General features: G+C 37.9%; 1 protein-coding gene, 1 long non-coding RNA gene and 1 pseudogene across 3 annotated transcripts in view; all 3 read left to right on the top strand.

The window, feature by feature from the left end:
* The first annotated feature begins 23,361 nt into the window (after positions 1–23,361).
* On the top strand, positions 23,362–29,703 carry LOC120608662 (uncharacterized). The gene is made up of 4 exons (XR_005654455.1): positions 23,362–23,585; positions 25,874–26,029; positions 26,492–26,732; positions 27,289–29,703. It is a non-coding gene; the product is annotated as an uncharacterized LOC120608662 (long non-coding RNA).
* Positions 29,704–39,780: 10,077 nt separating this feature from the next.
* On the top strand, positions 39,781–39,899 carry LOC120610356 (uncharacterized; annotated as a pseudogene).
* Positions 39,900–65,139: 25,240 nt separating this feature from the next.
* Positions 65,140–72,089, top strand: part of FYN (FYN proto-oncogene, Src family tyrosine kinase) — a 202,813-nt gene continuing 195,863 nt past the window's right edge. The window contains exon 1 of one of the 2 annotated variants that reach the window (XM_039870535.1): positions 65,140–65,614. The gene's annotated coding sequence lies outside the window, so the exon portion shown is untranslated. The remainder of the gene's footprint in view (positions 65,615–72,089) is intronic. The other variant, XM_039870540.1, reaches the window with a different exon arrangement.

The raw sequence follows: 72,089 nt of genomic DNA, 5'->3' as shown, positions 1-72,089 counted from the left end.
GCATTATTATCTTTTAAAAGGTCCCTAAGGGATTCTAAAATGCAGCAAGGGTATAGAACCAGTGCTGTGGAACTCTGTGGCTGCGTTTACCTACTCAACCATGTATCAAAGAAGCTCAGGGTAGCTCCTCTTCTCTGAAAATAACTTTCATTCTTTATTCATTTTCTCCTTATGACCAAAGAAACAGTTGCTCATTATAGAGTAATACATAGAAAAGAGGAACATCATTGAAAATCTTACTTCCCAGAGCTTTTTTCTATCAACACTTTGGTGTATTTTCTTTTTGTGCATATGTTTGTTCCCTTTGTCCCCAAAATGGTATCCAACTTTTCTTGTCATTTAATAATGGACTATAAAAAATTGTCTAGAGTCAGAATTGAAAATTATTTTGACTCCATCTATAGGTAATCTCTCAGCCCTTCACATGCAGAAATGGGATAGTTCTGTTCAGTCAGGTATGTTTGCTTGGCTCTTAATTTTCATAAAAAAGGCCTTGGTTTTATTCTCTACCTGACCAATTATCCAATCACATCTCTCTGTTCTTCATCAACAGCAGAAGGTATGCATACTCAGAGGATATACCTTGAACTCTACTTTCGTATACCTTTCAAAAGTCTAGTTGTCAGAAATAATATCTATGGAGGATTGCTTGAAGGACATGAATCTATTTATTCCTCTATGTATTCTAAAATTTATTCTGTCAGCATGCCAGACCTTGGAGGATTGTACACACAGAGCATACTATTTTAGTTCCTTGTAAAAATGCTTTTACTGGATTGAACTTCAGCTGTATATCATCACTTTATATTGAAGAGCATCATAAGAAACAGTTCTCTGAGGTTTTTATAGCTATTATGAAAGTTGACACGTTATTATGCTAGACATCATTTCTTTATATCACCCAGCACATTTTTTTATGAGAATCCACAAAGCGCTCAGGAAAAGAACCACAATTTTTATGTATTTCTTTAATCTCATGGACCTCACTAGTTTTAATTATTTGTCTCCATCTTTCCTTTGGCTGCTAGGAAGCTCAGTAAAACGGTAGCCCTCAAAAAGCAATTATGCTTAACAATAGTACGTATATATGCATTTCCACTTCACTTTGATTTTATGATATTTCTATCTCCTCATTTATTCTTCACCATTTTTTCTCTTCAACTATTAATTTTAACTTTCTATGTTGGACATATTTTTCATGTCTTTGTGGGAGAGTGGAAAGGAGAAAAAGAAAACAAGAAAGAGAAAATAAAGAAAATATAAAAAGAGGAAGAAAGAGAAAGAATAATGGTAGGAGGGAAAGAAGAAGGCAGGCAGAAAGACAATAAAGGGCATCCTAATAAATGGTGTAAAAGCTGTGCCACAGGAACCTTAAGGAGGAAGAGATCACGGCCTGTCTGATTGGGCTGGTCAGCAAAGGCCTGCAAGGGTTAATGATAATAGCAAGCTTTTGTAGAGAGCTTGCACTCTGTGGGGCCCTCTGCCAGGTACTTTATTTTTGTTTATTTTTTTAAAGTAATTAAATTTTATAGAGATAACATTGGTTAATAACATTACATAAATCTTAAGTATACGACATTATAATTTGATATTTGTATACTCTGTCGTATGCTCACCACCAAAAGTCTAATTTCCATTCATTACCATATATTTGATCCCCTTTACCCATTTCACCCTCTCCCCACTCCCTCCCTTCTGGTACCCACCATTCTGTTATATGTACCTATGAGTTTGTTCTGCCAGGTACTTTAAATGTATTATCTCATTTAATCTTCAAAGCGACCCTTTGCGGAAGGCACTATCATCATGCTCATTTCTCAGGTTCAAAAAAAAAAAAAAAAAAAAAACCCAGAGATATCTAGAGAGATGAAGTAACTTGCCCAAGTTTATACCGTGAGTGGTGAAACTGATTTTTGACCCAGATCTGTTTGCTACACACTATAACCAGTAGTTTAAGGTTAATGTGATGCTTTTTAAATGGACCATTAAAATCATTTAGAGAAATTAAAATTCCAGCTAAGAGACATTTCCTTCTATTAACAATCCCTTGCTTTACCATCATCTTGGGAGTGCGGGGGGGTTTGTGTGTTATGAAGGATGACTTTCCCCTTCTTCCATTCATTTCCATCTCCCAAAGAAATGTAATTACATTGAAAATGAGATCAGGAATGGAGGGAAGTAGTGCAGACTTGCTGGCAGGAAGAGCAAGCAGGAAAGCCAAAAAGACAAAGGGAAAGCTGACAAGACAGAAGGAAAAGAGTGATGCTCGAAAGCAGATGGGAAGAGGCGCTTGCAAAGAACTGAAAACCTGACTGAAGGCCAGAGAAAGAACAAAGATAATCTTGTCAGGAAGCCTGGCATGAAAAGCGGCAAGCTAGAGCTGGAACAACATCAAGGTACTTGGGAAAAGATGAAGTACTAAGGAGATAAAGTGAGAAGGCCTTTTAACAGCTCTTCCCCACCTGTGGGTCGTCGATGGTGGGTGGCTAAAGCGAAATTAGAAACATAGTGCCTCCCCGAAGCCCTCAATGCTCCAATCATAACCCAAAGTTTACATTTTAAAAGTTGGAGATCCTACTATTTGTTTCTATTTTTAGTAATGAGTTTTTTCCTTTATCTCCAGCGATGCAGTTGTTCTACAGAATCTTTACTTTCCAATAGCTCTAAGATCCAAATAAAACTCGATATTTTTTTAAAATCTCTAAATCCCAGAGGGAGCTTTCCACTAATGCACAGATAAAGATGGATTTATGAACTCTCAGGTGCCAATGAACAGCTGTGCTGTGCAAAGCGAGGGTAGTCACAAATGCACCAATGTCAAGCACATCACACAGCAGTTCCATTAGCAGTAAAGTGAAAACTCATTTTCCTGTAGGTAGGGGACAATCTCTATTTCAACTGGGTCCCTTTTAAATGATCCCAGTTACTACACAGTTGGTCATAGAGTCAAAAGATTCCATTCAGGAAAGCACCCAAAAGCCCAGCATTCACATCCAGAATGAAAATAATGACAATTCTTTTTATCTCTCCTCCAATGTTATATTTTGAAAAAGGGTTTTGAGAAAAGTACAATAAATATCCATTTCCTATTCACCTAGATTGTCCAATTGTTAATATTTTGCCACCTTTGTGCCTTCTGTGTGTGCATGTGATACATAAACACACACACTTGTTTTTGCAGAGTTCTGTGTAGACATAACTCTTCACTTCAAATACTTCATCATATATCTCCTAATAACGAAGACACTCTTTCATAACCACAGTACAATTACCACACTCATAAAATTTCATGATTGATATACTATTATTAATACACAGTCTATATTAAATTTCTCCATTTTTTGCAATAATTTTCACTATAGCCAAGTTTTCCCCTCTAGTCCAGAATCTCAACAAAAAACCATCATTTTATTTGTTTGTCATGTCTCTTCAACTTCCTTTAATCTAGAAGTCTCCCTGAGCTTTTTAAAATTTCTTTCATGATATTGACATTGTTTTTAAAAATCCAAGCCAGTTGTTTTGCAGACAGCCCTCGATTTGGATTTATCTGGTTGTTTATTCATAATTAAATTCATGTTAAACAACAGAAATACTATTAGGTTGAATCATATGAAATTGTCTTTTTTATAGACCAAAACCAATCAAATATCAGTAATTTCATGTGGTTCAACTTAAATCATAAGGAACATTGTGTTCTACTTACTACATACATCACGTCATGGACACATGGATGCTTGTTTGCCCTGTTATTGGTGATGTTAAGTTTGATCATGTGGTTAAAGTGCTGTCCACTGGATTTCTCCATTTCTCCATTTCTCCAAAGAGTAAAAATATCTTTTTCTCTTTGTAATTAATAAGAAATCTGCAGTGCATGCTTTCAGGCTGTGTAAATATTCTGTTGCCCAACAATCTTTCACCCAAATACTTTGTCACTGATGATTCTTGCATGAATCCATTAGTACCATGGTGGATGTAAAGTGGTGCTTTTCTGTTTCCATCACTGCTTCCACATTTGCTAGCTGGCGTTCTTTTGTAAAGCTCTTAACCTCCTCACTGTTTCTAAACTTTTTAGTCATTAAGGAGTCATGAATTCTTTTTTATTTAATTTGTTATAATTAATTCCTGTCATTATTCATTATAATTCTTTTCACATTAAAGGTGGGTTTTTTTTTTTTAACCTACCAAGTCATTCTTGCCTTTCTTGTGCCAGTACACTTTCCTCCCACAATGTATGTTATCTGCTTTGTCAAGTTTGAATCTACAGCTCCTGAGGTTGTTCTAGAACTGATTATAGAAGTGAGATTTTTAGTTTTTGTATTTGGTTGGACTTTATCTTTTCTAAAAAATATCTTAAGTCAGTTTTCCAAATTTGATTAACTTTTATGGGGAAATTCTTCTTAATTGTCACTATTTTGTATCTCTGCAGTTCTGTGAGATGGAAGGATGTGATGAAGGGGAAAGCGCAGGCTTAAAAACCACACAGATTTGGGTTAAAGTTATGCAAGCTTGAGAAAATCATTTTACCTCTTTGAGCTTTAGTTTCCTCAATTTAAAAAGAAAAGACATCTTAATCTCTGACATATAGGGTGGTGTGAGTATTCAGGGAATGATGTATGCAACGTGACCAACTCAGCACCTGACATATAGTAAGTAGTTATTGCTGGCATTATAAATGTCATTTTTTTCAGGCTTTAGGGGGTTTTTGCAGGTTTTATCCATCTTTAGATAATTTTATGTCTCCTAAATTATTTTTCTACAGATGCCTAAATTTGTGTTTCTCCAAAGTGAAAAGTGATTCTATTCTTTCCTACTCATCTTTTTAATTTAGATCTTTTGGAATCTAAATGACTCTCTTTGGTGTTTGCATCACCTCCCAGACTGCAGCATCCGTGAAATGCATTTAACGTACGTTTCTTCCATTTATTTGCAAAATTTGTAATCCTGAATTTATTTTATATTCTCCTTATCCTCTTCCAGAAACATTTTCTTCAAGGAAATTCATTTATAGTTACCCCATATTTAGTTGGAAAGTTTCCTTCCTATCTCCCTATCTCTCACCTCTCCTCTCCTTCTCCTTCCCTCTCTCCTTCCCTCTCTCTCTCTTTCTTTGAAGTGACAGATATGTTTTGGAGAAACTGCTAGGCCAAACAATGTACCAGTAGAGTCTCTGACCTCAGGCTAGTAAGAAACTGGTAAATCATATATGTAACTGTAATGTAATGCAGGCCAAATGTAAGAAAGTTAAAAAGTGACTGGAAAACCTAAAGGAGGAATACTTATAGGCTGAATAGAATCTAGACATGTCGTGTCTTAGAAGATAATTGGTAAAAATTTAAAAATCAAACTCTAATCTCAAATAAAATTAAAATTTCCATCTAACTGTGCAAGCTCACCAGGATTACACATATTCAGGGAGACACTATACACGTAAGTGCCACATTCAATTTCTAATGCAAAAAAAAGTCTATTGCTATTAATAATCCTTTCCACTCAAGACCTAGAATACTGTCTGATGCTATAGAATGAAAAATCATCATCCTGGGTAATTTCTTCTGACTTATCTTCCAATTTACTAATTCTCTCTTTACTTTTATCTATTATTTTTAACCCATATGATGAGCTTCAATTTCAATTATGTTTTTTCTAGAAGTTCTACTTCATTCTTTTTCAAAATTATTTGTCTATTTTTTAATATTCCTTATTTTTCACATATTTTCAAGCTTATCTTTTATTTATTTAAACATAGTAAGCATGATGATTTTATATTCCTTGAATAATAATCTTTTATTTGAAGCCTTCATAGATTTGCTTCTCTTGTCTGTTTTCTATTGGGTTTTCGTTATGGTGCCAATTTATTTGTGTGTTTAGTTATTTTTTTTTTTCTGTGAACTTTTCATGGAAACTTATTTGTGGAACTTTTATGTGGCCTATTATGAAGATGCTTTCAACCAGACAGAATTTTCTGTTGCTTCTATTGAGCTGCTTGAGGCTTCTGCCAGTCCTAGACCACTTTAATTTAAATTTAGCCTTGACGGTTTTTTTTTTTTTAATAATATAAAATCTGTGCTTTAAAAAAGTGTACAAGAGAAGATTTTTGTAGCTGAAATGTGTCAGGGCCAGTCCCCCCAACACTGGCTCTGCTCAAAACCAAGGCTACTTACTTTCCTTACAGTCCACTGGAGGTGGGGATAGGAAAGATATGTTCATTTCTGGTTGACCCTTACCCTAAGGATCTAGACCTTACCCTAAGGGTCTGACCTTAATTTTGTAAGTGGTGTCTCCCTTTAGACCCCGACCTCTTTCAGGCCCTAGGCTTTATTTAACGGTCCCTTGGATTAAACAAATCCAAGTTTGCTGGGTTCATCAGTTTGGCAAATGGTTTAAGGCAAAAATTGTTTTCCTGTCAGATTTTTGCCTTTAGTAAAATTAGTCTAATAATTTTACAATAATTTTAACACTTTATGCCTTACAACTATTTTTGTGTACATATTATCAAGATTTTCTAATTGCTTTTAATGATAATATGCAAATACCTAGCCCAGTGCACACTATGAAATGGAACTTTAAATTCACAGTAACTGTAGCAACTTCTCAGACACCATATGATCATTCTATTAAAAAAATTACTTGCTTAAAACTTTCAATCTATAAATATCTCAAGTTGTTTACTATTAATTACAAACTTATTTAAAATATATCCAATTATCTCCATAATAGATGTGTGTTCTGGCAAATCTTGGAATATAAGACTTTAGATACTGATGTTTATATGCATTTATTTTTTTTCACTAACATCTAAACTTCTGGAATAAGCAGAGAAGAAAGTATCCTAAGTAGTTACACTTTGGAAGGTTACACTAGCCAAGGAAAAAATTGTCATTTGTTTTATTTTTATTATTAAAATCTTCTTAAATATATATATATAATAAAAATTAAAATCTTATTAAATATACATATATATTTAATAAGATTTTAATAATAAAATAAAACATGAAAATACTGTTTAACAACTCAGATTCTTATAATATTTCTGTTATTAAAAACTATCAAAAGTATTTAAAAATCTTTATTTACTCCAGATTATCCTCTAGAATTTGTTCAAAAATGTTTTAAGTATGCATTTAATACACAAACACTTCTAATGTTTATTTGCTATTTGTAAATTTGTCATCCAAGTCAAAAAGATGAGAGAGAGCAAATAGTGTTTGGTTAATTCAGAGTAATAAATTAAGTGCGCTTCGGTTAATTCCAATTTTTATTTCCAAACAATTTTTATTTTGAACATTGTAAAAATAGCCAATATTATCCCTCTTCCACAGAGCAGCAAACAGAATGTTACTGATTGACTCAAGTAGTAAATGATAAGTTCAATGTTTAAATGGTTGAACTGTGCTTTTATTTCCCCTGATACAGCTTTGGAGCAAAATTCAATCATTTAAAAAACCCTGAAAGAAGGGTTGAGTGGTATTTCAACTGGCAAGAAAATCCAACATATAAGCAATGGAGTAGTCACTTGGGAAATCTTCAGACTCAATGGATTCATTCAATTATTATTTACTGCACACCTACTCTGGAGACTGCACTAGACATTGCAGCCATACCATGAACAATAGAGTCTTTGCCCTCAAGGAACTCTGTCTTCTAAGACAGTCTAAGACCTTCATAGGTGGAGACAATAGCTTTTCTTCTCCACTACTTTTTCCTCCCCTTCATCTTCTGATTACTTTCTGAAATTGCCACTGTTCCACCCCAAACCAGAGTGCAGTTTTGGGGAATACAGTGGGAACTAGGAAGTCCCATTATCTCAGCATTTGCCTTACTGACCATGATCCCAGCCTGGTTTCATTTCTTCACCTCTCTCTCTAGAAGCCTTTTCTGTGCCTCATCCCAGAGCTCACACATTGAAGTCTATTATGAAATGCCAGTAGAGCCTAAATCAGGCTTCATTCTGAAATATGGGTGGTCTTATGTGACATGGTAGCACTCAAAGCAGCAGAGGTCCTCCCAAGAGAGGCAATTCCATCCCCAAATGAATTTGCAGGGGTTGATATTGGTGAGAAGGTTAAAGTAGAAGAATGTGTTTATAAGCACATGGGAGACACATCCTGAGGATTTCTAAAAATTACTGGAGGAAGCTTCAGCTGGTCTTTATCAGTCAGTGGGAGCAACAAACAAGCAAAAGGTGAGTTTCGAGGTTAATGCAATCTTGTTGATATCCAAAGCTGGTGAGAACCGAGACATTCGGAACACATGTTGCCTTCCTGGCTCCAAAATGTAAATTTAAAAAAAGTGAGAGAGGGGATTGGAGAGGACTATGGAAAATCCTCAGAGAGAGACTTTTACTCTCTAATTCCCTTTTTAAAAAGCCACATGACTGCTTCACAGTAGGTATGTGGCAAGATTGGTTAGGCTCCATCCCACAGTGGGTCTTAGAGGAAAGGACTTGGTGAGAAGAGATAGTGTTAGGAAATCAGAAGAAGCAGGCAGCCTTATGAAATCAGAAAAAGTAGGCATTAACTAGCACCAAGAAATGTGCCCAGACTTATATATGCCAGTGGAAACCTGGACTCACCCGCACCTTCCATCCTCCACAGCATCTTTTTCCACCACTACCCCTACAGGCCCATTCTCACCCATGAACCCTCCTACCACCTCCTCCCCCTTCATTTTAACCCAACAACCAATTTACAAATTTTAGTGTTGTGGCTCTCAACCTTGGCAGCATATTAGAATTAACTGGGGAGCTTTTAAAAACCCCAATGCCCAGGCCAATTAAATCAGAAGCGAAACCCAGGCATGAGTAGATTTTAAAGCTCTCCTGGTGATTCCAGTGTGCAGCCAAAGTTGAGAACTTCTGCTTTAGGAATGCAACTTATTAATAATAAATTGAATACTGCCTGGCTTTTCATCAAAAGCAGAGTGTCAAAACAGAAAACAGACTGGAGAGAATAGGGTAAGGGTGGAGTGCAGAGGGAGAATTTTGTTTCAATAACAACAGACAACGTGTGTGAGTACACACATGCATGCATGCATGTGTTCTACGAAGAGCTCACATTTAGAACAAAAACATTGAGATCTTACAAGGGAAATGCACAAAGGTCATGAACAACTCACACAGAGAACTACAAAGAATAAACAAACACGAAAAAGTCCTTTTTGCTGATAATCAAAAAAAACTGAATTAAAAGCAATCTTGAGATTGCATTTTATATCTACCAGTATAAGAGGAAAAAGCTTAAATGACACTTAATTTTGATGAGATTGCCATGAAACCAATATGCTCACAAATTCTGATGGTATTGTAAATTAGTTTTTAAAAACTTCTGGATAGCAGATGGCAATAATGAAAAAAATTATAAAGGTGTTTGGACCCATGGACTGCTAGAGGTTTAGCTTCAAGTGGTATTGAAACTGAAGCAAAAAGATGATACACTTGAAAATAATCTCCGCAATGAATTCTAAATAGCAAAAAATAAATGGAAACAACCTAAATTTCCAACATCAGGATAATGGTTTAATAATTCATGGTATACCAGCACCATAGGACATTATGTAGTCATTAAGCTGACAACTATGAAGGCTGTGAGGAAACATGGAAAAAAATCACTCCCTTGAGGGGGCTATGCCCAGGCTAGTAGAGCCCTGCCTCTCCACAGCAAACTGCCATCAGGGCTATCCAAGAAGGAAGCTGTAATTTGATCTGATTTCCCAGCTTCCCTTGAGAGACCTCTGGGAATGGCTCCTGTCAGGTCTCACATCTCTTTCCTGTCCATTGCAATGGGGAGCCCAGCCTCTCGCCACCTGGGCTCTTATCCCCAGAGCTCTGAACGTCCCCTCAACTCAAGGAGACTTCCACCCTCCCATCCCCCAAAGCCTTGCAGTCTGCCCTCTGGAACCCATGAGGTGTCATCACGAAAAATCCTATATTTCCAACGTTATCTCTGAGACTTAACTTGTCACTCTAACTCTGCCGTTAGGAAGCATTTTGGAAATTCAAAATGTTGGTCGTCAGAAAGATTGGGTGCTGCTTCTGCCAGGGCTATGGGATTTGCTACAATGAGCCTAACAGTCCTTCACAATGAAGAATTGCTCTGTATCCTGCCAGACAGTCACACGGTTTAGGAAACTATAATGATCTGAAATTGGAATTTAACTCTATTCTACATATAGATCCAAAATATAGTTCTCACCATTTTAAAATACATTGAATTTTCCAGAAATAAAACTCCCAGGTAAATGAGGGGAACATTGTACTTTGTTTTGCACATTTTCTAAAAGTTGTACAACATGTTGGAAATCTACATCCAGGAAAGCAACACACCTCTAACAGTCTTCCTGTGTCATTGTCGCATTCACAGTGTTCTCTTAATGGGTCCAAATAGTGAACAATTTCATTAGGCCTTTTAGTGTAGTCATGGCAAAATGTTTTTACGTGTCAAAATGAAATTATCTTATTATAAGTTACTTTCCTTTTATCTTTGCATTATATTACAGCTAAGGAGTTACAAAAGATTTGCTTTAAAAAGGGGAGGCATTAGGCCTAATAGGAGTGAGCACCAAGCTTCCCATCTAGCTCTTGCAAACAGAGATGAGTTTTCCTCTCACCCTCTCACATAGGGCCTCAAGCTGCTTGAGGTCCTCCATTGTTACCTCTAGACCATGTCTGTTATTGCCTCTATTAAAAATCTCAGCTCTTTCTGAAGAACAGGCCATCAGACTATAGTACTCATGACCCCTCAGAGCTCTCACCCTGACTCCCAGGTCACTCCCCCCATTTACCAATTTTTAGCAACTGGCTCAACCATCTTCCTTTCTACCAATATTTCTGTCATCATTAATGGAAACTTCAATCTTTATGAGGACAATTTACACTCACCTGGCTTTGCAGTTTCTTGATCTCCTCACTTCCAAAGACCTCTTTTTCCAGTTCACCTGAGCCACCATGTCCTCATCACCACCAATCCTCATCACCAGTAATGGGACTGTCTCTGATGACTCAGTTTAAAGCCTCCACTCTCTGACTACCATGTCATGTCCTTCCAGCTCACTTACTCCGGTATCCTCCCTCCAAGAATTCTGAGACCCCACTGGGACTTCTAATTCATTGGTCCCATCATCTTTCCACTCTTTCCCCCTGCCCCCACTTCTTCCCAATTCCATATTTTTACCTTTGCTCTCACTCTTACCACATTCTGATCCCATGATACAGAATTTTACACACACACCTATATCTATATTTATATCTATACCATAACTCCTTTGTTGCTTTCTCCCTTCATTTTATTGTCTGCCAAAGCTCCAATCCCAGTTAAACATTTCACGTCCTGCTGAATGTAGCCAAGAAAAACACACCATCTTGCAAACTGGTCTAACTTTAAATTTAAAACGTTTAAGCGGACATTCAGCTCATTCAAATTGATAATATAATCCTAAAATATGTCCCTAGGAAATTGACTTTCTCACTTTCTAAGACAACTCTTTCACATTTTCTCCTCTCCTCAAATCACCAACACCCTTCTCCTCTCCTCACACTCTGGTTTATTTGCTCTCTGTTTGGAAGTTTGGATAGCCCATGGTGGGAATGGCTCATCTCTGATCCATAGGCATCGACTAGGGACCTGGCATGGAGCTGGAGGATTGACCTCCAAAATGGCATGACTCACAGACCTGGCAAGTTGATACTGGCTATTCAACTCGAGATCATCAGCTATTGACCTCTATTCTCCTTTAAGTGGGCTTCCCCCTGAAGCTTCTTGAATTTCTTCACAGTAGAGTGAGATACAAGAAGAAGGAAATAGAAGTTGTCTGCCTTCTTAAAGGGTAGGCACAGGGTCACATCTATTGTATTGTATTGGTCAAACAGTCATAGTGCCAATCAAAATTCTAGGGGGTGGATAACAGACTCCACTGCTTAGTGAGGGACAGTGACAAATCATTTGTGGCCATCTTTAATCCACTACATCAGCCCTTTGAATTACAGTTGATTTGGTTCTTTAGAAACAGCAGTGTGTTGGTAAATATTTAAGAATGACCAGAGTAAAGTGGAGAGTGGGTGTTGATTTATAGTATTTGCCAATTTCCATGGTGTAGACTCTCCCACCATGGCTGATTTCAGGCTACCATGCAACATCACCAAATATATTGGAGAAAAAATGCACACAATTACCATTACAAGAAATTGCCATTATAAGCTTGCTCCAGAAATAATTGATCAATTGGAAAAAGAAAATCTGAATGGTAGTCCAGGTAATAGATGTTTATTGAGGGCTTACTATGTCCTAGGCATTAAGAATATAAAGATGACCAAAACGAATTCAAAATCTGTGCTCTAGGAGCTTATATTCTAATAAAGGAGTCAGATGATAAGCAACACAGTATATACAATAATGACAGGTGCTAAATAAAACAGGGCAAAGAGCAGAGAGTGATGGGCCATAGTCTTTTAAGATAGAGTAATTGAGTAAGGCCTTTCTGAGAAGGAGACATTTAAGCAGGTTAGCAACCAATAATAGTTAGTAGAAGCTAAGTCTTATATAGCATTTTTTATGTGCCAGGCACTCTTTTGATAAGATTACATATATTAATTTATGAATTAAATTCCTTAAGAACGTGTCCAAATAAGGACAAATTTAATTCAATAAAAAATAATGTTATAGCCCTCCAAATGTATGTCTAGAGCAGAAGAAAATGTGACAAGGGCAAAATATCAGAAACAGGTAATGCAGAGAGACAAAAGCAGGCAACATGGGGAGAAAAAATGTGGTTTGCATTTGACTCTCACCAAAGGCCATTAGCTGTGGTAACACCTCTGGCAGGGAAACCAGTTGTGTGAGGACAACCTCAAGAGTGTGTGGGGAAGTGGAGACAAGACTTACACCCATGTGATTAGGCAGTTTAGGAGGGGGTTTACAAACTGTCTTTAATTATAATGTTCACTGTCTTCCGAACGAGAGCCATATTTGAGAGAACCACATTAAATATGTGGTTCATTTTATGGTCCAGGTACTTTCACATTTATCCTCACAACCACTTTGCGAAGTAGCTAGGGCAAGAAATAACCCCCTTTCACAGATTAGGAATCTTGGGTTCAGGAAACGAGAGAGTCAGGACAGGTTTGCTGGCTCTAAATCAAATTAATTCAATAAATATGTGCTGAGTGTCTGCCTGCAGTGGCTCAGGCACAGCGCAGGTGCTGGTATGACTATCTCACCACCCACCCACTGCCCTGGGGGTTGTGATGCCACACTCTTACAGGTTCTCCACACATGTCCCGGGGCAGCACACCCCAACTGATGTACATTCAGGCAAAGGAGGGAGGCAGAGAGAGGTGAGACCCCTTCCGTGTGTAGAGTGAATATAGGATCTCGCACTTCCTTGCCTTAGCTTCCTTCAGCAATTAAAAAACAGAGATAATTTATCCCTAAGTTTTCTACTTCCCCATCTGGAAAGTAATCTCAAAACTAGTTTCTCTTATAACTGAAAATCTTTCTATATACCAAAATACAGATTTTATAATCACTATTTTTTAAATCTTGAGAGATTTCCTCTCTCTAAATACATGCTGTGATTGCTCTCAATTAAATGAGTAAGAGCTGGAACAGGCAAGAGGAACCATGCTCCCTGGCAGAGCCTTGGGGCTGATGAAAGCATTGACTCAGTGGGTCAGAAGAACAAGTCCCTAGAGACACCATCTGAGAACACACTGAGAAACCCGAGTTGAACCAGGTGTCAGGAGACCCACTGGGCCTTTTAAATGGTTAAAGGAAGACTGTGATCAGAAGAGTGAAGGGCTATTGGAAGATCAAAGGCACTGTAGAGCAAAGGACTACCCATATCAGCCGTGAATAATAAATTGTCTTCCTTAAGGAGCAAAACATGCTAGGGCTAAAGCCAGAACAAGTACATTCAGGCTCCATCAAATATTGCCATCAAATGTATGTGGATATGGGGGTGGGGAGGAGTGTAGTAAAAAAATTAGTTTCTATGGTCCATAAACATTCATTAAATCTCCCCTAAAACAATGAGGAAAATGATTGGTATTAGGCTCTCCATTTTACAGCCAAAAGAACTTACGTTACAAGATTAAATTGTTAAAACACTGTTAAGTAGATGAATAGAAGCAAAAAAATAGAAAATCCCAAATATTTTATTCCCCTGGCCTAACCATCAGAGAATGTAATCTTTATCTTACGTGATGGTTATCTAGTTACTTTCAGCTTAGGGAAGGATCTGAAAAGTGGCAAAATGCCTAATTTATAGACTCTCTTGGGAAAAAAAATAGGGGAGATAAGAGGTTTTCCTATCAATGGAATACCAAGATCGACTTCTACCTAGGAACCCAGCCAATCTATTACTTCTTTCCCATTGTGAATAAAGACTATAAATGGACACACTAAGCCCTAAAGAAAGGGGTTAGAGGAGAAAGAAAAATCAAAACCCAAGTGTAGAAAAGCAGACAAGTAGGATCAGTTTGTGAGATTGCTGTCCAAATCCATCCAATTATGCGTGAGGCATGGCTGGCAGCTTGATGTAAGCTAGGTGGTCCGAGCCTCCCAGCTGAGCCTGCACCCAGACCAGTAGCAGAGCACCAAATCAACCTTTGATAAGCAACTGGGTTTCTGTCCTTGTGCCCAGAGGACACGCCTCTAAAATGCTAAGTGTACTCTTCTTTTCAGAATTGCTCCTTCAGAAGAGTGTCCAAGACCCTGTTACTCTTTGTTCCAGCTCACACACAGCTTAACGCAGTCCCTCCTTCCTGCCCTGGGCCTTATCCTCTTCCTTCTCCCACTGATCCCACCCAGAAAGGATTGCATTTCACTGTCTATAAGTAACTCAGGCATGCTTTCTGCACCAAGGACATTTTAGGGGGAAAACAATTATAATACTTGGTGGCATTTATAGGACAGCTGAAACAAAATCTTGTGGATTTGTCTTGCTCTTCCCTCTAAGCAAGCAAAACCAGGGGGGACTTCCTCCACTCTGGGTGAATTTTAAGGAGATGCATCTTCCCTCTGTTTGTCCTCTCTTCCCAACTTCTATTTCACTCCCAGCCCCACCCTCTGGCAGCAGTGAAAAGGGAGCTAGCAGTCCACGCCCTCCTCCCCCATGACTGACCCTCAGAGGTGGGGGGGTGCCCCTCCACTGCTGACTGGGAGCCCAGGCACCAGCAGATTCCCAGGCTGAAGACATGCCCCTCCTCTTCCTCCATGTCAATCAGCCCCTTCTCCTCTGCCAAGCCAGCTGTCTGCACCTGGCTGTCTGTCATTCTGCTCCCTTATTCTGCCTGGCCAGAGGCCAGGTTGACATGGTCCCTGCAGGGGTCTGTGCTCCGCTGTGGGCGGCCAGCTGGAGCCGGGTGGAGGCGGGGAGGACTCTCAAGGGGCCTCTGGCCCTACCAATGCCTGAAGCAGCCAGCCGTGCTCTGGCTTTACCTAGCTTTTCACCCAGTGTAAACTAGTCTTCAGGCTTCCAGGGAGATTCAGAGTGTGTGCCCTCACAAAATGAACAGGCCTATCGCAAAGTATTTCTATCAATCAACAACATAGTTTGGCTATATAGGTGAGCCTATCTGTAGACCAAAATCAATATTGTCATTACATGTAAATAATGTCTTTTAAATGCAATTATAAACACTCAACAAAAATAGCAATTTTTTTTTAATCCACTTAAGGTTCTGAGACTTCCCAAAGTTCATTTAATCTCTCATAAGTCTTCAAAGAGCCACATTTCCAGGTACCAGATTTGCACTGTGGTATGCATTAAAGCAGGACACCCAAATCTACATGTCTGTATGTTAAGTGTTTCTGGTTAAAAGCAATAGAAAAACAAATCTACTGACTTAAGCAGAAACAGGGAACTTTATTGAAAAATACCTGCATAGCTCATAGAACCAAATGAAGGAAGAAATGAACAAAAGGATGCTGAGCCCCTGGGCTGCGGGAGGTCACCGCCCTCTCCAAATGCATTGCCCTTTCCCTGTGCATCGTTTTCCATTGCTGCCATAGCAAATTACTGCAAACATCGTGGCTTAAAGCAACATAGATTTTGTAGCTCACAGTTCTGTAAGTCAGAACTCTGACATGACTCACCTGGATTCTCTCTTCAGGATCTCCCAAAGACAAAATCAAGATATCAGCCATGCTGGGCTTTTTGAAAACTCTAGGGGAAAGTCCATTTCTAAGTTTTTTCAGGTTGTTGGCTGAATCCACTTCCTTGTGATTATAGAAGTGAGTTACCCACTTCCTGACTAGCTGTCAGCTGCTAGAGACCACTGCGGTTTCTTCACATAACCTCTTCCAGCTTCAAGTCAGCAATGGAGTGTCAAATTCCTCTCTCTTCTACTTCAAATCTCTCCAGCTTCTGCTGCTTTTCAGAGCCCAGATGATTAGATAAGGCTCACCTTGATAATCTCTGCATCTTAAGGTCAACTCCACCATATAACATAACAATCATGGGAGTGATGTCTTATCATCTCATCATATTACAGTTTGGAGGAAGGGATTGGAGATTCTGCCTGCCACACTGAGACTCATCTCCAGTAACTTTTAGTACCTATCTATCTGTATCACACTGCAAGTTCTCAGGAAAGAAACTCAGATTGACCAGTTTGGGTTAGGCATCTACCCCCATCAGTCTATTGTGACTAGGGGACCGGTTCATATAAAACAGGGATAAGCACTTAGATATCAGCGCTGCTCTGAGAGGGGAAGATTGTTGGGAGATGGGCAAAGAGCACAAGAGAAATCCTTCTTGAAGAGGGAAATAAAAGAAGTGACAAGAGAGGAGAACCCCATGCAGCACAGCCGGCAGACAAGCCCACCAAGTTATCAATCAGTCAATAAATACATGAGTATAGCCAGACCTTGTGCCAGGTACTAGAAATGCAGCTGTGAACAAGATACACACAGTTCCCACTTTCATGGGTCTTACAGTAGAGAAGGGAGAAGTTAAGTAAATAATTGCAAGTAAGGTAAGTCCTGCAAAGAGAAGTAAAGGATATTAAGTAGCATAGAAGAGACAGGCCCAGCCTGGTTGATGAACCAGGGAAACCACCCTTTCCGAAGTTACATTTCAACAGGTATATATAGGATCAGTCATTCGGTCAGTCATTGAAGAGCTTCATGGTTAGCAGTACAGATTCTGGGGCTAGATTGCTGGTCAGCATTCAAGCCCTGCTCTGAAACTTGCTAGCTGGAGGACTTTAAGTGAGTTATTTAAGTTCTCTGTAGATAATAGTTGCCATAGTTAATTAATACACATACCTGTTGCACATAGTAAGTACTCAATAGGTATTTATTATTCATTATTCACAAATATGATTGCTTAATGTATGTCAGGCACTGTGCTTGATGCTGAGCATATAATGATAAAAATAGTCACAGTTATTGCCCTCATGGTATTAGAGTCATTGGAATATGCCCGGATAAGAAATAGATCTCCAGAAAGGTTAAATTTGACTTTTTTTAAATCTAAAGTCTCTAAAATGCTTCTATTCTTTGGCTCAATAAGTAAACATCTGAAAATTTATCCTAAAGAAATAACTATGAATGTGTACAAGGTTTTAGCTATTTCTTACACTGAAGAGTTGAGGGAGCCTAAGCGCCCCAAAGGAAATTAGTTAAATTATGATACAGCACTTATGACAGGATGTCGTGCAACCATCACAATGTAGAGCAATTCTATTTGTTGACATGAGATGAGATTGAGTATCATGCATGTGAATATCTTTTGCTAATCAAATACACTAATCCATAGGAAGCAAGAATGGAAGTATTTAAACTAAGATGGTAATGTCTCTAGGTAAACATAATGAGAGGGGAAGAATTTACTGGAAAGAGCTAGAGCAACTCAGAGAAAGGAAGGAACAGCTAACGACCAGGCTTCGAGTAGGACAGGAACCAGCTGGATCTGGCATCCAGGTAATAGAAACAATAGGATAGTCTCTGCTAAGCTATGCCATTAGTAAAAGTCAACTCAATTTTGTGTGTGTGTGTGTGTGTGTGTGTGTGTGTGTGTGTGTGTGTGTGTGTTTCTGTTTTCATCCAGCTCCAATACAGATCTCTAGAGGAGAGAGTCTGATTGGCCCAGACGAGATCATGGGGCATCCTGCTTGGCAGTTGCAGCAATACTGAATGCTGTGGGAGAGCCACAGTGCCCAGAGCAAGAAGCAAGGAGAAAGGTGAAATCAATAGACGCAATGGAATTTTGGGTACAGTACTTCCCTTTTTATTTTTTATCCACATTATAAAATTATTCTGTAATAGGTAAATATTGCTTTTGTAACAAAGAAACTTTTGCATTTTTAAAATATAATTTCAGAAACCTCATAATGCAAACAACTTGCCAAGTTCCCTGTATAAGCCTTGTTTTCTTTTGTATCCTCTGGCAACATCTTCTACAAAATATCCCACCCCCAGAACCCCATATCTATCCACGTACATACTTATCCACATGAATTACTTTTATGTGATTATTTACTAATATAACAATGATACAATGAGCACATAACATCACAAATAGGCACATAACACTCCATTTCAACAATCTAATAACCAAGATATTCTGGAACTCCTTACCTAATGTTAGAGTAAAATTTTGCAAAATAATCACTAAAAACAATAGCAAGTATTTACTAAGTGCTTTCTCTGTGCCAGACACTAAACTGAGTCCTTCACTTACATTATGTCACTGTAATGTAAAATACACTATTTGACAAAGCAAAATTTCCGTTCTTTAACATAGCATTCTTACTAGATTCTCTCTTTTTCGAAAAATAGATTCTTTCTCGAGGCATTTCATTTGCAGCAAGTACTTCAGTTAAACTTCCTCACCATTCCCAAGAAGAAAACACAGGATTGGATATTACTTATTTTTCTGTAGCGTTGAGAAAGCTACAGAGATGTAATTTCCTCAACATTATACAACTATCCATAGCATCTGAACATCTCTCCATTTATTGACCTGGCACTGAGAGAACAATTCTTTTATTTAATAGACACATTTTGTGGTCTTACTTTGTATCAGGTTTTGGAACAGGAAATCAAAGACTGATTCACTCATGTACATCCATACTGTATGCCAAGGTTGTGCCAGTTACCAGGAACAAGACTGGCACAGTTCCAGTGCCCACAATGCAGAGAGGTCTTGCCTGTAATCAAGGAGTTTACAGTCAGAGAATAAACGGGGGAGCATTTGCCAGTGAGACACAGGGCTTAAGAAATAGAAGTGAGAATTATTTTTAAGGAATTGGAAGTGTGCATGAAAATACTGAAGTGAGAACAAAAATCTTGGGAGGGGGTGGAAGTAAGATACTGAGTATGAGAAAATGTGGAAGTAGAGTTTGCAGGCAAAGATAATAACCTGAGAATTGCAGGCTACTTTGAGAGGAGCCGTGCCTTCAGTGGAGGGACACGGTCACTTCAAGGCAAACTTGCAGAGAGAGAAATGAAAATAAAAACCTAACCCATTCCTCTACCTCCTTTGATCTCCTGCCAGATCTCTCACTGGCTACACCAAGGAGGGGATGGGGGGGTGTCTACTGATACAGTCTAGTTTCCCAGGCTGAGAGCGAAATGGAAGAAGGTGGACAGTGCTTCTGGAGAGCGAACTAAAGATATCCAACACTTCCTGTTATGCCGCCTGTTCTTGTTCCTTGACCAAGTCCTTTAGCCTCTTTTAATATCAATTTACCCTTCACAGAGGAGCTCTCTCAGGTCATCTCTAAAGCATGTCCCAGGGTCAGCATTATATAGAAAAAGAAGACTCACAGGTCTGAACTAGGACTATATTTATAATTAAGGGAAATTTCCTTCTACTACCTACCACGAAGCATTCTTTCCCACCACCTGGGGAATATTTGGTGTTAAACCTGCTTGATGGGAACACTCGTGACTAGTGAGTGGAGGAGTCTATGTTAAATGACAAAAATACTTGTGGACTAAAGCTCTGAGAATGTGAACCTTGGTGCATCTCTGGGGGGTGTCAGCCCCCCTCTTGTTGGAATAGACACAGAGCTAGACACAGAAAGTTATATTTCCCCTTTAAATGTAAATGCTATTTTAATACAACATAATTGAGGAGCAAGGAGATGAAAGTGGAAAGGGATATAATCATTATCACTATCGAAAATGACCTCCACCAGCTCCTCTAAAGAAGCTCTGTAGTGATTACTACTGAGAAGAGATGTAAGATGCCGGTTGGTCTGCCCGCCAATAGATGCTGCCGAGTAAAAGGATAGATGTTTAAATTAAGAAGACTGCTTCCAGGTAAAGCCCAGTGGCTATGATGAATCGGCTACTGTCCAGTACAAAGTACAGTCCATTCAGCAATACTGAGTGTTTACTGGGAATTGACACGCACATTAATTGAACAAGACTAGAACTCACTACTATAAAGAAAGAGAAGTGTTGTTCCCCACATCAAAACCAAGAAGACATCTCAGTTCATTTTATCCATGAATTCCAAGATACTTGGAGAGTTGCTCACTTTGACTTCTTGATCTGAACAGATGGAAAAGGTGACATAGTGAGGAGGTTAAGCAGTGGACACTGGAGCCAGGGTACCTCATCCTGTCCCTCACTTCGAGTGACCTTAGCAAGCTGCTTAACTTTTCTGCAGCTTAGTTCCTCATCAATAAAATGAGGAATAGCACCTTCTTGTAGGACTGTTATGAGGACTGTTATGTTTATTTAATAAAGATAATAAAGTTCATAAAGGTAGAACTGTATCTAATATATGAGAAGTGCTAGACATATTTAATAAGATAAGTATTTCAAAGGGAGAGGAAAGAATAGAATCCAGAAACCCTCTAACTTAAACCTCTGGTGGATGGCACGGATGTCTAAATAAAACAGAAAAGACAAAGGTAATTCCTATTGGATTTAAGCAAGTTCCCAAGTAAATTTGAAAGGGGATTTGCTATTTTTTAAAAATTTTACAGACGTTAAAAAGTATTTTGCCTATGGTTTCATCTATTACAATTGTTATACATTTATATTTATGTGTATGTAAATAGATATGAACACACACGGACCAAAACTCTCCAAGTGCATAATCTGAGGAGTGTTATTCATTTGTAGTGGAAAGAATAATAAATCTGAAATCACTTTAGGATTTGGGTTCTAGGCCTTTTTCAGGTAACTTCAGATAAATCTAACTTTGGGATATGTTTTACCATTTAGATATGAGGAGATATCTCAGAGTTTCACGATGATCAATGAGTTAATACAAGCAAAGCACTTAGAACAGTGCTTGGGACATGGTGAACATCCAAAAAATGTTAGCTATCTTTTGTTATTATCTCCAATGTCCCTTCCAAGGCTAAATGGTTTGAGGACATCTGTTCCTTGCTCACAAAGGAAAGGAGTGACGAGAGAAATCAGCTCAATGAGTCGTCCTTCCAGGGTTGAGAAAATACATGCAAGAAAACCTGCTGCGTATCCCTAGATCCCACCACTTGGGCCCCTCACACAGGTGCTGCAGCTCAGGGCTAGGTTGCGTACTCCTGCCCTTGCTGAGCGGAAGCTTCCTGAAGGTCTGCAAAAGAGTCGACAGGATAGCCCCATCCAAATCACATGAGGCACTCAGGTTTGCAATTCCAAAAAGAATTAAACAGAAATAGTCTCTGCCCTAGAGGCAGTCACAGTACAAAAAACCTGAAGTGTCAGAATCATTTACTTTATGAATTCTCATTTGTTGCACCCTTTATCTAAAAACTAGCTTTGTCATGTCCTCCCTTCTAAGAGCAACTTGGTTGCTCCAATAGCTGCTGGCAGCTTTCCCCACCCCAAAAATAACAAACCAAATCAAACCAAACCAAACAAAACAAAAAATTTCCTGATTATTGCTCTTGGACATTTACATATAATTGCTGCATTGCATTTTTTGTTTTCTGTGGTGTTTTGCCCTGTATCACTTTATTGCATTTAAATAAATTCCTTGTTATTAGTTTAAACTAGTTGGTGTATTCTTCTTTTTTAAGTGTTTTGGAGGATAATCTCTTCTTCCCCACCCTCACCGCCCCCCCCCTCCCCGCCCCCAGTCAACCCGTTCTTCAATTTTTGTGTCCTGGAAAGCTTTGAGAAATAGAAAATAACTTCAGTGTCGATAATTTCAGTGTTAGTCAGGCTTAACCAGAAATATACTCATCCCTCTAGCCCTAATACAGGACACTGAGAGGAAAATTACTTGTTTTAAACTTAGCACTGAGTAAAATGGGGGACTACCCCCTGAGAATTCATACTACAGTCTGATCCTCACCTAGACTTTCTAACACTAATTCACACAGGCTGAGGATTTTCAAAACTAATTAATATACTATTTAGTTAAGAATCTCAATAAAACGCAAACAGAATAAATAAAAAAGAAACATGCACCTAGAAACAAACACTGAAACTGCAGAACACCAAAACCGATTAGTTAAATATACATGTTACAGTTTCTAGGGTAAATGCTAAAATAATAGTATTTTATTTAGCTTCAAAATTCGTAGAAGGAAAAAAAAAAAGGAATGAAAAAAATCAATCCAAAAGAAGATAAAAAAGAGGAAAAAGAAACATTAAAAAAATGAGACACTATCGCATAAAATAAGATTAATAAGTCCAAGTATATCATTAATTATAATATTAGACTAAATGTTCTAATAAAAAGACAAGGGTAGTCAAACCACATTTTTAAAAATTTACTTATGTACTTCTAACAAGAGACACCTCTAAAATATAACAATATAAAAAGTTGAAAGTAAAGGAATGAAAACTGTATGATAGGCAAATACTAATCAAAAGCAAACTATGCCATTAACATCAACAAAATAATCTTTAAGGCAAAAGAATAACTAGATACAAGGAGAATCACTGTATAGGAAAAACGTTAAATTCACCTGGAAACTATAACAATTCTAAATGTACACCTAATAATATTATCTTAAAGTATACAAAAAAAATTGACAAAACTACATGGAAAAATAGACACATAGATAGTCATGGTAGGAGATTTTAATTCAATTCTCTCAGTAATCAATAGATCAAGCAAAAAAAAAACATTGAACATATATAATATTGAACAAGCAATTGGCAAATCCACATATAGAACACTGAACTTAATAGCTGGAGATATAGTTACAAAATTGAACACGTAATGGGCCATTAAAGAAGTGTCGAGAAATTTCAAAGGACTGAAACTATACACACTATATTCTCAGACCACAATTCCCTTCCTCCTGAGTGGAAGCCAGACTTAATGACTCATTTCTAAAAAACAGAAAAAAAAAAAAGCAAAAGTGATGGTGTGAGACTTTGAAGACTAGGTCACACAGGCGCAGCAGCTTCCTGTGTTCTCTTTTTCTGCATCGCTCTCTCTGGAGGAAGACAGCTGCCATGTTGTGAGGACACCTGAGAAGCCCTATGCAGCAGTACACATGGTAAAAAACGGAGGCCTCCAGCCAAGAGCCAAGCAAGTGAGCCTTCTTGGGAACAGATCCTTTAGGCGACTGCAGTCCTGGCCGACATCTTGACTGCAACCTCGTGAGAGACCCTGAACCAGAACCGCCCAGCTAAGCTGCTCCTGGATTCCTGACCTACAGAAACTGTGTGAGATGATATTTGTTTTAAGCTGCTAAATTTGGGGAACTTGTTGCATAGCAATCAATAACTAATATAATATGGGTGGAGTTCCTAGTCTACCTACAAGGGGACTCAGAAGAACATGATACAAACAAATTAGAGAATAAACCCACAGATAATAAGGTGCTATAGGAAACAAGACTGCATAATGAGGTGATAATTCTAAAGTATGAAGATCAAGCAGGAGAAGGAAGACATCAATTTTCTAAAAAGAAAGCAAAGTTGGAACTTAGTGTTTTATTCATTCAGACCACGAAAAATATTGAATACCAAATACATGCTATACGCTGAGCTAGGAAATTGAGCTACAAAGATGAATGTCTTAATTGAGCTACAAAGATGAATGTCTTAATTCCTGTCCTCAAAAAATTTACAGTTTTAATGAGAGAGTGAGACAAGTAAAAGAATTACAACATAGGTGATAAGTACTCTCTGATAGTACCCTATACTTTTTGGAGATTAGGGAAATTTTCCTAGATGAAGCAATATCTAAGCAGAAACATAAACTTTGAGATCGCATTAGCCAAGGAAAGAGGAAGAGGTGAGGCCAATGATCTAAGCCAAGGAAACAGCGAGTGAAAAGGCAGGAAGACGAGAAAGCACAGCACATTCCAGAGTTCAGGAAGTCTGGGGGTTTGGACGAGAGAGTCACGGTGGGGAGAGATAAGGTTAGAGAGGAAAGAAAGGCTGGATCCTGCTACATCAAGAGCAAGGGGGAGCCACCGAAGGGTTTTTAACAACCAGGTTTTGGCAGAATAAGCAGCACCATTTAAACGTATAGTGCTGTCTGTTCCTTGGTAATCATTACCAAGCCTTCAAAGATAATACTCCATCTACTTAATTCTAACAATTCATCCCCAAATAGGTACTATTAATGCCTTTGTAAGGAAGAGGCAACTGAGGCTCCAAGAGCTTTTGTGCCTCACACAAAGCGCCACACTAGTTGTAAGGGGCAGAGCTAGAGATTAAAACCAAAGAATAAGAGGGGAGTAAAGAAAGGGCTTAGAGGTAGGAAACCAGTTTGGTGGGATAGCACAAAAGACAGAATTACATTTTAAAAGCCAACTTCCACTGTCTATTATTGTAATAGACTTACTTTCTTTAAAAAGTGTGTTATCTTTCTATAGGGGTGTGAATGTATGAAATGTGTGTTAGACCCTCTGTAATTACAGAGAACTAAAAATAAGTGACAAGTTTCTGCTGCTTTCTTCACAATAACATGTGCCCTGTGACATTTATCAGCGTCCCTGATCTAAATTAATATAACGACAATGCACAAGTGATAAATACCACCCAGATGACATTTTGTGCCATTCATGTGTTTGATTCCACTGTAAGTGAGACCAGCAATGCTCCCCAGTGAGAAGGCACACCTGCTCAGCGGGCCCAGCCTGCCTCCAGACTGCTGCCCCCAAGGAGTGTCCTGTCTTAGCATGGAGATGAAACAAAAGCAGAAACATGCCTGCTGAGCTAAAGGACATTTTAAAAATTCTTAACTGAAAACAAACAAACCTCAGCTGAATTCCTGAGAGCACTATTGATCATTTTCTCCAGGCCTTTCATTTACATAATTTACTTAAGTATAAATTCTCAATTACTTAATAATTTCCACTGAGAGGCTTACAAAACAGCAATGCAAAATTCATTCATATCAATAACTATTGTAATAAGCAGCAGATTGTCTTGTCACCAAATCAAATGTCTGGGTGTACATTTGAAGGTTGTTTTATATATGTATAATACTGCTTTTCATCTTTCTCTAATATTTTAGTGGTAGGAGAGCAAGAAAATGAGTATCTATTATGGGAAATAGAAAAAGGCTGAAAGGATGAAAGAAAATAAAATAAAGGCAGGTACATTTTTCTAAATTTAATAGCTCTGTTAACATGTAAGCTAAAGAAGAATGCAAATAAAAAATGAGTTCATTTATAATGAAAAGATCTCTTGGATAATATCTAAACCCTATAATTGATTCCAGTCTCAGAATCACCAAAAAAAACAAAACAAAACAAAACAAAAGGGCAATCAGACCTCATGTGCCTCAAAATGTGCAATAGAAAGTACCTAGCACCACCTAAAAGTTAAAAACTTGAACATGGATCTGATCAAGCCTCTAGATCTACTTACCTATTTACAGGAAATACAGACGACAGAGGTACAAATTAAATGACACCACAGAGAAGCAATTAGTTAAATTCAGAGTACTGGACATTCTGCAGGAAAAAAATGACTTGTTTTCTCCCACAAACCAACAGTGCAAGAAGAGAAAAAGAGGAAGAGGTGAGATGATAGAGACTTAGAAGAAACTTAACAACCAAATACAATGTGTAGACCTTGTTTGCATCCTGACTCAAATGAACCAACTACAAAAAGACATCTTTGAGCAATCAGCAAATTTGAATATGGTAGAGGTAATACATACTATTAAGGAGTGGTGGTGAATTTTGTTAAGTGGGATAATGGTATTGTGGTTTTGTTTTCTAAAAACATCCCTATCATTTAGAGATGCACAGTAAAATGTGTGCTGGTAAAATAATAAGATATCTAGGCTTTACTTTTAAACTACTACAGATTTTTTTTAAAGAAGGCTAAAGAAATCAAGATGAGCAAATGTTGGTCAGTGTTGAAACTGGTTTATGAGATATGAGGCTTCATTATACTATTCTCTCTACATTTATGTGTGTTTGAAAAATTCCCATCATTAAAATTAGGGCAGGGGGAATGAACTCACTTAAGGATCAATTTTTGTAGCAGCTCATGGCCATATGGTAGTTTAATATCATTTAGGTCACTTATAAATTAAGTGACTTCGGAAATAAAGACTCTCGGAGTGAAACAAAACCTCAGAGATTATTTTTTCCCTTGAATTGCAGACAAGAGAGTTGATACCAAAAGAGTGAGTGACCCAAGATGCACAGCCAGCCTGGGGACTACCGGGAATAAAATCTGGATTCTCAATCTAGCCTTCTTCTCCATTATGTGGCAGACCAATTACTTAATTCTCCTGGAACTCAGGGTCTTTATCCCTAAAATGAGAGCAACACTACCTACTCTCCCTAATTCATTCAGAATTACCCTGGGGAGGTGAGAGATTTAGCAAGACTCTTCGCAACTGTAAGTTATTATTTTTAAATAATAAATACTCTTCAGTTTACCCAGTATAGAATGGCCAAACTCAGAGTTCACAGGAGAAGGGATTTGGGGTGGGGGAGTAATAAAGAACAACAGAGCAACAGAACCATTTTAATGCTGCCAAGACAAATTTACCATAACCTCCCCCTGAATGAAGCAAGATGACTAGAAGTAGAGCAACAAAAGCTTCAAATTCAACCTGGGAAAGAAGACACTTTACCTGAGAGGAGCTTCAGAGGGGGCTCCCACGTGACAGGCGTCGCCCTCAGGGAGACTCCCTTGTTCCTCTCTGGCAAATCCTTTGCCCAAAAGCCATATGGCTCCTCGCAGGGGGCCCAGGCACAATAGTGTGCCTGCCAACCATGAGGTGTGACTTCTCTAATTAGCAAAGTCTGTTTAAGTGTCTGGCCACCAGCTGACAGACGCCAGTGACAGTGGGGAAGAGGAACCTGAGGGGGTGCAAGGGGGAGGAGGAACGTGCGAAGTCTGAGAGGCAGAATTCTCCCATTATACTGATTCATCTTTTTCCCTCCCCCAGCTTTGGAGTTGAGGATGTCAGTAACATAATTGGCTGTTTGGGTAAAGACATTACAGTAAGAGAAATCAGATGCCCACTCAGGGACATCTGCTCTGCAGAACGCCTACAAAAATAACTTTGGGACAGTGAGGAAACAGCTGGGACTGGTGAGTCCCAGAGGAAGGGAAGAGGAAGAAAGACGGTGGAGCATTAGATACCTGCCCGACCACATCTACCACTCCGTGCTGGCAAGTGATGGACCGATAGCAAGCAGGCTGAGCCATGTTTCCAGGGGCACGAGAGGAAGCCTATCTATCTTTAAGATTTGTGCCATGATTCCAAACACTTGCAAGAGAGAAATCCTCCATTGGATGCAAAGAGCCCAAGTGTGGGAGTCTAACAGCTTTGCTTGTTTCATTCATTTTGTCATTCAACCAACATTTGTTTAGCATCTACTCCATACCAGGTGCCAGTTTAAGTGCTGGGGATCCAAAGATAACGTGAGCACTGGGAGATGCAAAGAGTTTATAGGCTATTGGCAGAAACAGAAAAGAAGAGACTTTTTACAGTACAGCTAAACCCTGGTTTCTATGGAAGCATCTAACTCAGACATTAGTATTTGAAACTAAGCTCCCCATTGACTTGCTGGGTGACCTTGTTTCAGTATCTAATCATCCTGAGATTTTGTTTCCTTACCTGTAAAACAGGAATAAGGCTGCTTTTCTATTTTATAGGAGGCTCAAGGGAGACTATCTCTGAGAGTTTTGTAGACACCCCATGTGTAAGGCACTTTGCTACGTGTTTTACACACAGAAACACATCTCATTTAAGTCCCAAACCATCCACTAAGTTGATTTTATTATCCTCATTGTACAGATGAGGAAACTGAAATCCAGAAAAGTTAAGTGACTTGCTTAAGATCCTTAAGCCAGCAAGTGGACATGCCTTGGTCAAATCCAAGCCTACCTGACACTGAGGCCCTTGCTTTTAAGCCCCAGACTGCACCATCTCAGGTATTGGTGTCAAAGGACAAAACTGTGACTCTAAGAAGCCAGCAGAGCAATGTACATCACCATGAGGTGGCAGGGCTGGAGAGGATCATCGAGATCATTTGCTCTCCCTCTCCGCCTCCAACTTATTTGCTGTAGGAGGAAAACGAGTTCTGGGAAAGGTCAATTTTTCATTTTCCAGTAATCTCGTGATCTTCCCACCATACAGCAGAACCCGGGCTGCAGGTCTCTAAGCAGAGCCTCAGGAAAACAGATTTACAAGTGGTGACTTCATAAGGACTAGAGCAGTGAAGGATCAAGAGCTGACCATTTCCCAACCTTTCTTTCTTGACTCATGTCTTCTTCTAATGTCCAGCCTTCCACCTGGCTTTTGGGAAAAAGCATACCAAGACGTTCACAAATTTTGGCAGGAATCAGAATCACTTGGAGGGCTTGTTAAACTCCAGAGTGCTGGGCTCCGCCCTGAGTTTCCAATTTAGGAGCTTTGGGAAGGGGCGATGCAAGAATTTGAATATTTATCAAATTCTCCACTGATGCTAACACTACTAAAGGGGACCACACTTTAAGAACCACTGGTGTATAGCATTGACCATGAGGATGGCTAAAGGACTATATATTTAATACAATATTTAGTCAAAAACCATTAGTTGCTCCCTAATATCTACTCTTCCTACCTGCAAGAATAAAACCTCGATTATTTAGCTGAGCATATAGCCAACGGAAAAAGAGACAATATTTTCTAGCCTGCTTGCAGTTGGGTGGTCACTTGTAGACCATGAGATTTAGTTACAGCTGATGGGACATGAGCAGTAGTGATGCATGTGGCTTCTAGGCTGTGCTTTTAAAGAGATACAGCAGACACTTCAACTTCCTCCTCCATGCTGGCTAGAATACAGACATGGAGGGAAGTCACATTGGACAACTCAGAAGGAACAGGGGTTACTGATGATAGTGTTTATAATCATCTTGGACTTTTATATGAATGAAAAATAAACTCCTATCTTTATTTAAGCCCCTGTTATTTTGGGTCTCTGTCACTTGCAGCCAAACCTATGTCCTGACAGATACAGACATACCAACAAATCTTAGCATGCCAGAAAATAAGGTAGATAAGTAGATCACCAGAGTGACTAAACAGATAGATAATTGAAGGAGATTATTATTCAATAGTCAGAGCCCAATATGTAACAAACACTTCATCTGGAGAGTTAGATAGTTACACAGACACATTACCAATCAACTCCAGTTGGTTTGGCCAAGTTTTAACTTTGCCAAAAGTCATTTAGCTGTTTCTAAAGATTTCATTTCCATTTACAATTATAGAAAATGGTCCCAGTCATTTTATTGCCCTGCCCTGCATTATACCTATAATCTTCCTAACTTGGATAGTTATCTGATACACAATTATGTTTCTAGAAAACTAGAATCTCAGCAGATGTTTTAAAATAAAAGTTAAATGGATATAATTTGTGTTTATTTTTGTCTTATTGAAACAAATAGTATAGAATTGCCAGTGTCTGTTTCACAGGGATGGTTTGAGCCAAGTAGATATAGTTTCCCTTTAAATACTGTCTTTGAAGAAAGCATATGGGGATGACACTAAAACTGTCCAAGGAAGGAAAGAAAGGGAAAAGGTCAAGTCTCACCATGGCCAGGTTCTGTTCACGCAGATTCACTTTCACCCATACGTTACTTTCCAAAACTGCAACCCCTGTATCGATGTTTGAAAAAAATCAAATCAAGTCAGAAGAAATAGAAAAAAATGAGAGCATCTCAATGTTGATGAATAACAAACAAACAAACAAACAAACAAACAAAAACCTTATACATTTCTGTAGCATTTCGGAGTTTGCAGAGCATTTCACAGCACATTATTGTATCCTCAGATTTAAAAAGTCAGAATTTCTTTTCCTTTTTAAATGAATTTTCAATAGTGATCACTCACAAATACATTGCTGGCCAATAGTGTTACATAGAAGTTTTAGAGCAATACACTTATTCATAAGATTGGTTGCCAGGTACCTCTCAATAATATATGGCCCATCTTCGGTTGTTCCAAATTAAAGATGTCAGTTAACTGGATTTGGACTGAAAACTTCGGATAAGCTCTTTTCTGACACTTCTGCCTCTTCTTAGAACCTAGAACAGTGCTTGACATATAAATGTTGGGAAAGGAAGACAAAGAGGGAGGGAAGGAGGGAGAATGAGGAAGAGAGGAAGAATAAATGAATAGAACATACATAGAAGCAAAAAGGAATTGAGATGAACAACTTGGAATTCTAAACATCCCACAATGCAGTGTACTTTATGAGGGATTACAGAGCTGGTTGAAAAGAATCCCACCTTTCCTTTGTAAGTAAGTCTTTGGCAAAGCTGTAAGGTGATTACAGGTGACCACGTACATGGCTGGCATCCAGTTACATGGAGCAAATGTGTATTTACAAAAGCCATTGGCAATACTTATGGTAAGACAGAACATCTACGCTAATTAGAAATCATGAGCACTACAAAGGAAGATATATTCAAAGAATACACTAAGCAGTTTCAAAATAATCTTCAAATTTTAATAAGGGTGTCTCTTGTAACATCCACTGTGATTTCATCAGATTCTAACTGTAACTTTCAAATTAGACTGTGACCATGGACCTCCCATGTCTGATGCCATCAATAGCAGATAATTTCACTGCTCTGTAAATGTTTACCTAGCAAACTAAAAAAGTGTTTTTACAACTTTGGAAATTATGGTGACTAGATGCCCTCACAGAATATTAATCATTCTTACTGAATATATAAATCCATTTCTATTAAGATTTAGAGAAAATAAATTAATGAAGGAAGAGACATAATAGGGAGTTAAGGGAAAGGAAGGTGAGTTGGAGTCAGTCTCACTGGGAAGATGACCAAGCCCTCCCCCAATGCATTTCTTGTGACAGTCAGAGATGAATAGGGAGAGTTGTGGAGGCCCCTTTAAGGAGTTTATGTAATGATATTAGTGTTGAGAAAGTAAGTTCTGTAAGAAAACACTGCTGAAAGTTATTTGAAGAAGGAAACAGTCCATCATGAGGATTTTTTTAAATAAAGAAATTAAATGTTGTTAGAAGATACCACTCTTCTCATGTGTTCCTTGATAGATAAGCAACACGCACAGCAAAGCTCATCTTATTCTAAGACGATTGAAAGCAAGAGGGCTAATTATAGGATGTCTTAAAAAAATAATACTCAAGCAATTTTTTTATTTGTCAACTTGATTATAAGCCATGAAATGTGATTAAAACACTTATTGTACTATAATTTCTTTGTAATTTGGTATTTTTGGAGTCATCTAAGGTACTCTCAGAATTTAAATGCAAAATTAAAAAATACTTGTACAACAAACCTAGTACATATTAGTAGCTAGTAATTATCAACAAAAAATTAAGCAGATTTTGATTCTCATCAGGTGATAGGTAGTTAATTATCTCAGAGTGGGAAAGCTTTAGAAGTGTGGAGCTTTTAACCAGGCTTTTAAATAAGTTGGTAACTAACAGCCGCAGGAATCCCTCATCTGGCTGACCTCACGGATATTTATGAGCTGAGCAAAAAGATGCAGTTCTGAATGGGGGTCTGGTGCTGATAGGCTCTTCTAAATGCTGAATGAATGAATGAATGAATGGGTGGATGATCAACCGGATATGGCTCAGAGATCATTGACCAGGGAGTACAAGGATTTTTGAAGCTTCCTATTTGGTTGGTGATGGGTATTTCTAAACTTATTTGCAAGCTTGATTTTAATGACTAAATTTTGAAGTGACTCTTTCAAAGCTGATCCTTAAAATAGCCCCTAACCAGCTACTCCTACCCCAAATATCACAGGCTGTGAACCCAATGCATATATATCACAGATGGACTTTTTTCTCCGACCACCTTCCTCACTGAGTCAGGCAGTTGTTTCAACATAAAAGCATAAGGGAGGAATTTACAGGGTTGTTCATCTAGATTGGTGAAAGGCTGGTTATTTTACTGGTTCAATTCCCTGAGAAGATATCATAGTTCAGGACTCTTCTGCCTTCTCCTGGCATCTGACATCCCCAGACCATCCAGGAGTGGCCAGATGGAACCACTGGACTCTGGGACAGGAACAACTGTGAATAAAAGGACAGACAGATGGGGGAGAGAGGGTTTCTTTAGCTGTCCTGAGACCACCTGGTAGATTCATAGTAAGTTGAAGTGTATGGGCTTAAAACTAAGGAAATGGTCACTTTATACACTTTTAGATTCTCTCTGGGGCTGTTTATCCTCTCCTTTCCATGATAAAGGTTGAACTCCAGGATTACATTCAGTTGTCAAAAATATACAAACATTCACCCATTTTTGGTTAATTTATTTTTAAAAATCAAAATTCATTGTTTTCTGAAATAAATGTTGAAGATACTGTACTGGGAAAACAAAAATGTAATACCAGTAATGCTTTACACCTGGAGAGAATTGTACCATTTACAAAGATTTCATAATTGCATTTAATCCCATCAATCAAGCTATGAATTATCCACTCCTTGACCCACACATAGATGAGAGGACTGAAGCCCAGAGAGGTTCAGTGACTTTCCTAACCGAGATCACTCAGCCAGCAAGCAGTGGCATCCCTAACTCTGGAAATCCAGGCCTTCTCCTCTACATCATGATTAATTGCTCTGAGCTGTGCATAAATATTGATCTGTTTGTTTGTGTGGCTGATTTTTTTAAACATTTAAAAGTGCACCCACAAAAATCAAATTTGTATGGTTTTCCTGCTTTTTCAGGAAGGAAAGTGCCGGAAAATCATCTTGGACACATTAAGAGTAGCTTTCCTTCTGAGAAGTGGGAGGGATTTTCAGGAATGACTGAAGGTAGCTTTACAGCGACAGTCAGGGCCAGAGCAAGTGGCTCCATTGTCCAGAGAAAGAACATAGGGGACAGCAGCCTGACCCTTGAATGATCACAAAAAAAAAAAAAAAAAAAGACGCTCTGAGCCCTGACTGGTCAGCCAATGGATGAAATCTGACAGTGATCACAGGCAGCATTCTGCCGGATAGGAGTTTGGGCATAGGAGGTGAGAGGAGAATGACATGAGGAGGACATGGAAAGAAGGATGCTGCTTCCTCCACGTTCAAGGCCAGCTTTTGCTCAGCACCTGCATCCTTCCCCAAACAGAAAATGTACCCCAGTACCAGAGTAGGGGCTGTGCCAGCCTCTGTGCACTCAGGTCATCTTCACACGGCCAGCCCTCAGTGGGCAGAGAGCTTGGTCAGGCCAGGGCACCCATCAGCCCTCGCCAGCCCTTAGAGAGGAGGGCAGTGAAGCCAGGCATGGGGGGCCCAAGTATCCACACCAGCCTCAAACTGAGTGGGAAAGTGGAGGGCATCCCAGTTTAAAAGGATATTGCCAAATATTAGATTTCAGTCATGACTAAGCAAGTTCAGAGCATAAAACACTGACATAAAGATGGCCCCCATCTTACGATGACCCAACTTAAGGATTTTTTAACTTTATGATGTTGCGAAAGGTATACGCATTCAATGGAAATCATACTTTGAACTTAGAATTTTGGCCTTTTCTTGGACTAGCGATATGTGGTATAATACTCTCTTGTGATGCTGGGCATTAAAAAAAAGGCTCTGTGTTAGATGATTTTGTCCAACTATAGACTAATGTAAGTGTTCGGAGAATACTTAAGGTAGGCCAGGCTAAGCTAGGATGTTCAGTAGATTAGTGGTATTAAATCCTTTTCAACTTACAATAGATTCATCAGGATGTGACCCTATCATAAGTCAAGTCCCTGAAGAATTTAGCCCTTAAAAAGATATTTTTTCACAGAAGCTTGTGTGACCAGCCAATTTGGGGAAAGAGAGGTGTTAAAGGCAAGCCTGTCTTTCATGAGGACAGCTAACAGAAAGTGCTCACAATCACTTATGACACATCATTGAAGACCAACTCTGAAGTGTTTACAGTTTTTAATTATCATGCCATTCTTTTATTAAAATTAAATTATTTTTATATGTTCCAATAATTTATTAAACTATCTCTTTCTTATATTCTCTCTTTTGTCCATTTTAATCAGGGAGCTGAGTTTAATGACATCTTGCTTTGGGTACCATGACTTCACAGAAAGCAGAAGCAGCCTGGTATCCAAGACTGTCTTTCTCAATGTTCCAGTCTATGAAAGAAAGCAAAGGCCTTGAACTTGATCAATAACTCTGAAAGCATGGATTTTCAGGAGTACGTTCTTTTTTGTTTTAGTATTACGTATACATTATAATATGGATTAGAAATATAAATGCGGAAATATCTAGCACATAAACTCTGTGATTTCCCAGATATTATTGCTTAGAAGGGGGCACCGCCAGGTGTCAGTAATGCAAATGGTGAGAACACTTGCATTACAGGATAGGGCATGTCCGTAATGGGCACAAGATTCATCTTTGGCCATGATTGCTCAGAAGCACAGTTAAAGGAGGCTGTTCATTGATGACTTAGTCTTATTTTCTGAATTCCTAGCCACATGATTGTATTCTGTCAGCAATATTTCAAGCTACCACCTACAAGAGTTGACACTCAATTAGTGGAAAAAGTCTGGATCAATGAACATAATTATAACAAGAGAAGATTAATCATTTATCTTTGCTCTGTCCAACTAAATACACACTTGACTTGAATTTCTTGGTGCCGATTAGGCAGCGGCAGGTACTAGACCCTGGAGAGGGACAAGTCTCAGTCCAAAGCTAGCTTTGCCACTGACAAGCTCTGTGACCTCTGACAAGTTGCTTAATTGCTTTAAGCCTCAGTTTCTTCATCTGTAAAACATGAGAAATACTACTGAATACCTCATGAGGTCCTTGTGAAGATTAGCTCTTACATCTATGCCTAATACATAGTAAGAACTTTGTGCTTGTTAGCTTTTAAATAACTTTTTATAATGTTTTCATTGATGTAGAACCTCATTTAGTCTTACATTTAGCAGCATCAAATTACCAGTTAATCATAAATGGCCTCATTGTTTTCGCTGAGGAAACGATTTAAATATATATATTTTTATAAATAGGTTCATTATCATTTTTATAAATAAATTCACTATTCATTCACTGTTAACTTTTATGTTTTAATAACATTCTTTAGTTTTCATTAACTTATTTTTACAGTAATGCTCTGTCTTTAGCAAGTAATGCTGGTTTTCATTCGTGAAAATTATATAAACATTCATTTAAATGAAATTATTTTAGTTAAAAAAATGATAAGTCCATGGAGAGAAGATTATTGGGTAAATAATTATACAGGAGAAATGCCACTAAGTCTGAAATCATGGAGCTGCTATGAAGACAAATGTCGGAAACTCAAACTGGGTGCTTCCTAAGTCTACTGTCTCTTTTGTCTGTGTTACATGCCATTGAGTCTGTTCCAATGCCTGGCGACCCTATAAATAAGCGATGTCCACAATATCCTATCCTCAACAAGCCTATTCAGCTGCTGTAGACTCATGCTTATGGCTTCTTTTTTGGAGTCAATCCATCTCATATTTGGTCTTCCTCTTTTCCCTTCTGATATCCTATTACTTCACAGTCTGCTTATTGCCCTTTTCCTCCCAGCTTTCCTGAGGTATAATTAACAAATAAAAATTGTATGTATTTTGACTGTACACATAATTTTTTGTTGTACAACATGATGATTTAATATATGTATACATCGTGAAATGATTACCACAGTCAAGTTAATTAACACATCCATCAGCTCACATCGTTACCATTTTTTTGGTGTGTGTGGTGAAATCACTTAAGATCTACTCTGTTAACAAATTTCAAGTATACAATGCAGTATTATAAACTATAATCACCATGCTGTACATTAAATCCCCAGAATTTATTCATCTTATACCAGGAAGTTTGTACCCTTTGATCAACACCTCCCCATTTCCCCCACTTCACAGATCCTGATGATTACCATTCTACCCTCTGGTTGTATCAGATTGACTTTTGCAGATTTCACATATAAGTGAAATCATACAGTATTTTTCTTTTAATGTCTAGATTATTTCACTTAGCATAATTCCCTCAAGGTCCACCCATGTTGTCGCAAATGACAGAATTTCCTTCTTTTTTCTAGCTGAATAATATTCCTAGATAGATAGATGATAGATAGATAGATAGATGATAGATAGATAGATAGATAGATAGATAGATAGATAGATAGACAGATAGATAGACACACAGATATATATATATATGTGATATATATATATATATCACATATTCTTTATCCATTCATCCACTGATGACACTTAGAGTGTTTCCACGTCTTGATTACTTTGAGCAATGCTCCAATGAAATGGGAATATAGTTATCTATTTAAGATTCTTATTTAATTTCTTTTGGAGATATATCCAGAAGTGAAATGCTTGATTATATGGTAGTTTCATTTTTAATTTTTTTAAATCTCCATACTGTTTCCCATCATGGCTGTATAATTTATTTTCTCACCAACAGTGTATGAGTGTCTTTTTCTTCACATCCTTACCGACATTTATTATCTCTTGTCTTTTTGATAATAGTCATCCTAACAAGAGTGAGATGATATTTCATTGTGGTTTTGATTTGCATTTCCCTGATAATTAGTAATGTTGAGCATCTTTTCATATACGTGTTAGCCATGTGTATGTTTTCTTTGGTCTTTTATGTCTTTTGCACACTTTTTAGTCAAGTTATTTGTTCTTTTTGCTATTATGAGTTCCTTAAATATTTTGGTTATTAATCTCTTATTAGATATATGGTTTGCAAATGTTTTCTTCCATTCTATAGATTTCATTCTCATTTTGTTGATGGTTTTCTTTGCTGTACAGTAGCTTTTTAGTCCACTGTAGTACCACTTGTTAATTTTTGCTTTTGTTTCCTGTACTTTTCGTGTCATACCCAAAAATCATTGCCAAGACCAGTGTCAAGGAGATTTGTCCCTATGTTTTCTTCTAGGAGCTTTATGGTTTCAGATCTAACACTTAAGCTTTAATTTATTTCGCGTTAATTTTTGTATATGATATAAGATAGGGGTCCTTTTTCATTCTTTTGCATGTGGCTGTCCAAATTTCCCAACACCATTTATTCAAGAGAATATCCTTTCCCCATTGTGTATTCTTGGCACCCTTGTGAAAGATAGTTGACATATTGCCCTTTTCGAAAGATTTTTGTTAGTGTTTTACAGTATTTAATGACCTGTATTTGTGAAATGGAAAAACTTAAAAGAAAAAGAACTATTATTTCATTAACCTATAAAGCATCAGCTCTCAAACTTTAGCATGCATGTAAATTACCTGAAGATCTTAAGATGAATATTCTAATTCAGTAGATCTGCAGTGGAGCACAAGGTATTGCAATTCTAACAAGCTCCCAGGTGATGCCGATGCTGTTGGTCTAAGGATCATACTTTTAGTAGAGCAAATGCTAGAAATATATATGTAGAGAGAGAGGAGCTATGTGATGTGCCAAGATAACTGTTATACAGTTAAAACAGATATGTCCTTGACTTTAAGATTAATCACAGTCCCTTTATATTGAAAGTAGCGAAGTCCATTTTCTCAGTAAGACAGGGCAAAGAAATATGTTTTTCAAATCTTAGAGGTATTTGTAAATATTTCTGTATCCCTGGAAATTCTAGGATATTCCACTGAAAAATTCAGAACTAATAAGATAACTCACTTACATAGCCATTGATAAGAAAAAATAGATTTCCTATAACACAGTAAGAAATAGTTAGAAAACATAACTGTATATATGTATAGGGTGAAGAAGAGGAGTTTCATTCATAATAGCAAACAATACAACGTACCTAAGGCTTTGCTTAGCCAAAAATATGTAGGAACTCTAAGAATAAAATAAAATTAGGACTGAACTAAGGTATATCTACATGCAAAAGAATGAGATTGGACCCTTGCCTTATACCATATACAAAAATTAACTCAAAATATATCAAAAACCTAAACTTAAGACCTTAAACTATAAAACTGTTATAAGAAAACATAGAGGGAAACCTTCATGATGTCGGAGTTGGCAGTAATTTCTTGGATATGACACCAAAACAAAACAAAACAAAATAGACAAATTGGATTTCATTAAAATTTAAAACTTTTGTGCATCAAAGAACACTAACAACAGTGAAAAGGCAACCCATGGAATGAGGAAGTAGTTACAAATTCTAGTTTTGATAAGGAGTTAATATTCAGAATAAATAAAGAACTCTTATAACTCTATAGCAACAACAACAAAAAATCAAACAACCTGATTTAAAAATGGGCAAAGAACTTGAATAGACATTTCCCCAAAGAAGATATACAAATTGCCAATTAGCACATAAAAAGATACTCAACTTCATTAATCATTAGGGAAATGCAAATCAAAATCATAGTGAAATGCCACCTCACATCCATTAGGATTGGTACCATTTAAAGAAGAAGAAAGAAGAAGAAGAAGAAGAAGAAGAAGAAGAAGAAGAAGAAGAAGAAGAAGAAGAAGAAGAAGAAGAAGAAGAAGAAGAAGAAGAAGAAGAAGAAGAAGAAGAAGAAGAAGAAGAAGAAGAAGAAGAAGAAGAAGAAGAAGAAGAAGAAGAAAAGAAGTATTGGAAAGGATGTGGAGAAATTGGAGCTCTTGTATAATCTTGGTGGGAACATAAATGGTATGGCTGCTAATGAAAAACAATAGGGCAATTCCTTAAAAAGTTAAAAATAGAATTATTATATGATCCAGCAATTTTACTTCTGGATATATATCCAAATGAATTGAAAGCAGGAATTCAAATAGATATTTGTATGTCTGTGTTCATAGCAGCATTATTCACAATATCCAAAAGTTGGAATCCACCCAAGTGTCCATTAAGGGATGAATGGATAAACAAAATGTATATACAGACAATGGAATATTATTTAGCCTTAAAAGGGAAAGAATTTCTGACACATGCCACTACATAGACTCATCATGAGGACATTATGCTAAGTGAGATAAGCCACTCACAAAAAGACAAATACCATATGATTACACGTATATGAGGTACCTAGACTAGTAAAATCCATTGAGACAGAAAGTAGAAAGGTGGTTTCCAGGGGCTCAAGGAAGGGTAGAATGGAGGAGAATAGGAAGTTATTATTTAGAGGGTACAGAGTGTTAGTTTTGCAAGATGAAAGAATTCTAGAAATGGATGGTGGTGGTGGTTGCACAACAATGTGAATGTACTAAATGCCACTAAACTTAAAAATGATTAAGACGGCCGATTTTATGTTAAGTGAACTTTACCACAATTTAAAAATTTTAGCTAAGGAATATAGGCAAAGATTTGAATAAATGGACAGATATTAAGACTTTTTGGATGAGAAGATTGATCATAAAAAGATGCCAATTTTCCCCCAGATTGCTCTATAAATTTTAATCAAAATCTCATTAGAATTGTGTGTGTGTGTGCAGACAAGAGAAACTTGACAAACTGATTCTGAAATACATAAAAAATAATCAGTATTGTCTACGGCCATGCTATCCTGAACGAGCCCAATCCAGTCTGATCTCGGAAGCTAAGCAGAGCCAGGCCTGGTTAGTACTTGAATGGGAGACCACCTAGGAAAACCAGGTGCTGTGTAGGTGTAAAAAATAAAAATAAAAAAAATAAGAGATTGTAAGTTGACAAGGTCCTTGCAATCTGTGAGGTCAACTAAGGGTTGCCTTGCCTAAATAAATAAATAAATAATAAAATGATAATCAATAATATTTATTAAAAGAAAACTAATGAAAGACATGTCCAACTAGAAATAAAAATATTCTGTAAAATAAAAGACTGATTAACTGGACTATAGAAATTTTGTAAGTTTCTTTGTTAAAAAATAAGCATACATAAAATCGAGCTGTGAACTGGGAGAAATGGTTGCTGTAGGTATGACAAATGGCTAATACACTTAAAATATAATAACTCTTACAAATCAATATGAGAGCCACAATTGTAATGACAGAAAATGAACAAAAGGGGAAAAAGGCAACTCATGAATGGAAAAATGCAGTGGCCAATAAAGTTATGAAAAGTTTCTATTTCATTAATAATCAAAGAAATGTAAGTTAACACATTTATCAAACTGCACTAATTTTTTTTAAATTATAGTATCAGGATAGGAAAGTTGGTGAGGGAGAATTGAAGGAGACATAAACTGGTACAAATTTCTGGAGGCCAATATGACAATACAATTTTTCTCACTCTTTAATGTAGAAAATTTATTCTTAGGTATATGTAATTGTGAAGATTAGGCTAAAACTCTAACCCTAACAGTACCACTTATAATAGCAAAAACATGAAAACTTCTTAAATGTCCAGAACTTTGAGACTGATTAAATAAGGTACGTCACCCATGAAATGGAATAAAATGCATCTTTTATAAAAGATATTTAGAAAAATATGAAATAAACTGGAAACGTGTGTCCATGTAGTGAATGAGCAAAGCAGATTATAAAGAGTAGGAGCAACATACATACATCGAATAATGACTGGCAGTTTATACCAATATATTAACGTGATTATGTAAAAAAGTGAATCACAAATTATTTTTTCCCTTTTGTCATATATTTTTTCTATCTTTTTTGGGGGGAGAGGGAAGACAGGTATTACTTTTTGACAGGTATCAAAAAATAAATAACTTTAAAAAATAATAAACCAACCTCTAGATAAATCTTTAAAAAAAGACTAATCATTCATTAGCACATAGTAGGAGATGTCCACCTTAGTTTTTTTTTTTTTATGTTAAAGCAGTAAAGAAATTTAGTAATGATCTAGTCCAACTCACTTTTTTAAATTAAGAAACAAAGAGTACAGCCATTAAGTAAACTGACAAAAGTCACTTCAGATTCAGTTTGTTACTTCAGATTCAGTTTGAGAAGAAAAGAAACTCAATTAACAATAGTTGGACACACAAGATTTTATCCTCTCAAGTAAAATTTCTGGAGTTCAGCAGCTACGGCTGAAGTGATATACTAAGGTATTTCAGGGAACATATTTTTATCTTGTTACTTCACTAATCTCCTGCATTTAGCATCCATCTCATGATCCAACATTGTAGCTTTTGAAGCTTCAGCCATCGCATCTGCATTCAGAGAGCTGGAAATAGAAAGAGGAAAAAATTCTACTCCTTCCCCTTAAGGACACCTTAATTGCACATAAGTGCAAAAAAGGCTAGAAAACACACGTTCTTTACTGTATGTGACTTTGCTAAGCTAAAAATTTGGAGTTCTGTTACTAAGAAAGAAAAAGGGAAAAGTTATCAGGAAACAACTTTTTGTCTCTGCCAGAGCCACACTCCCTGCAGGAGTCGGGCAATAGATTGACTAGAGTGCTCTCTCTCCTACACATTGTCCCTGCACCGCATCCCTCTGCAGACACCCACTGACCATGGAAAGTGGAGAAATTGCTGCACTCCTGGATATAGAGCTTATTTTCAAGATCTACTTGTTAAAATTTTTAATTAAACTATATTTAGCCAACATTACAGTAAAAGCAAACACCAAGATAATTATATGTATATTAAACTAAGAAGCACCCCTTCTCCATAAATATCTTATATTTGTAAGCATCTATGACCTCTTCTGATACTTAGTTTTTACACGATTATGTTATTTAAAATATATGGACTGAACGATCATTGTGTGATGCTACATTTTATTTTTTCGGCTGTTATTTAAAATAACTTCCTCTCATGTCCATGCAGTCCACATATCTACCATTTTGATGCCAAGATATAGATTCGATATACCAATTATACTTATGATGCCAATTATAGGACATTTCCATTATTTCAAATTTGTTTTGTGGGGTTTTTTTTTATCACTACAAATAGATTAGCTATGAACATTTTAGTGCAGATAAGCATTGCTTTCTTTCAAGTATTTCTTTAGAATATATTTTCAAACATTGGATTATCAGGGCAAGGATTATGACCAATTTGATGTCTCCTTTGTGAACCATATTCTCTCCGGGAAGTTCTCTAATTTTTGAGACAGTTACACCATCCAAGGAAACTATTTTGTCCACAATCCTGGCACATTTAAATGTCTACCACATTTAATAGTTTCCAGTTTGCTGGAGATATGATAATAGCACTAAACTACTTGAATTTAAATACTTTTTAAGCTGAACATCGTCCATGTTTACATATTTATTTTTTTAATCCTCTGAGTCACATGTCCATTCATATTTTTGTAATCTAACTATAACGGGAAACTGGTGATGTAAGTTTGCATCAGTTCCTCTACTCTTCTGAATCCTAAATTTGATGACAGATGACTTTTTTCTCCTCCTGTTGCTTTTCTTTTCTTTCTTTCTTTTTCTCTTTCTTTCTTTCTTTCTTTTTCTTTCTTTCTCTTTTTTAGGGCAGCTCAAATGACAGTGAAAGGGTTAAAAAGCAATTCTTATTAGACGGCATAATGATGCACATGTTTCTGCTCTACTGGCAATCTGTCTGCTAGGGCCCAAGTCAGGAAGGTATGTTTCCTATTAGAAGGAACAGACTCAGAAATTCTCTCTGCTGCCCACAGAAAAGGCAGAACTCAGGATCCAAGACAGCAGAGTGAGAACCCAAGATGCAAGTCAAATAAAGAAAGCAAGGTACTATTCCCAGACATGCTAACTGCCTAGTGGCAAGTGTTTTCTAACCCATACAGATAGTCTTCTTGTTTTGCTCATGATACGTTCCCAAAAAGTCATTTGAATTTGAATGTCTGAAAATCACATATTAGGGCACATGATATGGATTGGAGGAGATTGGTTTATACTCAAAGAGAAAAAAAAAATAGTTAATCTCTACCTGTTGGTCTCTGTGGCACTGCCTCTGTCTGACCTGGGCCATTCAGTGGACTGAAGAGAAAATACTGAGTTGGGGTATCTTCCCCTTCTTTTCTCTCCTTCTGTGACCCCTTTACAGGGACCACAGCAGAGGGTCATGAACCCCTTAGTCTTTAAACTTGAACTCTGGGACACACTCATCATCTGAGGCAGAGGTGGTTCTTCTTTTTTAGCATGGAGACAGGCAAGACACAAACAAACCAATAAAAGCAAATAAATAGGCATGATAATTACCAACTGTGATGCATGCAATAAAGAAAACAGAATGATGTAAGAAAGAGTCTCTTGGGGTGGTGCTATCTGAGATAAGGAAGGGTGTCCCTGGGGACACAGCCTCCAGCCTGGCAGTTTTCTGCAAGCAAATGGTAGAAAAGTCACTTTTCACACTTGATTCCCATTCTCAGAAAATAAACTTCTATTTTAGGCTTTCAGTTATAGTCAGTGAGTATTTATATTGAACGCCGAGGTCAACTTTGTGCTATTTTGGGAGAGAATTGCTATGCTATTATTATCCAAATTAAATATTATGAAAGTACAGTGTGTTAGTATCAAGTGCAATATTAGGGAAGTAAATTGTGTTAACATGCCAGTGAAGAGAAAACAAACTCGGGGTTTACATTACAATTCAGGAAAATAGGTCAAGAGGGCAACTTTGGGGGCCCAGAAAAGGACGCTGAACTGTTTGACATCTTCATAACTTCTAGTGAAAATGAGCCAAATGACTAAAAGAATGCTTTACAAAGTCAACTGACTTGAAATCCTCTATATCTAGGGATATCAAAATTATATATAAAATTGCAAAGGGGATCAAAATAAATCTTTCTGAGAGACAAAAGGAATTCCTGATTTTACATCTGGTTTCCAACATGACAGCATCTTCCTACAAAATTTGATACTAAGTAAGTTTTTAAAGTAGCCTTATGAATATCAGCGAACAATTTAAGCAGACACTTTACTTTCTGGGTGTCTAATGTGCTATGAATTTAGGTGCCTAAAATACATAAATGATATTTTCTCCATTGCTGCCCACCAGATTCAGGTACTACAGCAAAGGTTGTGACCCAGCAGAATCATGAAGGAAAACAAGCTGCTCAGACTGTATTTACACATATTTTTAATGATAGTTTTGCCACTCCAAAAACTGGCTAAAATGCATGGCAGCACGACAAAAGCCCACATGATGTTTGCAGCTTACCTTTCATCTCCCGGTCTGAGCATTTCTCTCAACTGTTCATTGCTTATGTCCTAGCAGTTTCAAACTCCAACTGAAACCAGTGCTCACTTTCTTTCCCTGATTCCACCATTCCAAGGAAGGAAAATCTTAGACCTTGACTTCTTAGCACAATTTCCTTTAGCTTTGCTCAAGCCCAGTTCATTTAAAAAAATAATAATAAAGTGTAAAAGTATTTGTAAAGTTTCCTTTGAAATTTAAATTAAAAAAAAAAATAAGTTTCTGATCCAAAATTGTACATGTCAGAAAGAATACAGAATTGTAAGTCAGGGGAATTGGACCCTGTCTTGGTGCTGCAGCTAGTAGCTATTACCTTCAGCAAATCACTTAGTCCTTTGGGGACTCATATTCTCATCTGTAAAATGGTACGTTCTAACACAATTTATCATCAATGTCACTCATTCACCAGCAATTTGGGTGCCTGCTGTGTGCCACACCCTTTGCTGGGTGCTAGGAATATCACAGAAATAATGGACAAGAACCACATAGTCAAGGAATCTTCATTCCTGGCTTCACTGATCACTGACTGACCTTGAGCTCTACTGAGACATATGACGGTGCTGCCTGGGCGACCTACCAACTATATGTACAGAGAGAAAAAAAAAAAAAAGCCACATTTTAAGATAAATTTTTAACCTTTTTTCCCCAATTCAAATTAGAAATGGGGCCATAATATTAGGTCTATTATTGTACCATGTATATCATATGCAACAATGCAGGATTAGATCCAGGGAAGAAGGCATCCCATAATAAATTCCAAGTATTCTGTTTCACTTTCTGAAAGGCTCTTTTGATAACATTTGGGGCAGCATTTCCCAAAATGTGTTTCCTACTTCATAGTTCCTCAGGATGTTAATAGTGCTCTGGGAAAGAAGGTTCTGGCATTACAGAAGCTAGAGGAATGCTATATACATAAAAGTTAAACAGGTTTCCTTAGAACAGGTCTTCTTGGTGCCTTTATTGTGCAATATGACTCGAAAAGACCAGAGAGGAATACCTTGAAGCACTAACCAAACTTATTTGACCACAAAATTTGTTTGTCTGTTTTGCCGAGCATTTCATGAGGCCAGTCCTCTATGGGACTAGCCATTAGGACACTTGTGAAAATCATTCTTTATTTAAAAATGAACATCTTTAACACAAAAATTTGTACATGGACATTCATAGCATCTCATTAGTAATAGTCCAAAAGTGGAAACAACCCAAATGTTCATCAACTGATAAAGGGGTAAATAAAATGTGGTATAGCCATACAATTGAATATTATTCAGCTGTAAAAAGGAATAAAGGACTACTACAATATGAATGAACCTTGAAAACATGGTAAGTGGAATGATGCCAGATGCAAAAGGCCACATAGTCTATGATTCCATTTATATGAAATACAAATCCATAGAGACAGAAAGAAAATCATCATTTGTTAGGTATTGGAAGTGGGAAAAAATATGAAATGACAATTAATGGGTATAAAGTTTCTTTGGTGAGTTAATGAAAATGTTCCAAAACATTTTGGTGGCAATGCTTATACAACTCTGAATATACTAAAAACCATTGAAGTGTATACCTCAAATGAGAAAATCTTATGCATGTGAATCATATCTCAATAAAGCTGTTAAATATATACCTTTGTGGAAAAAAGAAACTGAAAGGGGTTCAGGCTTGTCTTTTGGGGGGCTATCCATTCCTAGTTATGATTTATCTAGAGTTTTGCTGCCAAAGTGGAAGGAGCCAGCCTACTTGTACCATTTACCGATTAAGCAATCATGGAAAACTCCTAACCTCTCTGTTTCCCTTTCTTATCTAAAAATAGGAATAAAAATGGAACTGTTGCAAAGATTAATACAATCAGGTATGGACTTTCTTTTGAAAAATGTAAACATTTTACAAATACTAATTATTATTTTACTATTAACAGTAAATGGACCACTTGGGTGCAAAACCTTCTGAGACTTTCAGAAGGTTCTCGAACCTTTCTAGGGCTCAGCATTCTCTTCTTAAGATAATAAAATACCCTCCTCACTGAGTTGTTTTGAGAATTTAATGAGTTAATATGTGTGACACTCTTAGAATAGTGCCTGACATTTAGTAAGCATTCAATATTTATACCTTAATTTCTTTTTTTCTTGCCAAGCTTACTTACCAACATAGTTTTTATATATTGTATTTTTTTTTCTTATTTCATTCTTCTTTTGTCTTTATTTCTTTGACCATGTCTAATATATCATTCCTCTCTTTCTTTTTAGTGGCTCTTAGTTATTTATAAATCATATTCTGTTTTCCTGCCATTCTTCTAAGTTGTTCATGCCAAATTATTTTTGTTGCTCCTTAAACATGTGCCCTTTAGCCCATATTATAGTTTTTTTGGCTGGTCTCCAGTGTGCCAGCAACTGCTTCATTCATTGGTTCAGTACTCTGGATAATGATGGTGATGGTGGTGATGACTGAAAGAAAAAAACTGCAAAAGAAAGGGAAAAGAAAAATCAAAATTCTACTTGGAAAATATTTACAGTCTGCTCTCTTTCAAGAAAGAATCATTTTAAAACAATAATGTCACCAAAGAAAAGTGGCATGCTAACTACTAGCAGGACATCTTGTGCATTTATAAATAAATATTAATGAGTTGAGACTAGCAGAGTAACAAGGATATTACTATGTATGTCCTCTCATAGCCATTATAGTAATTTCTTTGGATAACTTTGGACACTTTCTACTCAGAACTTTATAATAAAGATACCTCACTTTAATCAAATGAAAAATGTGAAAATTTAGATTTCAGAAATAATGAAAAGGAGAAAAGAAATAGGACTCATGAGATCTATGTGCTAGTTTTAGTTTCCTCCTCTGTGAACTAGATATTCAATAAGATCCCTTTTGGCATTACAACTCTATGATTCTAGCATAAGGTAAGAGATTACATTCACCACTAATTAATTCATTCAATTAACACATTCAGTATCTATAGTATACAGGAATATAATGTATGTGGTGAGTCCTATGTGAGAGGAAACCTCAGAGCAGGGTACCTCACCCAGACTTGTGGTTTAGCGAAGGCTTCCTAGTCAACACGACATTGAACAAGGTCTTTAAGGGAAAAAAAAATGGAATTAATTGAGAGGAAGAACATTCCAGGAAAAGGAGGAGCTTATTCAAGGGCACAAAGACCTGAGAGCAGCCAAAATGTTCAGGGAACATATTAGTACTTATTTATAACTGCACAGCCCAATATGGCTGGTACGGAAGTTTGTGAAGAACAGAGCATAATCTGCTATGTGTGCCTAGTATGTGGCTTAGCATGTCATGCTGCATAGTTTGGACGTTGTCCAGCAGATAACAGAGAACAGAGGTTTTTAAATGGATAAACGACACAATTACATTTGTATTTCAGAAATATTTGGGAAATATATGGAAAAGAAATAAGAAACAGGAAGACCAGTTAGGAGGCAAGAAATTTTAAGGGTTTGAATTTAGGTGGGCACATTAGGAATGGAGAGCACTGAGGACAGATTTGAGTCACGTTCAAAAAGATACAACTAACTTGGGTGGCAAGTTGGATTCACAGGCTAAAAAGGGAAGAAGGAGACAAAAAATTTCCTCTTAACTTGCTCTTGGTGACTGAGTAGATATAGTCACCAACCTCCAAGAAGGAGAGTGTTTGGGTAGGGATGGAAAGAGAAAAAATTCTGTTTTAAACATGTTTAGCTTGACGAGCTATGAGTCACACAAGTAGAAATGTCCAGCAGGCATTGGTTCTATCAGTCTAGAATTCAAAACAAAATTCTGAGTTAGACTTCTAGTTCTAGTGGTCATTAACACATATGTAAAAGTCGCTATCACTAGATTGTAAGCTCAGTGAGTCCAATATGGCTGATAGAGTTCCTACTCTGCCTTGTTTACAGTAAGACCTCAAGAGATATTTGAAAGAACAGATAAATAAAAGAATGAGATCCCAAAAAGAGTGAGAAGACTAAAGTCCAAACTTGGGATTGCTAGCATTTGAAGATGAGCTCAGTAGAAGAGCACACAAAGGAGGATGAGAAGAAACAAGAGGAGAAATAGGAGGAAACCTGGGGGAGAATAAAGTTGTGCAAGTCCAAGGAGAAAAACCTTGCAAGGAGAAAATTCCAGCAGGGTCAAGAAATACTGGAGGGTCTGATAAAATGAATTTAAAGCATGTTTATTAGATTTCACATCAAGGATGTTGCTGACTTAGGGAAGACAGTACTGATTCATTGAAAGAGAGACCATCATTTTGAAGGATCTTAGCCGTGAGGAGGAGAAGGGTGGTAGCTAGAGAAGACGCTTCTGGGCAGAGGGGGGGTGTCTTTCTTTGTTTTAAGATGAAAATGTTATAAACAAGTCTATTTAATGAGAAGGAAAAACTAATAGAATGAAAAATTCTGAGTCATATAAAAGAGAAAACTAATGAAATGAGTTCTACAAAAATATTCCTAGAGTCTTATAAACGGGGAGCTCCTTATGGGCCCATAAATGTTATATGATTGCAAAAGAAATAGATTTACATTTCTTTTAAGAACATTTCAGTTGTACACATCAAGACATACTTGTAGTATTATCTATGAGAAATATCTATCTATCTATTGAAGTTTCCTATTTTTAATTATAAAATGAGACTATGCCCATTAATTCCATCTACTATTCTTTCCTCCCTCCCTCTTATCCTCTCCCCCTTCTCAACCCTAAGCCAGGATTTGTATTCTGAGCTCCAAATGGAAGAAGATGCATCTATTTCCAGCCTTCTTCATCCCAACCCACGGCCTTTTTGGTTTCCAATTTACATACAGAAACTAAAACAGAAAAAAAGAAATCCCACTGCAATCATACATGGATTCCTAGGAGAAGAAAGCTTCAGGAACCTGGTGAAACAATGGGACTCTGGAAAGCAAGGCTCACAGCTCTTTTTGGTTGTAGGAAGGCTATATTACTAATCAAAAGCAAATGAGGAAACCTCAAAACAGAAGAAGAAAAAATCAAATACAATGCATCCGCGTTTGCAGCACTGTACTAAAGTTCAAATTCCCCTGCTTCTAGGTAGCCACCATCATATTATCCATCTTTTTTATCTGAATGGACAGGTCTGGTTCTTCATTGTTAGGTGAGGGGAGAACTCTAGAAAAAGTAATTTCCTTAATTCCTTCTGTTTACCTCTCTTTATATTTATGTTAAGTAGTAAAGAGTTCAATGAAAAAATCATATCTACTTAACTTAAAAAGTTGAATCACTATTTTTTAAAATAAAAATTACATACAGACTTTATAACAAGCTCCAACAGAACAGAGGATATCAGGTAAAAGGTAAAAATCCCTCCAGGCCTTTGTTGCCCTATGACCACACCCCAGAGGTGACCATCGACAGTAGTTATTGGGAGCAAAAATGCAATTACAATTCATTTGAAAGGGAAACGGTAGTGATGAGCACCTGGGCCCTATGCTGTCACAGCCCTGGGCTTCTGTTTCTAAATCTTTAAATAAATTGGCCTGTTTTTTTCTTTCCACCGAATTAACTGAAACGTATGAGCCAACTGCACATTGTAGTTTTGGTTCATTAATGATAGAGTCCTAAGTAGGTTTTAGAAGTGCTGAGAGGAAATTTCAACCCTCTGATCCTCCTCAGTCTCCTTCAAAGGGGAAGAACAGCTTTGAAAAGTTAAGCCCACACTAAGGTCCATCTCCAACTCCCTCTGGGGCTTCTCTCTAGAAGCTCTGTCCTTTCCCCAGCTGGAGCCCCTTCCTCCTCAGACGGGAAAAGCATCCTGCTGCTGGCTTAGCTTTAATGAGAATCGAATTAAATAGAAAACCGAAATCTTCTTTTCTAAAGACAAGACAGGATAGACCTGAGACGAAAAGAACAATGAATTAGGAAATAAATGAGGAAGAATCAGAGTTTCAGTTTAAATAATAATTTCTTTAAAATTCTTGGAATGATTTGCTATTTCCACACATGTCATTTTTCATGAACCCGCTATCTGAGAGCGCACCCTTTCATCATATTGAAGTTATAATACTGCTTAAAATGTGCAAATTTGTGCATTTGTTTGCTTATGTTGACAAAAGATAACCCTGGTATCTTTTTTGGCCTCAGATTTTCTAGTTTTCGGTGACCTGAGCGAGTAGATGAGCACAGGGGGAAAACAGCCTGGCTCATACTTTTTGGCATCGACCCAATTTTCCAATCTTCAAAATTCTCAGCCAGTTTCCCTCTCCTCATCATTGCATTGTGCTACTTGAAAGACGCAGTGGAAATAGCTGTGGGAACACAAAGAAAGAAAGAACACAGACCATGAGGTTGGTGGAGAGGAAACCCTCTTAATAAATTTCAAAAGAATAAATCCTGGAGCAATCCTGAGTCTTAGAAGATTTACCAGAAATGTAGGCAGAACTCCAAGATCATGATGCTGGAAAAAATTATAATATTGGGCGTTGTAAGATAGAAGATAAAAAGAGAAATTCCAAATGAATTAATAATTAAATTCCTGTATGGCTTCTTATTAATTAGGCTCTATCAGGAACTATAAGTTCCAACTTTATCACTCTGTTAGTTGGAGTAAATGTTAGCTGTAGTATTTGCTAAAGTAATTTGTATTATATTATTTCTCATATAACTGAATGTACTCTGGAATTTTCAGGTAACCAAATCTTGGGCAAAGTAAAAGCTTTCCAGTGATTTTTTTTTTTTAATCAAATATTTCCTATAGGTAGGTTGCCTAGCCTGTCTTAAGTTCTGACTATGCCTTCCCAAGAATGTTGAAATCTATAGCTAAACTGAACCACAGCTATGTCCTGAGTAATTACTCACTGTCTTATGAACTCATGAAGAATATATTCATAGCAAAGAAAGCACTAAAAATTGAACTATAAGAAGAATCAGCATAAAGATGTCTCAAGAAAAATAAGTTGCATTCAGAAGTATTCCAATGTGGGCTTTGGCAGCATATGAGGGCTTTTAATATATAAACTGGATTTATTGCCTTTTTTCTTTAAAAGTTGCAAAGACAGATTCATTTCATGAATGTGTGTGACCAACTTCAGGTTGTATTGAAATTTTAATAGCTCGGCTGCAAACCAAAAACACTCATCAGATATTTAGGGTTTACTTGCTTTTTTGGTGTTTGGAACTCAGGGGCAATACAAAAGACATAATAGCATTTTTTTTAAAACTAATTGGATTGGTTTTAAATAGAATAGATTTGTCTAGAATAGAGACTCAGCAATCTTTTATGCAGGATCCCTATCAGAAATACTATGGAAAGTAGGATAACAAAGCATAGATACATGCAATGAGAAACAGACAGGTGTCAGAGCAGAGAGACATCATGGGAGAGGGGAAAGTGCAGTGGCTCAGGTGTCATAGATGGAGACTCTGGCAGACTCTGTAGTTGCTTACCCAATAGACACTTGATTTTGTTCAGATATTGGGCGAAGAGCCTTTAGCCTCTGGTCTGGGGAGAGATGAAAATGTAATCCCATTCTTGCCAATGATATGGAAGGAGAAGTCTGCTGAGGGATTCTGCTCCTGGTAAAAAGCTAGAGGTGTATAAACAGAAGGTCTCTTTCTGCCTATCTGTCCCTAGATCCCCAACCACTACCTTCCATCATTTCTATTTCTAGCCTTTGAATGTTTTGAAGCTTGTGGCTATGGCAGCCATATTGCAACCATGAGTGGATGAGTCCTCAGATGAAAAGCCAAAAAGTTGAGTCTCGGGTTTTTCATGATCCTATTGAAAAAATGAACCAATGCCAACAACTGCCTATCTCTAGACTTTCTGAAAAGAGAACAATAAATCCATCTGTTTTAGCCACTATTCATCAGGTTTTCTGTTATTTTCAGCTAAAAGCATTTCTAATTACTCAAGGAATTATAACCTTGGCCCTAAAACTAAGCCATCACATGACCTTGAACAAAAATAAATGATCTCATTAAAGAAAAGAAAAGAAATGAACCCCCTCAGGTCCTTGGTTTCCTCATTTACAAAATAAGGAATGAGAATCTCCCCCCTCAAAAAAAAATCACTGTGATTTTCAAGATAAACAAACAGTCTACATTTTTATAATAATTAAAAACATATATTTGAGCTCCTACTTAACATATTATGAAGTTTTTCTTGGCTCTATACTAAGGGTTTAGTCGATATTACCTCATTTAGTCTTCCCAAGAGTTTTTTTTAAAGTGAGCGCTCTTAACCTCGTTTTATAAATAAGAGAGGCTGGATAACATGCCAAGGTCACACAGCTACTAAGTGGCAGAGCCAGGACTCACTTTCAGGTCTGTTTTCTGTGTCGGAAACCACCTGGGAAGTACAGAATAAATTCCTCCCAATACTATCTCCTGCTGTGAGTGAGGCCTAATATATAGACTCTTTGGTGATGTTTTACATTTCAAGAAACAAGACTTGATCTATGGTATAAGCAAAACCACGTAAGGGTTACCTCATATTTATGCAGAGCATGGCTGAAAATACCCACAGGGAGGGGCAAGATTCTAAGGAAATAATTTTGAATTTACGCTGATACATACAGAAACAGGTAATTGAGGCACTGAATATATGATAAACTATATCTTTAACAATTTTGGCCTGGAAGAACTTTAAAAGCAGGTATAATCAAAGCCGACCTGTGTCATATAAAGAACTCTCAGGAAAGCACCTACACATAGAATGTTTGCCTTTGATGGTCTTTCCTGGTACACAGTTAAGAAAAACTGTAAAATCCACACTAGATAACTGAGGGAATGGGCTGTTGACAGGGGATAACTACATCAGTGAGAAGGGAGGAGACCCTGACCAAAAAGATAACTGGTTTGGAATTATGATCAATTATGATTAAGGCCACTTTTTTCTCCTGGCAGAAATCAGGCCACAGGACCATTTGTCTATTAAGACATATCACAATTCATATAAGTGAAATCATATGGTATTTATCTTTGTCTGACTTATTTCACTCAGCATAATAACACCTAGGTCCATCCATATCGTTGCAAATGGTAGGATTTCATTTTTTTTAATGACCATTGTATATATGAACCATAACTTCTTTATTCAATCGTCTGTTGATGGGCATTTAGGTTGCTTCCATATCTTGGCTATTGTAAATTGTGCTGCCATGAATATTGGGGCACATAGATCTTTACAAATTATTGTTTTGGTTTTCTTTGGATAAATACCCCGAAGTGCAATTACTGGGTCAAAAGGTATATCCATTTTAAATTTTTTGAGAAACCTCTAGACTATTTCCCAGAGCGGTTGTACTAATTTGCAATCCTACCAACAATGAATGAGAGTTCCCTTTTCTCCGCATCCTCGCCAACACTCTTCATTCTTTGATTTATCAATGATAGCCATTCTGACAGGTGTCAGGTGATATATCATTGTGGTTTTAATTTGCATTTCTCTGATGATTAGTGACCTTGGGCATCTTTTCATATGTCTATTGGCCATCTGTATTTCCTCTTTGGAGAAGTATTTCTTCAGGTCTTCTTCTCATTTTTTAATTGGATTGTTTGTTTTTTTGTTGTTGAGTTGTATGAGTTCTTTATATATTTTGGATATTAACCTCTTATCATTAGTGAATATCTTCTTCCAATCAGTTGGTTGTCTTTTTGTTTTGTTGATGGTTTCCTTTGCTGTACAAAACATTTTTAGTTTGATGTAGTCCCATTTGTTTATTTTTTCTTTTGTTTCCCTTGCCCAGGGAGATATATCCAAAAAGAAATTACTGTTAGTAATATCAGAGAGTTTACTGCCTATGATTTCTTCTAGAAGTTTTATGGTTTAGGGTCTTACATTTAAGTCTTTAATCCATTTTGAGTCTATTCTTGTATACAGTATAAGAAGATTGTCCAGTTTCTTTCTTTTTTTTTTTTTGCATGTTATTTGTCCAATTTTTCCAACACCATTTATTGAAGAGACTGTCTTTATCCCATTGTATATTCTTGCCTCCTTTGTCATATATTAAATGAGCATATAGGTGTGGATTTATTTGGGGGCTCTCTATTCTGTTCCATTGATCAACGTATCTGTTTTCATGCCAGTACCATGCTGTTTTGATTACTACTGCCTTGTAGTATATTTTGATATCAGGTAGTGTACCTCCAACTTTGTTCTTCTTTCTCAAAATTGCCATGGCTATTTGGGGTCTGTTATGGTTCCATATAAATTTTAGGATTATTTGTTCTAGCTCTCTGAAAAATGCCATTGGTATTTTGATAGGAATTGCACTGAATCTATAGATTGCTTTGGGTAGTATGGCTATTTTAATGATATTGATTCTTCCTACCCATGAGCACAATATATGCTTTCATTTATTTGTATCTTCTTCAATTTCTTTTTTCAATGACTTATAATTTTCTGAGAACAGGTCTTTTACCTCCTTGGTTAAGTTGATTCCCAGGTATTTTATAGTTTTTTATGCAATTGTAAATGGGATTGTTTTCTTAATTTCTCTTTCCAAAAGTTCATCATTGGTGTATAAAAATGCCACTGAGTTCTGAATATTTATTTTGTAACCTGCTACTTTACTGAATTCATTGATCAGTTCTAACAGATTTTTGGTGGAATCTTTAGGGTTCTTTATATATAGTATCATGTCATCAGCAAAAAGAGTTTTACTTCTTCCTTTCCAATTCAGATACCTTTATTTCTCTTTCTTGTCTTCTTATTGATTTTTAAGAACTTCAGGCATTTTGTATATATTAAGTATATTAATGCTTTCTTTTTGTCTTTTGCTCTGTTTTGTTTGTGGTGTTTTGGGTCCACGATATTTTTTTTTCCTTTTTATGTACTTGATACTATTATTTCTTTCCTCTCTGATTCTATCTCAAGTATCAAGCTTAGGCTGGACTTACCCATTCTATTATAGACTTATCCATAAATGCTGACCTTCATTTTCTTCTATCTGGTACTTTAATACTTTAATTTATTTTTATTTTAATCTTAAGTACATGTGGAATTTATTCTACTGTATGACATAAAATTTAACTTGTCCAAATAATAATATTTATAATTATTCCTTTCATTTATGGCTGATTCAAAAGGCCACATGTGATATATATATTAGATGCTTATAAATATTTGGGCGTATTCCTGCAATCTTAATAATGTTCCCTTTGTTTGTCTGTCTATCCCTTCACCAACATCACTCTATTTTGTTATCTGGTAAGGCCAGTACCCTCTTATTATTTAAAGGATTTTTAAAGGTAATATTGACTACATGAAAGATTTCAAAAAAAAAACTTTCTCATTAATTTTTTTCCTTCCAGAGAAACTTAAAAGGAAAAAAAAAGCACCAGTAGAATTCTAATTAGAATTGTATTTGATTTATAGTTTAATTTGGGGAAAATTAAAAATCTTAACATTATTAAGTCTGTTGTCCCAAGAACATGGTCCATCTCTCCATTAAAACTTTTTTATTTATGATTCTCAGAAGAAATGTGCAGTTCCCAGTGACTTTTAGGTTAACACGTGGTACATACTGCCACTGTCCTACCCACCACATACCTTTGGCATTCCCATCTACTTGCCAGGGGTTACTTTTTGGGCATCTCTGTGCCTCTATAAGGGTTTTTTCCCTTGTCATAGACACATGCAAGGCCTGATGGCAGGGCCAGCTGTAAATATGGAGTTTATGACCTTACAAACAGCCTCTTGCCAATGACAACAGAGAGTTGGTGGTAAGCACCCAGCTTCCTATCCCTTTTGTCATAATAACTCTGTCATATGCTCACTTTGTCTCCCAGAGGGGCCTCATGAAGTAATACTCTCTATCTGCCTCCAGAAATAAATGGTTTGATGATGCACATTCTATTGACTTCCTTCTCTTCCCCATCTCCCAAACTCATTCTCAGACTGGGTTCCTGGGATCACTCTTCAATAAACAACTCTAACATTCATCCTTGGCTCAGGGGCAGCTTCCAGGGGAACCCAAACTAAGATACAATCCCTACTTATTCATGGGTGCTATTTAAATGGGACTTTTTAAAATTATAATTTCTAACTAGATATATAAGGAAGTTATTGATATTTTGTCTACTGTAGAGATATATCATATGTGCACATAATGACATTCAAACACAAGTTCTTGTCAGGAAAAAAATTAGTACTGTTACATTGTTTTATTTATACACTCTGCTGCAAATTATATATTGTATGTCTATGCAGATACAATGTATAGAGTTGCATACACAATTCCCACATGTACAGTATTTCATGGGCAATTTGGAGAATTTCTAAGAGTGATTTTGGCTATGCACAATTTTAACCTCCTTGTCTTTAGAACCTAACCTCATGATCTTTGGCAACAGGTTTCATTACTGATTCCATTTATTAGTTTTAACAGGGTTTCAATTTATTCTCTTGATCTTTCTAGGTCAACAATCACATCAATAGGAAATAATATGAATTTTGTTTCTTTTTCATTACATAGATAGATAGATAGATAGATAGATAGATAGATAGCTTCTTCATCTTGTTTTACAATTGTATTTCCTAGAATTTTCAGAATAATGTTCAGTATCAGTGGTGAAAGAAATGTCTTTTTCTAATTTCAGATATGCATAGAAATAGAATGTTTCTCATTCTACTGAGAGAGTGGGTGTGTGAGAGTGTTTTGTGAATACATACAGGTTTGAGACCTCCCAAGTTGACCTTGATTTATAAGCAAGAAACATTAAATCTCTAATTGTAATAGGGATCTGAGTTTCTATACCCATACTTGCCCAATTATCACATCCCAAGTAACTATTTTTGTTATTATTGGTTCTGACAGACCTACGTATTTTCATAAATATAAAAATTAGAGATAATTGTAAAATTTAGAAGTAGTATCAGCTCTCCTCTTCTAAATTTCATTTTGAACATTGCTTTACTAACTATGCCAGCATTTTGTTTCGTTTGTTTTATAACCTAGCAGTCTTCATCAAGCCAGACACTAGGAGGGCAAGAGATGATTCTACCAGGGTATATGTCAGTTGGCATCAATTTTAAATTAACATCTGTATCTCATGATAGTGTTTGAAGAGCAAAACTTTTTCCTTGAGAAATCCTAGATGTAAATTTTTTTCTTCAAAACTTTTCAAGTTTTATTCCTTATAGATAGATATAGTTTGAAAATCCCTCAGGCCACCTTCTTCTTCTCCTACCTCCTATTTTCCCAAGATTTTTAAGGCAGGTTCTGGCTCAGCTCTGCTAAAATGGAAGACAAAGGCGGAAATAAACACTTTCTATCAGATCCAAAAACTATAGTCTATTTTAAGACATAATCAACTATAAGTACTTTAATTTATTTATCTAGACACCTACTGATATATTTAGGATGTTTCAATCTCTTGTGATTACAAAAATGCTGAAATTGTTGTCCTTATACAAATACCATTTTGTACATATGTAAACATTATCTGGCTACCTTGAACATAAGAAGTTACATATTGGACAAATAATGAGATATTTTGGTGAGTCCAAGAATGAGTTGACTAACCACATTAGAGGAAAAGAGAGAGAGAGAGAGAGAGAGAGAGAGAGAGAAAGCTGAAGGAAGCCCAGCATCATGATTTTGTAGATAATCTCCCCAGAGTATTACTCAAGTTTTACCATCTCCCAATGTAGCACATTGCTATATACTCACTGCTAAATACCCAGCTCCTTTGCATATATGTGTGGCTATGCGACTATTTCTTGGCAATAGAATTTGAGCAGAAATTATATATTTCACTTTTAGGTCTAACCCCTAAAATCTGCCATGTAATTTTCTCTCTTCCTTTGTTTCCTAGAGGTATGAAAAGAATCCAGCAAAATCCTGGATTTGGGGAGCTTGTCCCTTAATCATTTTGTAAAAAGTTGCCCAATAAAAACCCAATTCGACTGTGACTTGAGAGAGAAATAAATCTTTGTTATGTAAAGCCACCGATATTTAGGGATTGTTTGTTATAGCAGCTGTTTTTTTCCTAACTAATAAACCCAGTTCTGCATATCTCTGATCCAATTTTCAAATTCTCAGTTAATAATACTTGGTTCATTCTGGAATAAGAATCTACTAAGCTTGATTATTTGGCTATAGCTAGGTTAGAGTGTTACTGGGTCACTCTACAAAGATGTGGCCTCCAGATGCCCACTCATGGGTATTAGGAGCTATTTCAAAAGCAGGAATCACTGTGAACTGGGAAGCCACTTTGAGAGTGTCTTCTACATGAAAGATGATAACAAACAGGAAGAGGCCAAGAATGACAGAGACTTTTACTCTGGCTCTCAGGGTAGGGAGGAATAAGAATAAAAATTCCATCAAACTTATTCTTCAGGAGCTTTAGATCTCTATTAGGCTGTCATAAATCCTTCACTCTCAGAGACAATGGACATGATAAATGTAGAATAAATGAAAATTAAAAGGTCATTCATGTGAGACATTATGTTCAAGGAGATATTGTATACCTTGCTGAGGGAATAGAAGTGTGGGATCTAGCTTGTCATCCTCAAGGAACAGAATCATGACTGGAAAGGAAAAAATCCCTGTTAAATGAGTAGTGACAATCATGAAACATCAAGTTTCAGAGAGATAGAGATGAACAATTGCTGGAGGCACTTATCATTTTTAAAATTCTGGCCCAGAATCTCATCTCCCCTCTCCTATTATCTGAGTTGGTTGTGAGCAAGGACTCACAATTTCCCAAAGAAACTGAAGAAAGCTCAGTACCTATTCCTCTCCCCTTGCCTCCAGCCCACAACCCCCACCAATAGCTAATGTAAATGAGAAGAGGAAGAAGAGACAGCTTAGACTCCACCTCCAGTAGTGGCAGATGTCCCTAGCAGTGTGAGGTCTCCAAAAGAACATTCTAACCACTCCTCAGATTCCTGATTCCTGCTTATTTTCTGAGCCTTGTTCTCAAGTTTTCTCATGGATTCTATAAGCCACCTAATATCCTTCTAATAAATTCCTTTCCTACTTAAATTAGATGTAGTTAGTTTCTAAAGCTTGCAACAGAGAACCTTGACTGATATAATTTTCTCTTCCTCCTGTTCATTTTTTCCCTTGACAACCTGACAGATAGAATATTTGGATTCTTAAAAGTAGCATGATAAATGTTATAAAATCCACATCTCATACAGATGTAGATCCCTAAAATAATTAGAAAGCTGAGACATTATTATTTTTACTTTAGGACTACAACAGGCTATGACTGGAAAATACCTGAATCATTAAGAGCATACTCTTGTAGGAGCTCCACCAGCTCACTCACATGCACTCATATACCACATCTGCTGGCCTCACTGTGTGCCTCTTGAGTGTCTCCCCAGGAGTGGCAAGTTAGGCTCATCTCTTCCAAAGATCGGGCCTAGCCAACCTATGCCTTACGGACAGGGGAGTCTGAAAGCTTCTGATCCAGTTATCTGCACCAGAGTTTGGGCTTGCTAGTGTCTCAGCCACACAGGAGGAGGCTCAAGCACCATAACTGCATAGAGTGGAGCTAAGAAATAGATAAGAGTGACTGTAATCAAGAAAGGGCCAGAGTGGGAGGTATGGCTAGTGAGAACATAAATGAAAAGTACAGGCCATTTTATGACAAGAGAGCCTCCCTGTTCGACTTCCACAAAGGTTCTGGTAGAAGATTTGTTGGAAGAGAACTACTATATGAAATTAAAAATGTTTCTTAGGTTGACTAAGTCTCATTTCCTAACATTTGAATCACATCAGGTAATAACCCAAGGAGTCTCTCCTGGATACTACCCCTTGGGAGTCAGACAAAGAATCAAAGAAGACCATCTTCAGTCACCACCACCCTTCTTACCTTTTTTGTGGTCTAGTTGGGATACAGGCCTCTTCCTTTGTAGGTCTAATCCTTTCTAACAGACAGAGCTTGCCCAGTACAGATGCTGACATGTTGAGAGCACCTGGCAGCAGTACAGTAGACCTGGGCTCTAAAACCATGTTAATAATAACTCTATTATATCTATTGAGCCTAGTCTCTATCTTTTTAAGATGGAAGGAAGCTGGAGAGCCACGTACCAAGGGCTCTCCTGTGGCCTTGCCAGGAGAAACAACTGTTCAGTTTGGACAAAATTTAACAAGAGAGAACTTGTATAGAGGTAGTACCAGAATCACAGCTTCAGAGCTCAGCTGGTCTTCTTCCAAAGGCAGTTTTGACACCTCCTACCCTATGCCCTCCAAAGCTAAAGCTGAGTGGTGGATAAAGGGTCTTTCCTTTCCCATATGAGATTTTACCCAGGATCATCTTCTCCTGGCTTGAGGCAAGTGGCAGACCCAATATACCCTAAATCTATTGGTTGTCTTCTGAACTTCTTGGGTTTTAAAATATTTAGCTTTTTCTGAAAGAACTTGATAATATGAGATGTCAGAAGTAAAAGTTTCGTAGTAAACCAGATATGCCCAGTACAGAAAGGTTAGCCCAAGCACCGGTTTTCCAGTGAAAACTCTGAGAATGGAGTTTTTTGAGAGTCATTCTTACAAGTCCCAGGACATCCACTAGAAGCTGGAAGGATGGTTGCTGGCGGATGGAAACAAAAGACATCTTACCTGGTGGGGAGCCTCTCCTGGATACCACCCCTGTGGCTAGTCTCATTCTAAGAGAGAAGACAAACAGCAGCCAATAGGAGGAGAAAGAGAAAAGAAAAAACTAAAGTAGCAAAGAAAGGAAAAAGTTTAAAAACAGTTTTACTGTTACTCCTGTTAACTAATAAATGCCCAATGTAAAAATTTTGGAAAATTAAGAAAAAGATAAAAAATAAAGATGACCTATAATCTGACAACTTGGAAAGAATCACTTAAACAATTTTTGTGGTATGTATTTGCATACTTTTCTATGAAAAAATATATATAGATAGGTTTAAAAACAATAGAATATATAATATATAAACATGCATATATATATTCACATACACACACATACTAATTTGTTGTTCACTTTTTCTCTTAATTTATTATGAAAATATTCCATATAAATAAATAAATAGCATCATCATTTTAATAGCTATATAGTGTTCTATTATAGATATAACATACACACCAAATCCCTTATTAATGAAGTTTTTCCAATTTTTCAGTATTACAGTGTTCTAATTACTCACATCATAGGTATATCTTTGGAAAGTTGTTTCATTCTTTCCCAGAAATAAAAATGCTGGGTCAAGGTATATACTTTTTAAAAAGCTTTTCATAAATGTTATTATATATTCTTCCAGAAATGATATACCAATGAACATTCCCATTAGTAGGATGTGGGTATCTATTTCCCTACCTTTTTTTATGTCTTTGGTCAACTAGGTAGTTGAAAACTATATCTTTGTATTGCTTTGATTACAAGAGAAGTAGAATCTCTTCACATGTTTATTGGCCATTTGGGGATGCAATTCCTTTCACATGTTTTTCAAATGGAGTATTCATCTGTATTTTCCTGTTATCTGTAAGAACTCTACATTAAGAATTCTTATCCTTGCTGTATGCATCGCTACTGAGTTGACACTTAACAGATGAAAAATAAAATGAATAATAAGGCAAGAGAATAATTAAACTAATAAAATTAAAAATAAGGAAAATGTTACTTTAAAGGCAAGAGAATAAGAAAATCAATTGAGAAAAATAAAGAAAGCCTGGATAGTAATAGGAAACTTTAAGGTGAAAGAAATAGAATAATACAAATAACCAGCACCAGTCAAATCAAAGAGAAAATCTAGAACAATGCCTACATTCTAATATTTATTATATAAACTGTCCATAAGAAAACAAAACAAAACTGGAGACTGTAGATAACAATAGAATTTATCTCAGGTTGGCCAAGGACAGTGTCATGGATCTTTAGTCAAGGTCTCTGTAGCAACATGCACAGATCAAAACCGAAAAGAGTATCAGAATCTTTCACAGTACTCTATAGCAAATCCTCCCAAGGAGGCCAAATTCATTTAAAGCTACATTTAAAAAGGGCAACAGATAAACAGGTAGACAAGGAAAGAATTACAAAAACAGGATGAAGTCTTGATGGGAGGAGGTTAATATGTCATTTTAATTGCATTGTCTCTTCTTTTTGTCCACTAATTAGATTAAGAAGCTTTTAGAATTACAGACGCTAAAAAGAGACTCCTCTTGAAGAAACCATAAACAAAGAGATGCCTCACCCCACCTACTCCAGATTTCATGTAAGGAAAATTGATTCTCACTTGGAATTCCAAGGAGGTGTATATCTTGAGTGTTTTTCTGAGAGAACATGACAGTTTTATCTTTTAAAAGGAGGAAAATATGCATAAACTGCTTCCAAGTCCACTTAATCTTTACAAAAGTAGTATGAGATCCATTTTATTATTTTCCCATTTTATGTATGAGAACACTCAAGTCCAGAAAGGGTAGTGACCTGCTTCATCAAGGTGCTCTCAACAATGTGCTCTGAGGAGCAGGAATCAAAACAACTTTAGATCAGTGCAATAAAAACATAATGTGAGCCACGTATACTAATTTAAATTCTCTAGTAACTACATTAAAAAATTAAAAGAAATTAATGAATTAACTTTAATAATACATTTTATTTAGCACAATATATTCAGACTATTATCTTCCTAACATATAATAAACATAAAAATTAATTAGATGTTTTATATATTTTTTTCATACTAAGTCTCTGAAGTATAATATGTCTGTTACATTTACAGCACATCTCGATTTGCACTTGCCCCATTTCAATATAAAGTACATCCGGTGACAGGCAGAGGGGAGGGGGAGGAGGAAGCTAAAAGAAAAGTATGAAGGGTTAAAGAAGTACAAAATAGTAGTTGATAGATGATTATGTCGATGGGGAGGGGAAGTACAGCTTAGGGAATGCAGTCAGCATCAGTGTAATGGCTAGGTGTAGAGCCAGAGGAGAGAAAGAGCAACCAAGTGGATCGTTTCATAAACTATATAAAAGTCTAACCAATATACTGCATACTTGAAACTAATAGTAAAATTAAATTTAAAAAAAATACTCAAGTACACTTCAAGTACTTGATAGCCACATGTGCCTAGTGGCTACTACCTTGAACAGCCAGGTTCTAGACCAGTGGTTCATCAAGGTGTGGTACGCAGACCAGCAGCATCAGCATCACCTGGGAACTGTTAGAAGCGCAAATTCTTGGGTCCCATTCCAAACCTACTGAATCAGACCTTCTGTGCTTTAATAAGGTCCTTCTGATAATTCTGATACACACAAAGTTTTGAGAACCATTACTCTAGTCAATTGCTTTAAATAAACCTAAGATAGCATGGCAGGCTAGTATTGAGGGAGAGGAGTCACTTCTCTTGAGATAAACAATTCTCCTCTATGCAAATTTTCTAGTCCTAGTTTTGGTTCCATTTCTTGGGCTATAGAATGAATTGTCAGACACATAATTTACACATGGTTTCACTTATTTTGTTTAAGGAGGGAAAATCCCCACAGTAACTGCCTTAGTTTATCGCCTTGAGTTTAGTTACTAACTTCTCTTGTTCTCAGTTTCCTCATCCATAAAATGAGAATCGTTTTACAAATGTCAGCAACTTTTTTTAAAAGTTCTGTGTACAAAAATGAAAAAATGCAGCAAAAGTGACTGGTATTTTTAAAATACAGTTAAAAAATTAGTGGGCAGGAAATATAATATTATAGATTTTGAGCACAGAAGCAGAAGCCAATTCACTTATATTTCTCAGAACATTAGATTTGCTGAGGGGGCAGGCTAGGGTTCTTGCCAAAATCATTAAGGAGAATGAATCTGAGCATGCCTTCAAGCAGAACTTTCAGTAAACAGGAATTACCTATGAAGAAAATCAGGAAGTCAAAGTGTTTCTTTTTATGAAGTTACATCCTGCCATAGAAAAGCTGGATCGGAAATAAAGACTGATGCACTCCCAACTGTATACTAAACCGGCTATTATTTCATCAAGGAAAATCTGAGGAAAAGCTCAGATTCAGTGAAGGGGAAACAAAAACATAAGAAGGCTGAATGTCATGAAAAACCAAAGACAACCAGTGGCTACAATTAAACATGATTTTGGGAAAAAAAAAAAACAGAAATTTCTCTGGATTTAGATTCCTTAATCATGGCAACCTGCCTTCTCCACCCTCCCCTCCCACTTCAGTAATACTTTCTCTAGACTTTGGCTCGAAAATAAATATATAAGTGTGTGTGTGCACGAAAATAGGAGACTAATAAGTTGGTCCTAAGTTCCTCCTTCCCCTCTTCCTTACTATTAATAATATTAATTGCGCGTTTCCAGCGTTTTCTCTTCGCTTTTCCAGGGTTCTGTGATGAGCTTCTACCTTGCTCCTTACTCTTTAGTTTGATCAGAGAAAATGCTTTCACGCACCGAACACTTTACCAATATTTTATCCTTCTACCTTCAAATGAAAAGAAATCAGAAAGGCAAGGTAGCCCTTTCTTAAGGCAGGTTCCCACAGTTTGGGAAGAATGGCAGATATCTTTCTGCAGTGGCAGCTGCAATCTTCCGCAAAGCAAACTGCAACTCCTTCTCTCCCCTCCTTTCCCCGCCCTAACCCACTACCTCACAAGTCCACACAATTCTAAAAAACACACACACAACTCCTCCAACCTCGCATCCCCTCTCAACGCACTCAGCACGCTAGGATGCCCGCTGCCACAGTAACGCTCAACCCATTCGGTGGCCCCACCCATTTCAGTCCCACCCCCGCCCCGACACCAATGGTCGCCGCTCGCAGCTCCCGAGGAGCCCGTTGATAGGGTAGTGGGGCCTGCTACTCTCAAGGTGTCCCTCCCACTTTTCACTCGGGGCTGGAGCTTGAGGGGCCGGAGCATCAGCGCGAGTAGCTGCTAGCAGCCGCGGCAGCGGCGGCGCGTCGTTGCATTTGCACCATCTGTCAAGAGCGGAGCCGGCGGGGAGGGGGCTGCCGCGGGAGAGGAGGAGGGGTCGTCGTGAGCGGAAGGCCGCCGAGACCCGCCCGCCGGCTGGCCGCGGGAACAGAGGCGAGGCTGCCCTCGGAGCAGCGCGTCCTCCGCCGTCCGGGCGCGCGGCGCTTCACCCCGCGCACGGAGGACTCCCCGGGCGCACACAAAGCCGCCGCCTGTGCCGCACCGCCCGGCGGCCGCCGCCCGCTGCAAGAAGGGGATCCGGCCGCCGGGCCGGGGACACCCGGCGCCGCCCCCTCGACGCTCTCGGAAGGCCCACCGGCCCCTGGGTCTGCCGGAGCCACCCGAGCTGCCTCGGCCGCGCTGGACCATGTGCATGGGTTCCCGAGCCTGAACGCAGAACAGGTAAGCTGCCGGGGATGCGCTGCGGGAGGCCGCGCGGATGCTGCGGAAACACCGGCTGCGGGCACTCCAGCGCGGCGCTGCCCTCGCTGTGGGGCCCCGCTCTGCAGTCGCTTGGCCTCGGTCGCTGCCTCCGGGGTGCCCCGCGGGGCTCCGGGAAGTTGGCCCAGCTCAGAGTCTTCCCGCGACCGAGCCAGAGGCACCTTTGCGGGGTGCGGCCCATTTTCTCGCCCGCAAGCGGGCGCGGGGTGAGAATAGGAATTGGCTTGCAGGCAAGGCTGGCCCAGACTCCGCCCCCGCCCTCCTTTCGGGGCCCCCAGCGGGGACCCGGGCTGTGTGTGTTGTTTTAATGTCAGGGATGATGTAATCACTTAATAATTGATGCCCCGTGCTGCTTCCCTCTCCACCCTACCCCACCCCACCCCTGCCCCACTCCTCCACCTCTCGGCCTCCTCCTTCTACGGCCGTCTCCTTCGCCATCGCATCCTCCTGACTATTTCTGGCACCTCCCTTGCACTTCCCCCATCCTCCCCTTCACTCTTCCTGTGCCACCACCCACCCTCTCTCTGTCCCCAGTGCTGGAGCCTTCACTCCTCTTCCTCTGCTCCCCACCCTTTCTCCCCCAAGCTCCTTTCTCCTCCCTTCCCTGCTCGCTGGATTTCCTCTCTACTTCCCTAGATCGATGACTGTTTTTGTTTGGTCGCCTCCCTCTCTTATCTCTGCGGCCACAGGCGGAGGGGACTGGGCCAGAAAGAGGCTACCGAGCTTGGGCCCCGGCGGAGATTTGCTGGGACTCAGTGAGAAGGATAATAAAATCACCCTTCTTGCCCCTCCTCCCCCAATAAATCACACAGACTCGCCGTGTGTGTGTGTGTGTGTGTGTGATATTGTGTGTGTGTGTGTGTGTTGTGTACACAAAGAGCTCTTTCAGTGCATGGAGAGGAGACGCACAAAGTACCCAAGGATGGGTGCAATGCTTCTTGTTTCTCTTCCCTGGGGCTTCCCTTTCTCTCAGATAAAGCACTTGATCTCTCTGAGAGTCTTTCCTGCCACATTTACCAAAAAAATAAATGGCCCCAGATGCAGGGTGGCAGGTGCTAGAATTTGCTGTATTCATGGACCGGTAGTGTTGACTGGCAGCTGCAGTATTTCTTAGATTTAAGGGGAAATGATTCTAGCCATCTTAAGAGTTGCTTTACTTTCAAGGTAGCCCCCTGCCTTGTTTTAAGCCTCTCTTTGGGGGGGGCATATGTACTAAGAACTGGGGTAGGATAAATTGATGTGAGAGCGGAAAATTTTGTTTCTGAATCAGAGAGTTAAATGTTTGACATGCATGAAGCAGCCTGACTTGCTTCTTCTCTCAAGTCTAAGGAGTGCTCAAGTCTTTTGAAATGAAATCTTGTTTGCCCAATGGTTTTGCTTTGCCCTTCTATTTAAACAGGTTCCTGGAGCATTGATAACATAGCATTAAATTGTTATTTGGAAGACCACTGGAGCCTGTCTCTTCCCTACTTTAAAGTAGCCTTCAGATGCCCACATCTTTCCTCTCACCACCTAAGTGACTGCAATACTTTCCACCCTTTGTACTCTCTTTCTCCTGAGTTCCTGCCCCTTGAGTGACAAAGGGACTCAGACTTCTGGAGGAAGTGGTTTATTGACTATCTCAGGTTTTGGAGGCACTTGGTTATGAGCAAAGGATGTAGAGAATCTTTTGACTTAACTCTAAACAATCTTCTTGATGTTCCTCTTAAAGAGAAAATGTTAATGTAAATCTTGGGGCTTAATGTTCCATTTTGTAAGGCAGTGTCTATTACATACTTAATCAATAATGCCATAATGTAGGTTGAAACCATTGATTCCTAAGAGCATGGCTCTTTGACTGTATAATAGAACTATCTCAAGTTTGTTCTTTAAGAATTTTATTAGAAAAGAGTTGTTATGATTCATTAAACATTTACATCTGCACTTTCTAAGGACATTTATCATGGAACTTTTTATTTTAAAAAAAGCAATAGAACTAATGGATATACTGTAAAAACAGTCTTGTTTGATGCCATCCTCAGGAAAGAAAGTCAGTGCACAGTAAATTCGCACCCTCTTGACCAAGTTAAAGACTTAACGATAGGGCTGAATGTGAACAAATGCACACTTGGCTTTCTGTGCCTTTACTCTGTGCTTTCTTCTGGGTCTGGAATCTCCAATTCCATCTGATTGACTTGAGTCCTATTTAACCTTTGAGCCCAGCTCAAATGTCATCTCCTCTGTAAAGCTTTCTCCATCCTTTCTCCTCCAATTTTGTTTTCAAACTTCAGCAGCAGACATTATGTTTGGCATGTGTCTGTTTCCATCACTAGTTGATCAGCACATTGAGAGAAAGAATCTTATTTATCTTGTTTCAATGAATGTGAGTTAGGTCTTTGGTATGCGCTGGGCACCTGGATTAATTAGGCTAATGTTAGCAGCTATAACAAATAGGCCTGTAAAACTATAGTGGCTCAAAAGTGATAGACATCTGTTATTCCTCATATAATAGTCCAAAATGGGTATTTGTTGTCAGTGGGTGGCTTTCTTCCATGCAGTGATTCTAGGCCCCAGGATCCACCATCCCACAGTGCTCCATTGTAACCTGCTTTCAGCTGGCTGAAGGACAAAAGAAGGAGTGGAAGGGTGCACCTCCTTTTTAAATGCCTTGGCCTAGAAATGACACCCATCACTTCCACTTATATCTTTTACAGAAGGGCTAGTTATATGTGGCTATACTGACTGCAGAGGAGCCTGAGAAATATAGGTTGGCCATGTGGCCAGATGAAAGATCAAGAAGAAATGTATTTTGGGCCAGGAGCTTTGCCATATGCTGCCACTCAACAAAGCAGTCATTGCTCTCAAGGAGTTTGTAGGCTGATGAGAATTAAATTAAATGGAAACCAAGAGCCTATACCCATCATTGCTTTTGTTCTTTCGATTTGATAAGTTCGTTTTAAACATGTTTCAAAACACTTTGTTTTTTTTGTCAGTTCAGTTGACCAGTTCCCCCTCAGCAAATCCAGTGATGTGATGCTTCCAGTGTTGCCTTTGATTTTTTTTTTACTCCAGTAGCACCTTTGACCTAGTTTTTTATCTGTTGATTTTAGACTCCCAAAGTGTCTAGTAGGGTCCTTAGAAATCACCAGAACTACCTTCTCTTAATTGGAAGAGGAAATTAAGCAGATTCCAGAGGAGAAACTTCTTGCCCCGGTCACGCTAATGGAAAGGGAGCCTCAGCTAGCCCTGATCTTCAGTCTCGCCTGAGTCCCCTCCATCACATAGCTGCCCTGACTTGGTGATTGTGAGCCTTGCATATTCCAAAGAACTTAAGGGAGCTTCCAGACCTCCCAGAGTAGGGTGAACTGCTAATGTTCTGAATAGTCCCTGTTCTCTACAGGCCTCCAACTTGTTGGGGCAATTCTGTCTGTACTATTCATCATCCTTAATAATGCACATATTTTTGCTATAAACAGTTCATTATATTTATTGGTTCTGCAAACATTAGCCCAGTATGTTATTGTGTGCCAGGCACTGGGAGATAAGGTTGTGAAAATGAATACATCTGCTGTCCTTGTTCTTCAGGAGCTCACAGTCTACTAGAGGAGATAAGAATGATAAATAATAGCTAACTTTTATTGAGCATTTACTATTTGTCAAACACTGTTAAAACTCTAATCTTAACAATAATGATACAAAGTGTCATTATTAAGTTAAGTAACTTAGCAAGAGGTAGATTCAGGATTCAGGCCCAATCAGTTTGGTTTCAAAGTCCTTGCTCTTAGCAACTAGGCAATATGCAAAATATTGCATACAGATATAATGATATTAGTTAAGATGTTACATGCCTAAGGGGAGGGGGTCTACATTCTTTGGAAATTGTTACTTTGTTGTTGGGAAATAGAACTTTATATTTAAATAAAAATAAAATGTTAATTCCTACCTTCATTCCTTCCATTTATACCCCCATCTGTTGCTCATCTAGATAATAAAAAATACAATTTAATTTTAAAATGAGAAACCAAAACATGTTGATACTAGAAATCTATTTGCTCTGTGTGATTCTTTAAGTTAGGTTCTTCTAGTGATCTACAGATAGGTCTGTATGAGATTGTGAATTGTCATACATAATTTACTCATTCAGCAGCATTCTTTAATTTGCCAGATATTGAATTAGAAGCTTCAAGGGCAAAAAGGTACGATCCTGCCCCAAGAATTTACCTGCAGGAGGAAGTCTCTGGCCACTGTGATAAATGCTGTGATGCTCCTATTTTCACAGAAGCAAGGGAGCATATGGAAAGGAGCATGGCCTCCACAAACAGGTGGGAAAGTGAGGTGGCCAGGCAGAGAAGGCTGGAGGACGAGGTGTCTTCGAGATGAAGAGTAGGAGTCACCTAGTTGAGTGCTTTGGGGTGGCCATTGCCCCAGAAGGAGCAGGCAGAAGGCCAGTGTACAGACCTTTTCAGAAACTGCAAGTAGTACGTAGTGGGTAGGGGTGGAAGAGAGATGAACAGAGGGAGAAGATGGGGCTAGATGAAAATCTGAGAATGTTCTTATAAAAATGTGGTCAGGAATGCCATTTAAGAGTTGTAAGTGGAGATGCTGCTTTGTTCTGATTTTAATTTATAAAGATCATCTGGCCACAGTAGGCCATTATCCAGAGGCTGTCAGGATGCAAGGAAGGTAGTTATGGAAACTCAGATGAGCAATAGATTAGGGTCTGAATTGTGTATAAGAGACAGAATAAGAGAGGGAGAGACAGTATTATTGGAAGGAGTGCAAAAGAAGGGGCCTCGGGGAATTAGATGGAGAGCGACATGCTGACCAACAATTCAGTAAGAAGAGCAGGGGGTGGGCTGTGTAAAGTGATGACTCTGTCATGGACACTTTGGACTTTCAGGTTTAGGTGTCTTATAAGCAATCGAATAGATGGGCCTGGAATGAGGAGTAGGACTCAAATATAAATCTATTAGCAGCAAATTGCAAACTACTTGGAGCTGTGGGTGTGGGCAATATCACTCAGGGAGCATGTGGAGAGTACATAGAGCAGGCAGGGCTGAGAGGGCGTCTGGGAACGGAGAAGGAGGAGCAGCCCAGGCCCTGGATGGAAGAGGGGCAACCAGAGTACTGGGCAAACCCTGGGGAGAGAGGTGTCCCTGATTTCCAGGGAGAGAGGGTTATGTTCCGGAGGTTAAGCAAGATTAAGAATGACAGGTATAGTTGGATTTAGCACCAAAGATCTGTGAACACAGGCAGAGCAGCGTCAGAGGAATAGAGGGTAGAAGTCTAAAACTCTGCTGCTCTCCAGACAAGGTAGAAACATGTATCAAAACCCGCAGAACATACAACCCTGAGGGACTTAGTGATCATGTAGATAGAGATCAACACGTTTATTTGACTTATGAGAACAAATGAGGCCCGGAGAGCCAAGAGCTTGACCAAGGTCACAAAGTTACCACTTAGAGCCAAATTTCAAGCCTTTTGGCCTGGGACCGTACTTGGACTATGATCCTGGGTCAGCCCCTCCCAAATGTGGGAGCTGGGCCAACTTACCTAATATCTCTGTGCCCCACTTTCTTCACCTTTAAAATGGGGATAATAGTTCCTACCTCAAAGGTTTGCTGTGAGGAGTCACTGAGTTAATAAATATAAAGCATTCAGAATAGTACTCCTCACCTGGGAAAAGCTGTGTTTGCTGCTGTTGTTAAAGTGTATGTGTATTTATGTGTAACACACATACACACACAAATATACACAAAACACATACACATAATGCATACACATACATATAACATATATGTCCTTTAGGGAAGGGAGGATGAAAATGTATTATGTGCATAAAAGGAAATTTAGAATATTTTAGAGTTTGGGGTGATTGCCAGTTCTGAACCAAGATTTACTGGAAAATTAGTTTCTATAGTATGATGGAAAACAGCAGTTTTAGCAAGTCTTCTAAAGAAATGCACAGCCTTTTTTTTATTCTTGAGAATAAAAAACAAAAGCCCTTTGAAGTTAGCCCTATAAAAAAGGTTTCTTTGTTTTAGTCAGATAACCAGAATTTTAACCTATTTGCAATGTAAATTCCTTGAGTCGGACTTCGGAATGTTGTCATGACTTTTTGAAGGTGGAATGAACTACGGGGTAGGAAAAAAAACCTTCACAAGTTATGACTTGGTTCCTATGAAAAAGGGGTGATTGGGGTTATTTAGGAGAATACATCTTTTTGTGTGTGTTTCTAGTTGAACAAATCTAATTTCTAGCTACTAAAACACATAAGTAGCCTGAACAGTATTATCCAAATGGACTCGGGTGACATGCAGTACAGGCAACTTAGGAATAAGTGGCACTCTGGACTTGATTAGAACACAATAATCCTAGAAGGATATAAATTGAACTAGATTTATAGCCTAATAAAAACATGGGAAGGAAAGATAATGCTTACTGACTCATGAAACTT

This window comes from Pteropus medius, unplaced genomic scaffold (genome assembly GCF_902729225.1).
Source record: "Pteropus medius unplaced genomic scaffold, Ma_sr-lr_union100, whole genome shotgun sequence".
Lineage (NCBI taxonomy): Eukaryota > Metazoa > Chordata > Mammalia > Chiroptera > Pteropodidae > Pteropus > Pteropus medius.
Note: the sequence above shows the minus strand (reverse complement) of the source record. Positions and strands in the feature narration are given on the sequence as shown.